At 48.3% G+C, this 69,442-nt stretch overlaps 4 protein-coding genes across 8 annotated transcripts; 2 read left to right on the top strand and 2 right to left on the bottom strand.

Annotated features, from left to right (window-relative positions):
- The first annotated feature begins 5,194 nt into the window (after positions 1-5,194).
- SDR39U1 (short chain dehydrogenase/reductase family 39U member 1) lies at positions 5,195-8,278 on the top strand. Of its 3 annotated transcripts, none has more exons than XM_063090659.1 (6): positions 5,195-5,229; positions 5,530-5,636; positions 5,724-5,806; positions 6,182-6,303; positions 7,107-7,250; positions 7,530-8,278. In XM_063090659.1, the coding sequence occupies exons 1-6, from the start codon at positions 5,214-5,216 to the stop codon at positions 7,940-7,942; spliced, it is 885 nt and encodes a 294-aa protein (XP_062946729.1). In that variant the 5' UTR covers positions 5,195-5,213; the 3' UTR covers positions 7,943-8,278. The 3 variants fall into 3 exon arrangements, with proteins under 3 accessions (XP_062946729.1, XP_062946730.1, XP_062946731.1); XM_063090660.1 differs by having other exon boundaries at positions 5,202-5,219; XM_063090661.1 differs by lacking the exons at positions 5,195-5,229; positions 5,530-5,636; positions 6,182-6,303 and having other exon boundaries at positions 5,725-5,806.
- A 1,332-nt stretch (positions 8,279-9,610) lies between these two features.
- Positions 9,611-17,713, bottom strand: KHNYN (KH and NYN domain containing). 2 transcript variants are annotated; one of them, XM_063091783.1, is made up of 8 exons: positions 17,579-17,713; positions 16,761-16,977; positions 15,117-16,219; positions 14,845-14,975; positions 14,662-14,758; positions 11,807-11,914; positions 11,500-11,601; positions 9,611-10,991 (listed from the first exon to the last, which is right to left on the bottom strand). In XM_063091783.1, exons 2-8 carry the CDS (start codon positions 16,959-16,961, stop codon positions 10,742-10,744), a joined length of 1,992 nt encoding a protein of 663 aa, XP_062947853.1. In that variant the 5' UTR covers positions 16,962-16,977; positions 17,579-17,713; the 3' UTR covers positions 9,611-10,741. The 2 variants fall into 2 exon arrangements, with proteins under 2 accessions (XP_062947853.1, XP_062947852.1); XM_063091782.1 differs by lacking the exon at positions 17,579-17,713 and adding an exon at positions 17,062-17,404.
- A 125-nt stretch (positions 17,714-17,838) lies between these two features.
- CBLN3 (cerebellin 3 precursor) lies at positions 17,839-23,711 on the top strand. 2 transcript variants are annotated; one of them, XM_063089480.1, is made up of 3 exons: positions 17,839-18,877; positions 19,210-19,329; positions 20,732-23,711. In XM_063089480.1, the coding sequence occupies exons 1-3, from the start codon at positions 18,575-18,577 to the stop codon at positions 20,930-20,932; spliced, it is 624 nt and encodes a 207-aa protein (XP_062945550.1). In that variant the 5' UTR covers positions 17,839-18,574; the 3' UTR covers positions 20,933-23,711. The 2 variants fall into 2 exon arrangements, with proteins under 2 accessions (XP_062945550.1, XP_062945551.1); XM_063089481.1 differs by having other exon boundaries at positions 19,611-23,711.
- Positions 23,712-29,649: 5,938 nt separating this feature from the next.
- NYNRIN (NYN domain and retroviral integrase containing) lies at positions 29,650-47,049 on the bottom strand. Its single transcript, XM_063092115.1, has 8 exons — positions 46,852-47,049; positions 38,617-39,260; positions 36,906-38,492; positions 35,962-36,092; positions 35,717-35,813; positions 34,090-34,191; positions 33,767-33,868; positions 29,650-32,500 (listed from the first exon to the last, which is right to left on the bottom strand). The coding sequence occupies exons 1-8, from the start codon at positions 47,047-47,049 to the stop codon at positions 29,650-29,652; spliced, it is 5,712 nt and encodes a 1,903-aa protein (XP_062948185.1).
- Positions 47,050-69,442: the final 22,393 nt, after the last annotated feature.

Genomic DNA, 69,442 nt, shown 5'->3' with positions numbered 1-69,442 from the left:
ATGGCTGTAGGTGTGTGGATTGATTTCTGGGTTCTCTATTCTATTCCATTGGTCTGTGTTTCTACTTTTATGCCAGTACCATGCTGTTTTGGTTATTATAGCTTTGTAATATAGTTTAAAGTCAGGTAGTGTTATGCCTCCAGCTTTATTTTTTTGCTCAGGATTGCTTTGGCTATGCATGGTCTTTTGTTGTTCCATATAAATGTCTGGATAGCTTTTTCCATCTCAGAGAAAATGTCATTGGGATTTTGATGGGGATTGCATTGAATCTGTAGATCACTTTGGGTAATATGGACATTTTCACAATGTTAATTTTTCCAATCCAAGAGAATGGGATTATCTTTCCACCTTCTTGTGTCCTCTTTAGTTTCTCTCAGCAGTGGTTTGTAGTTTTCGTTATACAGGTTTTTCACATCCTTGGTTAACTCTATTCCTAAGTTGTTTTTTTTTTTTTTTTTTTTTTTTTGGTAGCTATTGTAAATGGGCAAGCTTTCTTGATTTCTCTTTCAGCATGTTCACTATTGGAGAAGAGAAATGCTACTGATTTTTGAGTGTTGATTTTGTATCCTGCAACTTTGCTGAAATTGTTTATCAACTCTAGGAGTTTTTTTATCGAAGCTTTAGGCTGTTCAATACATAGGATCATATCATCTGCAAAAAGGGACAGCTTGACTTCATCCTTTCCAATCTGGACACCCTTTATTTCCTTCTCTTCTTTATTGCTCTGGCTAGTACCTCCAACACTATGTTAAATAGGAGTGGTGAGAGTGGTCGTCCTTGTCTAGTTCCTTTTTTTAAGGGAAAAGTTGAAAGGATGATATTGGCCATGGGTTTATCACATATGGCTTTAACTATGTTGAGATACTTTCCATCTATTCCTAACTTGTAGAGAGTCTTTATCATGAAAGGATGTTGAATTTTGTCAAATGCTTTTTCAGCATCAATGGAGATGATCATGTGGTTTTTGTCTTTGCTTTTATTAACATGGTGTATCCCATTTATTGATTTGCATATGTTGGACCAACCTTGCATCCCTGGGATGAATCCCACTTGATCATGGTGTATAATTTTCTGTATGTGTTGCTGTATTCTGTTAGCTAGTATTTTATTGAGGATTTTTCATCTATGTTCATCAAGGATATTGGCCTGTAGTTTATTATTTTTGATGCATCTTTGTCTGGCTTTGGTATAAGGGTGATATTTGCCTCACAGAATGAGTTTGGGAGAATGACCTCTGTTTCAATCTTTTGGAACAGTTTGTAGAGAATTGGTATCAGTTCCTCTCTGAAGATTTGGTGGAACTCTGCAGTGAACCCATCTGGTCCTGAGCTTTTCTTTGTTGGGAGCCTTCTGATAACAGCTTCAATCTCTTTTATTGTTATTGGTCTGTTCAGATATTCTACATCTTCTTGGCTCATTCACTAAGTTTTTAAATTTTAAATTTCAATCATTATATTTTTAATTTATCTTTTGGGGCTTTTTTCTTTATACAGTGTAAACAGAACTTTTTTATGCATACATGTGGGATACAACATTTTCAATAATTGTGTAGAATATGTGGTTTTCAGATCAGTATAGTTAGCTTATTCATCATGACAATACGCAATTATTCTTTGTGTCCATTGACCAATTTCTCATTAGCCCCCCACTCTCTCTGCCCCCTCCCCTTTTCCACCTCTAGTTTTCTAAAAGTTCAACGTATTACTGTGATTGTTGTTTCTTTCTTTCTTTCTCTCTGTCTGTCTCTCTTTATTTTCATGTTTATTTGTGGATTCAGCTCCCAGTTATGAGTGAGAACACGCAGTATTTCTCTTTCTGTACCTGGGTTGTTTCACTTAGGATAATTTTCTTTCATCCAATGGTTCATCCATTTTGTTGAAAATGGTAGAATTTCATTCTTTTTTACGGCTGAGTAGTATTCCATTGTGTATGTATACCACAATTTCCTTATCCAGTCATCCATTGATGGACGTTTAGGTTGGTTCCATTGCCTAGCTATTGTAAATAGAGCTGCAATAAAAATGGGAGTGCAGGTATCCCTTCAGCCTGATGTTTTCCAATCCTCTGGATATATCCCCAGTAGTGGGATTGCTGGATCATATGGAAATTCAAATTCTGCTGAGATTGATTTGATAGTATTTTGTCCCTTAGTCATGTTTTTAATTTCTCCTCTTTCTTTAAACATTTTTAACTTGGTAATTTTATGTTCTATATCTCATAATTCTAACTTCTAAATTCTCAATTGTCTAACTCTGCTGTTTGTTGTTTCTGTTGACTCCTCCTCAGAGTGGTTTGTTTCCTTATGTGTTTTGTAATTTTGGATTGTGTCCTCATGCTTGGAAGAATTTTATCTATTGAGATCCTGTGAAATGAAGGCTAGGGAGGATTTATGTCTGCTATCTGGAACACTTAACTTAAAATTCTTCCTAGGCCAAGCAGGCAACGACTAATTCAAATCCCAAATATGCAGGAGAGTGAGATGATACAATTTCTCAGAGAAGACTAATTTTTTTACAACCAATCCTAGCCAAGAGCCAAGCCTATAGAAACAAGTTTTGTAGTCAAATTCTTTGATACTAGGTGGGCTTTTTAAAGTTTACTTTTCCCCTGGGGACACAGCCTGTGAAGAGCTTTATGCAGGGATCTCAGTCCCAATCTTGTTTGGGTCTCAGGCACTGTCTCCTGTTACCCAAGCCTCTGGATTACTGAGACTGACAAGCAACCACAAGGCAGCTGTAAAAGAAAACATTATTCAGAAATACCTGTTAAAGCATCGTAAGGAAGACTTTATTTAGGACCATCGAGATAGGAATAGGGACAATGGCAACAGGGTCTTGCAGTGGGGGAGAGAGATTGGGCTCAACTTCAAATACAACATGGGCAGGAGGGAATTTATAGCTAAGGAACAGGATTGGAGGTGGGGCAGAGGGGAGGTGTTGTCAGTGGATGTAAAATTACTAAGAGGAAACATCTGGGTAAGGAGAATTTGGCTAAACTGACCTAACAGGATTCTTGCTGAAGACAGGCCAGGGTGATCAGACATTACTTGGGGAATGGTGGAGGATGAAGGACTTGACCAGATGTTGAGAGTGGAGAGTTCTTGCTAAACTGATTTAGCAGGGCTCTTTGTTAAAACCAGATTTTCCAAGGAAGTGCACAGATGGGCCTAGAAGGTTCAGAAGCCTAACTAAAATTTGGCCAAGTAAAGAATCATCATCATAACCTCAGTCCCAAGGCACACTTTGATCTATAGGGATTTTCTGATCTATAGGGATTCCCTCTATTTTTCTAGCTAACTTGGTAATGCATTTAAATAGATGTGTGTCCAGCATGTCCAGGAATTTTGTACCTGGAGTTTTTTAGGATATATATGCCATTATGGTTTTCCTCCCACGTTTTTCAAAGATCACTCAGCTTGCAAAGTGTGTAATAGTTTGGAGAAGAGAAACACACAACAGCAGGGAGATCTACTAGGAGACTATTGCAGAATTTAGACAAGAGAGAATAAATTGAATGAGGGTTTTGGTGCGAGAAACAGAGAGAAACAAATGGATCCAGGAGATATTCAGTAATTAAAATCAATGGGGTTTTGGACATCCAAGAAGATATGTCTAGTGGGAAGTTTTTGTAGGCATCAGGAGTGCAGAAGAGAGATATGAGTCATAGGAGATTTGGGAAGTCTTCTGTAAAAAAAAAACAGGTAACTGAATTCACGATGCAAATGCTTGGGAGAAAGTGCAGAGTAGGAAGAGAAGAAGGTCCTAGGACCTAGCTCTGAGAAATACCAACATTTTAAAGGAGGTGGAGCAAGCAGTGGAGACTGAAAAGAACCAGGAGAGAGAATCAGAAGCGAGTGTGGCTTTCACTGAGGCCACGAAAACAGCATTTCCAAAGGAAGAGAGGAGTCAGCAAGTGCCCGTGATACTGAGAGGTCAAGAAAAAAGACTGAAGTGTGAGATCTGTTGACATGTGGAAATTTTATGTTCTTGGAGAAAAGAGGAAATGAATGACAAAGGCAGAAACCAGACCTGCATGAACTGGAAGGTAGAAAATGGAAACCACACTTTTGAGAACTTGGCTATGAAAGTAAAGAGAAAGAGAGAACATTAGCTGGAAGTAAAAAGAGGGCTGAAGAACGATTATTTTAAGATGAGGAGAACTTTGGAATGTTTAAGTGCTTACAGAAGGAGTTGGAACAGGGATAAGAAAAGATAAAACAGGTCAAGTAGAAAAAAATTCATAGTACTCTTGAACAGATTCTCTTGGATTACTGACCCACCAAATTGAATGTCATGAAGAAGGTTTAAAAAAAGCCAGGAAAGGAGAATAAAAGATAAGAACCACAGTGACTCCATTTTTTAAAACTCAATTGACTTGTTTTCTCCTAGACCAAGAAGCTGACCTTTCATTAGAACTTACTCCTTCACAGATTCTTTTCGGGAATTTATGACCGAGAACTTATCACCGAGAAACCCATTGTGTACATAAGCACAGATGACATTGTTTAGAGAAATCCCGGGAAGACAGGATGAGTGTCAACCTGTTGAACATATTGGGGAATTACTTAAAAATTGAATAGTCTAGATTAGAGTAATCATAATATTGTAAAAGGCCTGAGAAACCATTGTCCAATATGTCATAGTCATTGTTCTCAGAATGGATAACTTCATACAAGGTCTGGAATTTGTTTACTGCTTAAACCTTCCTAAATTATACTACAAAACCTCCTCGTCTTTTCTGTTTGTTGGGCAGACTGACTGACTTCTCACGCTGAGATGTGGTCTCCCTGGTTTGCAAACCTCATTTAAATTTCCTTACAGACTGAAGTGCTTTGCTTCGACAATGGACATCCAAAATTCTGCGGTTTGTGTAGCTCCCAGTTTTAGGTCAAGGATTTTTTGTTGGTTTCGGTTTTCGTTTTGTTTCTTTTCCGGGCACTAAAACCTTCCCTCCGCCTCCAGCCCTCCCCACCCCTTTCCCACCCGCTCTAAACCCCAAGCCGTCCCTGCCACGCCTCCCAGTGAGATATACAGCCTATCTTCATAAATTCTTCCGGGTCGCCGGGGAGGGCCACGCCCAGTCTCAATGTCCGTGCCCCAATTGGAGCACGTTTCCCGAAATACGCATGCGCAGAGAGGTCGTAGTTGTGTCTGAAGCAAGGAAGGGGCGGGTAAACTTTAAATCTTGCGCAGGCGCATTAGGTCCTGGTCGCTATGCGGGTGCTTGTGGGTGAGGGAGGGCAGAAGGGAGAGTAGAGGGCGGGTTTAGCCAGGGATTGAGGGCTGGGGGACCGTTATGGAGAGGGTACCGTCTCATGCACAAGAACCTGGCCCTGGCCTCCTAGCCCGAGAAGCCGAATCTCCCTAATCCCGGTGACCTGTGTCACCTCTGCATCGCAGGGAGAGGGAGAGAAGCAAGGGAGAAGTCTGGAGTCAGATGAGATGGCACCAGAGGAGGGGGCCACAAACGGGGACGGAAGGAGCACCCCCGCCTCCCCCCCAGCATAAACAATTTGTATATTCCGATTAGGTGGCGGGTCGGGCTTCGTTGGGACAGCCTTAACCAAGCTGCTGAAAGCCAGGGGCCACGAAGTGATGCTGGTCTCCCGACAGCCTGGGCCCGGTCGAATCACGTGGGTATGTCCAGCCTCTGGAAGCTGGGTGGGAGGGCAAAGATTGACGGCTCAGGGAGGGGCCGGGGCCGTTGTGTGCTTTCTCTGACAGGATGAGCTCACTAGATCCGGGCTCCCCACCTGCGATGCCGCTGTCAACCTGGCCGGAGAGAACATCCTCAACCCTCTCCGAAGGTCAGCCCGGGTCCTAAAGTGGATATCCTCCAGAGCAGAGAGAGGAGAGGTTTCGATTATGATGAGAATCTGTGCGGTGTAGATAATGGAGTTGCCAGATTGAGAACTAGACCGATATTCCGGACTACTCATCTCGCCCCACTCCTCCACGCCCACCACGCCCACCTGCTCCCCTACCCAGTCACCCAGTTGACTTAAGTCCTCACGTATAACTCAGGATGCCCAAGAGAGAGATGCCTTTTTCCTTTACAGGAGACATGGACCTTTAGAGTTTTACCACAAATAAGTGCGGAATGGCCCCCAGGGAAAGAGTGGGAAGGATATGTGCATGTATGTATTTAGTAGCTTTTTATTTCCACTGTGTTTCTCCTGCAGGTGGAATGAAGCCTTCCAAAAAGAGGTTCTCAGCAGCCGCCTGGAGACCACTCAAATGCTGGCTGAAGCCATCACCAAGACTCCACAACCCCCCCAGGCCTGGGTCTTAGTCACAGGTGTAGGTATGCCTCCAAATCACCAACCCATTACGTTAGCCAGGGAAATCGGGAGGGAGAGTGGGTGCAGAGTGAGAAGGTGGCTCAGGCCCTTGTAGCTATACACACCCCAAAGCACTGGTCTTTTCCAGGCACAATAACTTCCTAGGCCCTCGATCCATGCATGTTTCTCCTAACCTTTGTATACTTTCCTGAGAAATGAAAACCCTCAAAGAGAGAGGGGGGAGTGGCACCACTTCTAGTACCAAGGGAAGGTCCACCTACTCCCAAGTCCCTTGATTCTCACACCACAGTTCTTTGGGAACAGAGTTCCTGATTGTTGTGTGTCACCTTTAGGACCAAGTAATTGCTAACAATTATAATGTACATACCAGCCACTATGAGTATTCTAAGTGTTTTATACACATTACAGCATTTAATCCTCACAACAACACTAAAGTAGGTACTATTATTCCCATTTTAAAGATGCAAAAATTCCATACAGAGAGGTTAAATAATTTGCCTAAAGTCACAGAGTTAATAAATGGTGGAACTGAGATTCAAACTCGGGCAGCCTGGCACCCAAGTTTCTGTTCTTAACCACTACACTCTAGTAGCCTCTCGGTTTAGTCTTGAAACCAAAGATGAGTTCTTCCAGGGCTAGAACAGGTCAGGTCATGGAAAAGCTCAAGGGGAAAATATCCATGGCTCTGTCTTCGTATGGGGAGATCCCAAGGGCCAAAGAGGGTGAGGCCAAGGGAAGCCTTGGCTGCAAAGGGCTGGGCAGGACCAGGGTCACCCAGAGCAAACGAGTGCTGTTCCACCGGCAGCTTACTACCAGCCCAGCCTGACTGCGGAGTACGATGAGGACAGCCCAGGAGGGGATTTTGACTTTTTCTCCAATCTCGTAACCAAATGGGAAGCTGCAGCCAGGCTGCCTGGAGATTCTACACGCCAGGTGGTGGTGCGCTCGGGTGAGAACCAGAGGCCTGGGTATCAGACAGGGTTGGAATGTGGGGCAGTGGTGGGATCAGGGCAGCTGAGTTTACAGAGAATGAGAAGATGGCACCACTCTGGCCAACCTGTAGACAGGAGGATGGGAAGTCCCAGAGAGCCACACCCCTCACCTCTGTTACAGAGCTGAGTCAGATTGGGTAGAGTGAGGAAGAGGAAGCTGTGAGAAACATGGCGGAGCAGTGAAGCTGCTTTGAGGCTGAGGGGCTTCCCTCTAAAATCCCTCTTGCTTGCTCTAGGGGTTGTGCTGGGCCGTGGGGGTGGCGCCATTGGCCACATGCTGCTGCCCTTCCGCCTGGGCCTGGGGGGCCCCGTCGGCTCAGGCCACCAGTTCTTCCCCTGGATTCACATCAGGGACCTGGCAGGAATCCTGACCCATGCCCTTGAAGCAAACCACGTGCAGGGTGTCCTGAATGGAGTGGCTCCAGCGTCCACCACTACCAATGCTGAATTTGCCCAGGCCTTGGGTGCTGCCCTTGGCCGCCCAGCCTTCATCCCTCTCCCCAGCAGAGTGGTGCAAGCTGTCTTTGGGCAAGAGCGTGCCATCATGCTGCTGGAGGGCCAGAAGGTGGTCCCACGGCGGACACTGGCCAGTGGCTACCAGTATTCCTTCCCAGAGTTAGGGGCTGCCTTGAAGGAAGTCATAGCCTAAGTAGGGAGGCTCATGGCAGGGGCCTGAGGTCTGTCCCTGAACGGAGGTTTCCTGGTTAGATGCTGTGAAACAGCCTCAGGTACTCCTCTACTTGATATCTGAAACCACCTGGGATTCCTCTTCCATTCCTCTCTTCTTTCCCATTGTTCTGTTGCTCTACCTTATTTAACTGAGAGAGTGCCCACAGTCTCAAGGTTGTAATGTCATCAAATTGGGACCTCAACCTCTTCAACTCCACAATTCCCAAGTTTGGTTTCTCTACACATCCCGTTGCTGCCCCACTTCTTTATGCTGTGTAGAGAATGCACTACAGATTAGGCAATAAAGATAAATTATCTCGCTAGCTTCCACTCATCTCTTTGGCCTAGATTCTCCGGGAATTTATTTTAAAGAATGTCACCCTAGAAAATTCTCCCTACATGGAGTTTTGAAAGTTAAAGTGGGCAACATCTCACCCTCTCCTTTCTTGGTCCCTCCATTACCAAAGAGCTGGTCACCAATTGGGGGCATGAGGTTATGATAAGGGTAGAGATTATTAGACAAGAGAAATGATGATCCATTTCCAATGGGTTCAGTAGTCACACTGCACACCTGTTCACAGAGTGCCATTAGGATGACAGCAGAAGAAGAGATGAGGCCCAGTGCAGGTCAGCCTTCAATTGAAGTTTAAAAATAAGCAGTGAATAAAGCAATCACACATTGGTCCCAGTTTATCAACCTGCAGCATTTCAAAGCCAACATCCCTGTGTGTAAGTTTAGGACTTGCCTGTCATCTGATTGGGGCCACTTCAGTCAACCAGGGCCCTTAGCACAAAGGCGCAGAAGACACCTCTGGCCTGCACACCCACCACCATTGAAAGTGAAAAGGACAGGGAACCAGTCAAGAACTAAAAACTCAACTCTATCTGGAAAAAAGTTCTAAGTGCTCATCCAGGACCCTTTATGTGCTTAAAGTCATGAAATCTGCCACAAAGTTACCAAAAGTAGTTCTCCCTGTCCCCTGTTCAGGCCATATTAACCAGTCTCCTTTGTCCCCAACAGTCTATCAGTTGTCTCTGAGTCACTGTCACCTCCCTGACCAACATGTCTCCAACACGCCCACCCCTCACCTGGGTCAATACAGTCTAATGGTGTAAATCACCACCAGGCACAGGAGCCCTCTCCGTCATGATTCAGCTCTCATGCAGTATTCAATTCCCCGTGCCACTCAGCAGGAGGCAGAAATCAGAGCCTGAGATGTTGTCCAGGGACTCACTTCAGGGGCCCAACCAGAACACCCCAGGGACGTTAGTCATACTTTATCTGGTCCTGAACTCTAGGAAGTTGACTGACTCTATTGTTCCCGGGGGGAATGACCAGCCTCAAAGGTAGAAGCAACAGAAAAATATTTTTTAGGCTGTACTAAAGGAACGACTACTAATTAACACTGTCTGCACAGGGAATGTGCTATTTGGAAGTAATCAATTCCCTGGCACAGGAGGACTTCAAGAAGATACAGGGTGGAGAGAGCAGACCATGTCATAATGTGACAGCAGAGTTGATTTGGTGGCCAGTCAGGTGCCTTCCAACTCTAATTCTTCAGTTTTCATTTTCCAGGTAATTGGTTCATCTAAAGACAACCTCTATAAGCCCTCCCATACCCATACACACACAGACACACACAAAAAGCAGAATTGTGCCTCGCTTTATACATATCTTCTGTAGAGAAAACGTTAGGGTAAGATCACATTAACATTGTCATTGCAGAGCATGGCTTCATCGATTTGGTGAATGCTCTCAACACTTCAGTAAGTGCATCTAACCAGGGATTTTCTGACACATTTGTTAATCTGTAAACAAACACTTGAATGCAATAGGACAGCTGCCATTTATAGGAACCCTGAGAGTATTTTGGTAATGCAGTCAACCCTAATTTAACTATTTTAAGTGTGGATTTTGGAGGTTGCCCAAAAGGTACGCAGCCATTATAGGGCATGTTATACTGAGGATGTAGTGTTAGAATCTAGGGCATGGGCCCCGGAGAAAGAGGACCCACATCTCTCTGAAAGTGAGGTTTTCGTTAGGGAGCCTGTGCAGCCACAAGCAAACACACCTGAGACTTGGTCCAAGCACTTTTCCTCCAAGGAGCTTTCCTCTATGTTCTCATTTCTCTTCCCAACAGGTATTTTTACCCCTGATTAGTAGGCAGAAGTAAAGGCCAAGCAGCTCAATCAAAGTCACAGACAGGCACAGCTGAGACTAGAAGCCACGTCTCCCTCTGCCTTCACCAGCTCACTGCTACCCACTGTGACCCAGGCCCCATACACTACAGCACTTCCAGGGCACAGCATTCCCTTCAATGCTCTCAGAAGCCCAGACAGGCCTGGGAAGCATCCAGTCTTCTGGCCATCCAGAGCAGCAGCCAGCGGGAGGAAAAGCTTAGCTTCCTTGCCACTTCCCACCCACCCTATCCTCCACCCCAACTCAGCTTGGAGGTGGAGCCAAGAGTCCCAGTCTCCAGGACTTAGCCTTTCCAGCAGCCCCCACTCCCTACACTGAGGCAAGGTTGGGAGGTTAAGGCTGAGCAGGACCTCTTGAGAGCTGGTTAAAGTCCTAACTCAAGATAAGATCAAGTCACTTTAGGACCTGTCCTCCACACTGGAATGCCCTTCCTCGGTGCTTCCCTAACCCAAAGCACCAACTCAGAGTGAGTCTGGGTCACAGTCTGAGCAGCAGAGAGACTCTCATAGAAGGGGCTGAGGTGGGGGGAGCTGGAGGAGGCTGGAGCTAACAGGCAGCAGCCACTCAGGCAGGTGAGGCTCAAAAGTTGAGACTGAGCAGGGCCTCAGACAACTGGTTAATGTCCCGGCAGTATGGCTCCCGCTGCAGGATAAAATCCACCTTGTGATCCTGACCCCAAAACACTTCCAGCAGCTGGCGCCGGAGCCGCTCTGTCTCCCGGGTCTTCCGAATGCCACCATTGCCTTTTTCCTCTTCTCTCCCTTGCTGCTGATTACCTTGTTCTGCAAAGCCCTTGGAAGGATGCTGAGCCTTAGACGACCCCTGTGTCCTGGGAAGAGGCAGAACAAGAAGAGCTGACGAGCATGCCGGAGGGAAATTAGACCACAGTGGGCCTCCCCACTCTTCATTGCCCTGCCTATTCCTAGCTCTGGGGGAGCAATCCTGAAGTTCCCCAAGCTGACCACTGAGTGGCAGTATCAACCCACTTCTGAAGAGGAGACGGAACGTTCCGTTCCTTTGGAACCAGGAAGGTGAACTCTGCTGCTCTTATGATCTAGTAGTTCTAGTCCTAAATTAATCACAGTAGAGGGAATGCTGAATACAACTGCCTAACAGTACAAACAATCATCTTCCAAATAACTCTGTCAAACACATCTATTACAGGAAACAGGAAGCAGGATTTTCCCTTCCAACCAGGAGGTTCTGTGTCAGGATTCCCAGGGAAGCTTTAAAGGCCAAACCCAAGACAACTTAAACTACTACAAAATTAAGCCAGCCCAAACTGAGGTCACATTTCCACCCAAGTCTCCAGGCCTGCAGAGAATCTGGGGCATTACCTGGCTGGCTTCTTCAGGAACTCATCTAGGGTGGGACCATTTCGCCCCAACGGGTCATCAGGGACCATGAAAAGGTTTCCCACGAAGGTGAAGGGCAGCAGGCTAGTTAGGGAAATAGGATGTGTGGTTATCAAGGGGCCCTTGCTCACCTCCCAGAAAACAGACCACCACCACCAAAAGCTGCTGGCTACCATCCTTGAAGGCAACTTCAAGCCCCTTCCCACAGTTCTCACCCAGTGGCCAGAGCAGAGCTGGTTTTAGAGAAAGGTCTGAGTCTGTGCCCTAGTCTGAAGGAGGGCTCCCTCACCGCTCTCTGATGATTGCCATCCACTTCTCGGACTCCTCCGCCAGGTCCCGGAACTGGTCATTTGAGACAATGATCCCATCAGTCTCTTCAGCCAGCTTCACCATGAACCTGTCTCAAAAACCACAGCAACCATTCTGGGATTCTCCAAGGCCCCAACCCCAAAGAGTGTTACAGACTCCCAAGACCCACTCTGGTGATAGAGATCTGGCCCCCTACCTCACCTTGACCCAGCTACAGGATACAGGTGCCATGGGTTAGAGAGGAAACAAAGACGAATCCAAGGTGGTCTTGCAATAGTATTATCCCATCCACTCACCACAGTCCGTCACCCAATACTTTGTGACTTGTTAGTAAGAGACAGTAAGGTCTGGCTCTGACTCTTTCACCCTACCCACCAATCACTCATAAATCCATTATGTGCTTCCTCTTAAAAGGCTTCCGCTCTGCCCCGTCTTTCCAGTTCCACCACTAACACCTTAGTGTTTCAGATACTGCAAAGCCTCCTAACAAGGGGGTCCCCTGCCTGTAACCATTCGCCACCCTCCAGTCTCTCCTGCCCTCTCCAAAGAAAGCATGCCCTTCCCCTACACAAAACTCTTCCACACTTGCCTTTACCTACTGAATAAAGTCCACATGCCCAGGCCTGGCAGCCAAGGCACTCTAGAACCCAGCTCTAAGCCACCCTTATGGCCTTCTCTCTCCCAGTATTCCCTAATGTACCCTCAACTCCAGCAAAAATCAATGATCAAATTATACCCTGCTCTCCAAAAATGCCCTGTGCTATCTGACTTCTATGTTTCTCAAACTATTCCCTCCATCTGGAAGGAGCTTCCCAAACCTTGCTAATGAAGAGAATCACCAAGAGAACTTTTAAAAAATAGATGCCTGGGCCCTGCTTCAGTAATTGTGATTCCACAGGACTGGAGTAGGATTCATGAGGTGGTGGTGGTCTTTTTAACAGGTTTAGAAACGAAGAGATCCAGACCATCCCCATCCCACATCCTTCTCAATCGACAAAAAACTAATCCCTCCCTTCCCATAAAACCCCAGCCAGAAGGGGGCTCCCTTCCCTCTGAGTTCCTATAGCGTTTGATCTATAGTTTCTTTCAGCTCTTTGAAGCCAAGAATAAGGTCTTGTTGCCAGCGTTCCCACCTCCTTCTGCAGGCCACACGCCTCATACTAAGTGGGCACTCAGTATTTGAAAGACGGTGTGGCACAGAGGGGACTGGGAATCAGGAATACGTGTGACAGAGGAATACGTGAGGATGGTTCTGGAGTAAGGGGATGACATAAATGTATATGGTACACATATGATATGCAAAAGGTATTTCTGGTTAAGTACATTTTGCTATTATCACGTTACGTTGTATGCTGCTCAGCAGCATTCATTCAGCAGGCCTACGCCAGCTACCACTGTGCTCATTCACTGTTACTAGGCAAAATTCCCAGTTAATATTGTGTTATCTGCCCACCAGGTCCTACACAACTGCGCAGACATGTGCCTTTAAAATTCATTACAACTGACTCAATCTTCAGTTTCAATTGTTTTGTTTCAATGCTGGTGTGGAAAAAAGGTCTCTTATCTTGGATAATCTGTGAAATCTAGGCATAAAAAAGAATAGCATCGGGAGAAAGTGAACTGCCTTTTTGCGGAATACCATTTACTCAAGGAGTAAAAGTTAAGTATTTGAAAAGACGAAAGGCATGATCACTATGACTTGGAAACTAATTTTTTAAAACTGAATTATGTCCTAAAGAATAAAGAACTAGTAGTTGTAAAATTTTTAAATTGTCTAATTAGCTTTTAAAATCTGTCCATTTCCCACACCAAGTAAGCATGCTGTGGCAGGAGTGTGCCCTGTGTTTTTCATTTACACCATCCAGCAGATTTGGGGTCTGATTTTTCCTTGCCAAGATAACCACTCTTCCCCTCTGTCTTCACATCTGTAAAGCAGAGATAATACCCTCTGCCACACCTGATTAGGTCTGTGCAAAGTGGAGAGTGAATGTCACCGTACTGTTGCTTAGCACCTCAACTGAGGCAAGCACATACCTTATCTTTTGATATTCACAAGGAAGGTGAATGAATGGAGAAGGACCCTGAGACAAAGACATTAATCACTAAGAGATGGGTCCATGGTCAAAGTCATTGAATAGCACACTTGGGGTTCAAATTGAGATCTTCCAATTCTAAGTCCATGTTTTTTCTTTTTTTTCTTTTTTTTTTTCAAGATGACCGGTAAAGGGATCTCAACCCTTGACTTGGTGTTGTCAGCACCATGCTCAGCCAGTGAGCCAACCGGCCATCCCTATATAGGATCCGAACCTGTGGCCTTGGTGTTATCAGCACCACACTCTACCCAGTGAGCCACGCGCCGGCCCCTAAGTCAATGTTTTGTACAGTCCTATTATTCATGGATTACGTTTTCTTCCTTTTAGTTGTTATTTTGAACATTTACTCTGGTTTTTCCAGAGTGCTGGGGAGTTTCTCTACATGTTTGAAAATTCTGATTATAAGAAGGTGTTTGTCAGTGATTCATGTCACCAGCTTTCCCAGCTTTCCCTTAAACCAGTATATTCTAGACAGTAAGGCACTATATAAATACCAGGCATCATGTAGTTTGATGAATGAAGAATGAATGATGAATAGGCACACGGTTGTCTCCAGTCTGTCTCATCTCGCCTGCAGGGCAGGGTTACCTATCCAGTCATAAGGGCACCTGGAGGAATAACTGGCCCCTTTCCCATAACTGAGGCTTGGAAACAGCACAAATACAATGGTCAGGAACTTCTCTCTCTCTCTCAGTCTCCCATTGGGCTCCTTCTGGCCTGGAGCCAGAAGAAAAGCAAGTACCTGTCATCATAGGAGGAGATCCTCCTGCCATCCATGACTCGTGAGGGGGTGAGGGAGAGAAGGCTGAGGGAGTACAGCTTTTGCAGGAAGTGACTCTCTACAGAAAAAGAAGAACACAATAGGGTACTCCTCGAGGTGGAAACAGAGCCTATCCCAAGACACAGATGACCAGGCCTAACTCACCTCTTACCCTGGAATCCTTACAGAAGCGCCACTGAGGCACAAAGACAGTTATGTCACGGTGGCCACGGTCCCAGAAGTACTGCACAGCAATAGCAATGCCCCGGCTAGAGAAGTAGTGCTGAAGGCCATGCCTGCAGTGGGAAGGGGTCAGCACTGGAGGCCCAGAGGAGGGGCCTGGTGTGCCAGCCCCTCAACACATGTCCCCAAGGTGAACAAAGATGCCTGTCTCATCACCCCTCCCCAGGACCCTCAACCCCTCCCCAGGTACTCACACCATGGCCACGTTGCTGCCATCAATGACAATATGGCGGAGGTCTGGCTGGCCAGGCACATTGGCAAGGCACAGGGTAAAAGGATCTTGTAGGGCCTCCTGGAAACGCTGTGTGCCAGTCACCAAGTTGCCCCCGCGGGTACCTCGTTTCCATGGAGACCCCCGACCTCGAGCCATGGCCTGCTGCTTGTCTCCTCGGTCTCCACAATGCCATGGGGGTTCAGGCGCAGGTGGAGGGCTGGGCACTCTTGGTGGCGAGGCTTGCCCATTGTGGAGCCGCTGGAGGAGGGAGGCTCCCCGGGGTGGAACTGCCCTCTGACAAGGGCCGTGGGCACTGGCAGGCTCACTCTGGACACAGAACCCTCCTCTTTCCTGAGGCACCCCCTCCTTCCCCAAGACCTTCCCTTTCAGAGGCCCCACCCCCCCTGCCCCTCCACCCTCTGACTGTGGCCTAAAGGCCACTTCTCTCTCCCAGGCCTCTTCCCCAGGCAACTCCTTCCACCCAAAATCCATCTCCCTGGCACCATGCTGTTTCCCTCTCTCCTTCTCCACAGCATGACTCTCTCCCCTTGACACTTCCCACCCCACAGATCCAGTGTCCACAGACTCCCTGCCTTCATTTGGGGGAGCTCTGATACCCTGGCCCTGAGCACCCAGCAAGCCTGGGCTCCTCCCATCCCAGGAAGAGAGTGCTTGTGGCCCCTGCCCCCTGGACGCCTCCTGCACCAGACTCAGCAGCTCCTCCTGGACAGCCCAGGGCAGCTGCAGCAGGGCCTCTCTGTGGGCATCCCCCTGGGGCTGCAGCAGGGCAGAGAAGTCTCTCAGCACTCCAGCACACTGAGAGGCCCCGGGGGACGGCCCCGGCCGAAAGTCCCAGCTCAGCCTCTCCACTAGCTCCTCCACCCGGCTCTGTGCCATGACAAAGGCCTCAGTCAGGCCACTGATCTTCAGTGAGCCAGGCACCCCAGGCACCAGGTGGGCTGATGTGCTCCAGACCAGGCAATCAAGGAAGAAGCCGTGTGCTCCCACGAAGACGCAATGCAGTTTGAGCGGGTAGTGGATTTCATCTTGCAGCTCCGGGCTGCAGAGACCCTTCAGGTACTCCTAACAGGGGTGGTGGGGTGTGGGGAGAGGGGACAGGGTCAGAAAAAGGAAACTAGTGGCCCAGCCCTGCCTTCAGCTCATTGCTCTCCCCTGAGCTCCAGGATGCCTGGAATAACCAGATAGACACTGCTATTATTCCCATTTTTAGATAAGGAAACAGACTTCAATCACAAGGCTGGTGGGCGTGGCGCCATACTGGAACTCCCACCTGACTCTAAAGGAAGAAACGTGGCCCAGCCCCCCACCCCACAGTGAATTCCTTGGCGGGGCTCACTTGCTCAGCCAGATTATCTCTATTCTCCCAAAGAGCACAAAGCAATTTGTCCCTAAGTCCTGGCAGAATTTGGGCTGTCACAGCAGAAATTAAACCCAAACTCCAAACAAATATAGAGTTAGAAAGTCCCTCAAAGTTCGAGGGCACTCAGGCTGCCAGTGAGACAACCGAGGAATGGAGATCCTCCCCAGCCCCCTCCTCTCCTCTGCCTCCGTGGGGGAGGGAGTCCTTGTTCCCTGCAAGGATCAAGGGAGAGGAGGAGTTCACCTTGGCTCTGCTGACGTTCTCTTTGGGGCCCTCAAGCTGCAGCCAGATGTGAGGGTTCTCCGGACAGTCCTTTGCGAGGACGCTCACTCCCACGCTGAAGATGCGCTGCATATGGGGCTGCTGCTCCCGCACCTTGTCCTCTGTCTCCGCAGACACCGCAAAGCGGTCAGGGGATGGGGAACCAGCCCCCCAGGTAGGCATGGCTGCTTCCCCAGCCCTGCAAAGAGAGATGGCAGCTCAGAGCCTCCCTTCAGCCCAAATCCTGGCCTCCAGGCCTCCACCAGCAATCAACAGGTCGCACCTAGTTATGATTCAGATAAACAATCCCAGGAGGTAACAGGGTCCTGCGTCCATCTTAGGGTTAGGGAGCGACTGTCAGGTTATCAGAACACGGACCTTCTCTCCAGGGGGGACGTCATGGGTAAACAACTCTGTTTATCAGGAATGGGCGTCTGGCCTTTGTTAAATGATGACCACAGCCCTGAGCAGGAAGGGTGGGGGGTCTCCAGCTCGGTCTGGAGGCCAGGAGTGGACGGGTGACGAAAGAGTCCCTCTCCTAGGGGGACTTTGCAATCTCAGGCTCCAAGACGACCTCTTAAAGATGAATCTTCACCAGGGACTTGAGCGGGGTCGTCCTCTGGGGCTCCTGTCTGCCTTTTCCAAGGTTCTAGCCACTCCCCTCCCTTCCCCTGCCCCTCCCCCGCCCGGCCGTCCGCGGCCCCCCTCCGTCAGGCCACGCGCCCCACCCGGGGCCCAGGGGCCGTCCCCGCCGCGGCCTCCAGCTCCCCGCTCCCAGGCGCGGGGAGGGGCGCGCCTACCCGCCTGGGCCGCCCGCTCCGGCCTCGGGTCCCGCCGGCGCCTCTCGGTGCCCGCCGGGCCCCCCCTCCGCCCGTGGGCAGGGGGCCCGAATCTGGGCGGGCCTTCCCGGGTTCTTCACCCAACCCGGACCTCTCTTCTCCACACCTCAGTGTGTTTTGAGTCACTTCCTGGCCCGGGGCGGAGTCAGGCCGGCTCCTCCCCGCGCGCCCGGCGCCCCGCCGCGCCCGCCCCGCCCTCGGCCGCCCCCCTGCGGCCTGTGCCCGCGCTGGCCGCCTTCGGTCCGGCCGTCTCCGCTTCCCCGCGGCCCTCCCACGCTCTGTGCAGTTGTTTCTCAGCAAAGAGTAACCACTCGTTGAAAGTTTGTCCCTTTGGATGAAGATGAGGAAGGCTAAAGAGGGAAAGTGACTGGCCCAGGGTCGCAAGCGAGTGGCGCTCTTGGCCCAGACACTTTCCACCACAACAATCGTGGGAAAAAGATAAGGACGCCCCTTTCTTCCAACAAATGGAAAGATGCCGCGCACGGAGAAGGGCTGTTGATGTGTGAGGGGTTTTGAAGAGGGGAAGAATGAGGAGGAGGAAGGGGCTGTCACAGCGGTCTCTCGCACACGTAGGAACACGCACGTTCTCCATCCCCCAGCTCCAGCCTTCCCTGCTGTCCCGTCCCTGCTGCCCTGGACTCCGGCTGTAGCCCTCCCGTGGACAGCTTCGTCCCTCTTCTCCCTCCCAGAGCTCAACTGCTGTCACTTCAGGCTTTGCCAAGGAGGAGGGAACTGCAGTGACAGCAAGAGTAACCGGGTGGGAGGCAGGACAGAGCCGTGGGACATGGGGAAGTATGGAGAGGGAGGTGCCAAGGCCAGGTGTCAGTTGTAAGACCTAGAGAGAGGGCAGAGGAGCAGGGTGAGGGGTGGTGAGTCTGGTGGTAACAAGTGGAACCCGAAAGGAGCAGAAAGGGGGCAGAAAACAGGGGGCCTTGTGGGTCACAGAGCCACTCAGCCATGTTGGGAGCCAAGCAACACTGGCTGGTACCAGGTCCCCTACACAGCTCCGGGCTGCTCTTGGCTCTGGCGTTTCTGGTCCTGGAGGCTGGATGGGCCCAGGAGGGTTCAGAGCCCGTGCTGCTGGAGGGCGAGTGCCTGGTGGTCTGTGAGCCGGGCCGAGCTGCTGCAGGGGGGCCCGGAGGAGCAGCCCTAGGAGAGGCACCCCCTGGACGAGTGGCATTTGCTGCAGTCCGAAGTCACCACCATGAGCCAGCAGGGGAGACCGGCAACGGCACCAGTGGGGCCATCTACTTCGACCAGGTAATCCTCCTATCCCTGTCCTGGGGACCTGGAAGGCCCCTGCAAGGACCTGGAATCAGCTGTCCAAGCCCGCAGAGTTTAAGGAAGCAGCCCCTACCTCTTTCCCTAACATGGCCAATTGTCCCTCAACCCCACTGACTTTTCCCTTCCCTCCACTCACACACGCACCTCTCCTTGCGCCTTCTCACCATTGTTTTTGAATCATCGCACATTCTCGTTCACTCCTCCCTGCCATGCCTTCTTTTCCTTGCTCACTGCCCCTGCCCCAGCCCAGCAGTATCCCTGAGCCACAGGCATCCCCAGCCCCACTCAGCAGGGTCTGCTTCCCCCAGGTTCTGGTGAATGAGGGAGGCGGCTTTGACCGGGCCTCGGGCTCCTTCGTGGCCCCTGTCCGGGGTGTCTACAGCTTCCGGTTCCATGTGGTGAAGGTGTACAACCGCCAAACTGTCCAGGTGATCTGAGCTCTGAACCCCATCCCCAGCTCGGGAGGAGAGGAGGGGCAATAGGTAGAACCCAGCTGACCCCTGGACAGACCCTCCATTGACCTGTGTCCTGGGGGCCAGCAGCAATGGAGGAAAGGACCTGCCTAGCAGAGAGACTGGCAACCACCTCACCCTCCCAGCGGAGTCTATTTAGCACCAGGTTCCCGAGAGGAAACCCTTAAGAAAATGGGAGTCCTGAGCTGAGGGCTGGGGGATGGATGCTTGGATGCTAACCGGGCTCCCCTCCTCAGGTAAGCCTGATGTTGAACACATGGCCTGTCATCTCAGCCTTTGCCAACGACCCTGACGTGACCCGGGAAGCAGCCACCAGCTCTGTGCTGCTGCCCCTGGATCCCGGGGACCGGGTGTCCCTGCGCCTGCGGCGGGGGAATCTGCTGGGTGGCTGGAAATACTCAAGCTTCTCTGGCTTCCTCATCTTCCCACTCTGAAGGCCCAGGCCTTTCAAGGACAGTAATCCAGCCCCTGAGCACTGTCTTGTGCCCTCTCCTGCCCCAGAAACAGTATCTTTGGGGCAGGAGAGAGGCTTCCTCAGGCTGCCTGTATCCCTCCTCCTTGCATGGGCCTCTGTGCCAAACACCCAAGATTAGGAACAGAGAAGAGTAGAGCTGTGGCATCTCTGGACCTGGCCCTTCCCATCTCCCCACCCCTGCCCCAGTTGCCCTCCCAGCCTCCCACTGCATCTCTTATGTCTGCAGCCCTAGGAGCAGGGCAAGGTTTGGCAGGTAGAGAAGCCTGCATTACTTTGAAGTCTCTCCTCCTCCTGCTCTCCCACCCCAGCTTCCTGCTCATGCTATTTGAGGACAGGTGGCACAGGTGAGCCTGACAGGCCCCCACAGGGGCCCAGATGGACCAGCCTCAGCATACTCTGCAGGATCTTTCCTGTGAGGAGTGCCAGCATCACAGATCTCTGTCCAAAGCTGAGCCAGCACCGTATGGGCCAGGAAGGGAGGCTCAGCCACAAGCCAAAATGTGGGGAGGGCCACAGAGCAGTGCAGAGCCTGTGGCTGGTGAGGCAGGAAAGGGGCCTGCACCTAGCCTGAACATGGTGCACATTCTGCATGTATCCTGGGGCAGCCAACAGGCAGGGATCCTGGCTGTGCATCTGTGCCAGGTCCCAGATGGACTCTAGCCCTCACCTCCCACCTGAGACTTGGATGTGTGTGTTTGTTTTGGCTGATAGCAGAGCTAAGAGCAGTATACAGAGCTGGAGGTGGGGGTGGGAGGTCACACGTGGACCATGGACACATCAGTGACCGTGCCTCCTCTTACTTGGCCCCTGCTGGAACTGCACCACCTTTGAAGTCTGCACTTCAATCACTTCACACTCTGATTGCCTCTTCCTTTCTCCCAGCTCTTTCATTCGGTTACCTTCACTGTTCCTGTTCCAGCCTGTCCCACCAACTCTCTTCTTTCTACTGATCCATGCTGTCTTACTGTCCTTCTTAAGCTTCCTATTACCTGGGATTCTGTGATTCATCCCTTCTGCCACTCTTCTGCCAGTATTATAAAGTCTGTTTCTTATCCCACTGACCCATTGGCCCAACATGGTTGAATCTATCGATAAAGTAACTAGAGAATCATGGTCCATGAGACACTATAGGTCACTAAAGAGAGAAGATGCCTTTATAGTTTGGATCAGGGGTTACAGAATACAAGCAGGTACGTTGTAGAGAAGATAATGTAAAACTGTGTATTATAGTTAAATAAAAAAGGATTTAGTAAAGTTCAAGTTAAGTAGGAAATACCAATGTGATTTTGCGGTCTTAAAAAGAAATAACTTCCTCAAATTATTCACTAAAATAGTGTAGAAACAACATCAGGAACAATCTGATATGCATTCTTAGCACATGGATCTTTGCCTCAAATGTAAGTCATCAATGAAAAAAAAAAAAACTAGGGTTCCTTGGAGAATAGCTACATCCATTAAATAACTCTAGGCCTGGATAATGTTGATAATGGACAGCAAGAATACTTCTTTAAATGTACAAAGTAGAAGCTGTCCTGTTAGCTCAGTTGGTTAGAGCACAACCTTATAAAACCAAGGTCATGCATTGGGATCCCCGCACCGGCCAGCCGCCAAAAAAAAATAGAGCTGAAAAGGCAAAGGAACCAATTTAAAGAGGCTCCCACTTGAAATGTTGTGACAATTTGATTATCAAAAGAATATAATATAGTTAATTGGAACAAAGTGAGTTTTAAAGATCCATGAATGTATAATTACATTCAAATTGGTAAAAGTAACTATAAATGAAAAGGTAACTATATGTGAAAAGGTAGTAAATATACTGAGTGAAGAAGCATGAACATAATAGGATACTTTTAGTTAATTTTGATAAATAGGAGAGCATAAATATAATAGATATTTTGTCTATTTGTAAAGTATATTTATTTTTCTTTAGCTGTGTAAATAGGGAAGGTGAATACGACAACTGTGAGTAATTCCAAAAAAAAAGTTGGAACTGTACCAACACTGAAAGGACTGATCGGTACCATTTGGTCATACTTTGCAACTAGGAAGAAAGAGGATCAGATGGTGTGTTACAAAATGATAAATTAGTCAAATGTCCAAAAGACAACTGCTCACTGCTCAAACTTGATTGTTCATCTCCTGGGAAACAAGCTTCAATATTATCCTACAAATTGTAATGAGATATTAATAAGGCAAAATGATTAGAATTAGGTTTGGTTGTAACAGTAAAATTCAAAACAATAGCTTGAACAAGACAGGAGATTATTTCTATCTCACATAAAAGAATCTGCAACAAAAGAGTTCAGGGGTGAATGACAGTTTTATGATCATCAAAGCCCAGTCTCCTCCTTGCTGTTCTCCCATTGTTAGCATGCCACCTCATGACCCAGGGTAGCCCCTTGAGCTCCAGCCATTACATCAGCCAAACAGTCCCCAGGAAGGAGTAAGGAAGAAAGGGCACACCCCTTTCCTTTAAAGAAGCTTTCTGAGAGGTGTACCCAACATTTCTTTTCTTTTTTCTTTTTTTTTAAAAAGATGACCGGTAAGGGGATCTTAACCCTTGACTTGGTGTTGTCAGCACCACACTCTCCCAAGTGATCTAACCGGCCATCCCTATATAGGGATCCAAACCTGTGTCCTTGGTGTTACCAGCACCATACCCTCCCAAGTGAGCCACGAGCCAGCCCTTGTACCCAACATTTCTGATAGCATCTCATTAGCTATAATTTAGTCACTCCTGGTCACATCAAGCCAAGGAAAGAAGCTAGGAAATATCTTTATTCCAGCAAGCATGTCCAGCTAAAAGGAGTTTCATAATATGGAAGAAGGGGAGATTGGGTATTGGGCAAGACAACTAGAAGTTTTTCAAAATGCAAATAGACCAGATCAATCTGGAAATAATAATAGTAAAGTTACTTGATTAGTTTTATATTACTGTGTAACAAGTTGCTACAAGTTTAGTGGCTTAAAACTATACCTATTTTTTATTTCACAGTTTCTGTAGGTCGGAAATCTTAGAATGACTGGATTCTCTGCTCAGGGTTTCACAAGGTCAAAAGCAAAGTGTATGCAGGGCTGCCTTCCTTACTGGAGGGGAAGAATCCACTTCCAAACTCATTTAGAATTGAGTTCCTCATGGTTGTAGGACTGAGGTCCCTAGTCCCCACCATTCTAGAGCCGACAACGGTGGGCCAAGTCCCTCTCATACTTTGAATTTCTCTGGCCTGCCCTTCTGCCACATCTCTGTGACTTCAGTGCAGAAAGTTCTCTGAGTTTAAGAATTCATGTGATTAGATTGGGCCCACCCAGATAATCCAGGATAATCTCCCTATTTTATCGTCCATAACCTGAATTGCATATACAAAGTCCCTTCTGCCATAAAACATAACATGTTTACAGGGTCCAGGGATTAGGGCATGGACCTCTTTAGGAAATCTGAAGGTCATAGTCATTAAATGTAAAGATGACATCATGTAGACAAAAGTCATCCAGTTACAAAACAATAAATGCACTGAAAATGTGTGGACTTGAAAAATTCCTATGATATACAAGATAAATACCTGGTCAGATTTTAATCATGTTAAAAGGTGAACTGGTTCCCAGATCCCAATCAAGAATTCATTGATTAATAATCCAAAACTTCATCTGAACCGAGATGATGTTCTTTTGGATATCCAAATTTAAAAATTGGCCCTAACTGAGATAGTGTCCATCTCTTGGGTGTACAAACCCATTTTTATGATGGGTTTAAGTGTAGATGTCATAAATTTTTTAATCCTTATAGTGATACATATGCTTTACCAAAATGTTTGAAGATTTTAGAGAAGCTGACATATTAGACTGGTGATTCTATTGAAATATTTAGGAGGATTTGATTAAGTTTGTAATCAATGCTTAAATAATTTGACTTGGAAAATGTATAGATTATAATTTGTTGGCTATATAAATAGTGTTTAAATGTTTAGACAATTTTTGTTTAAGTAGGTTTATGAAGTAAATAAACAATAAATAAAGCACAGGTGGTGGTGAGTGTTCCTTTCCATGTACCAAAATCTCCTCAGACTTTAAGGATCCTAAGAATAGAATCCAACTGTCCACCTTCCCTACACCCACGCCCTGGCATCTGATTATCATTCTACTACAGAAAAAAGTCCTACTGATGAAGGATTCACTGTGGATCTAAATCCATGGCCTCCAACCATACCTTTTCCTCAATACTCGAAGCAATTCTTCTCTGGTTTCCTTTGTCAGTTTCTTTCTTCTTCCTCCCCAGAATCCAGCTGCAGCCTCCTGTTCTCTCCTTAAACCTTTTACCCTACCATCTCTGCCTTCACTGTCAGCACAGATGACCTCTCTTCTACTTCACTAAAGAAACAGAATTACCAGGCATTACCACACCTACAAACACACCTTCCTGCCCTTCTCTGCCTCTTCCTGTCCAGCTCAGTGGAAGCCAAGTTCCTCCTCCTGTCAAGGCAACTACCTTCATCCACCAGCCATGAGTCTCATTGCCTCCAACCATGCTCTTGTCTTTTACTCTCTCTACTCACTGCTTCCCTTCAGCAGTTAAATTTAAGTGCTCAAGTCTCTAAAATCGAAAAGAAAAGGATAGGTATGGGAGTAGTTGTAGATAGATATATGGTTATCCTCAGCTCTAGATATACCCGCAGCTAGTTTGTGTCATCTCACCTACTCTTCAGAGCCAAAGATCTTAATACAAATGTCTGTGCTCTTCAGCTGCTCACCTCTTAATCATCAGTCAGCTATGGCCTCCACTGCTCCACCTAAACTGCCCTCAGCCAGTCACTCACAGCTTCCTTGTCATTAAGTCTACAGACACTTCCTAGTCCTCCTGTTGCTCAGGCTCTCCCTAACATTTGACCCTGTTGGCCACACCCTCCTTCTAGAAACACTCTCTGGCCCAACTTCCCTGACTGTGCACGCCCTGGGCTTTCCCTCCACCTCTCTGCTCCTGCCTCAGCTTCTGTTTCAGATCCTTCACCCATCCCATCTCTTAAATGCTTGTTTTCCTCAAGGTTCTGCCCTAGATTTTCTTCAGTCCTAACACACTCTCAAAAGCACAACTGTCGATTCATATGCTGACAGTTTCCACATTTTTATCTGAATCCAGGACCTCCCTTCTAAATGTTAGATTCATATATTGGATATTCCACCTTGAAGTCAACATGCTAAAGTCTGAAATTATAGTTTTCTGTTCTCCTTCCCCTATTTTCTTTGTCTGTACATGGAACTTCTCTCTTGCCCAAACCAAAAACTAGCTGTTATCCTCAATTCCACCGTCTCCCATAACCCCCATACCCAGTCATTCACGTCCATCATTTCCATCTATTGCTTTCCATCCACCCTGATTCTAACTACAAATCTCTCAGCTGGATTTCTATAGAAGCCTCTTAACTGACCCCTTGGCTTTCAGTTTTTCTCCCCTCAACCCATTCCCCATACTGGGTTTGCCTTAAGTGATCTATCTAAATGAACTACGCTGCCTAAAGCCTCAGAATGAAATCCATATTTCTCAATGTGCTTTGCAAGGTTCTTCGCAATCCAGCTGCTGCAATCTCTACTCCTTCGTTTTTCACCATCTATGAAAATGTGGAGCCCCAAGAAACAGCATCCCTTATTAGCTGCAGGAAAATGGCACTCCTCAGAAAAAGAGAGTATAGTATTTGAGTCAAAAGTTATCAGGACTCAGTGGAGGAAAATCAGGACCTGTTTGTCAGTCATCTTAATCTGGACGAACTGAAACAGAGAAATCTTAACTGACACTATACAATGTATAACTAAAATATGGAGAGGCCATAGGTCAAGTGGGGAAAGTAACCCTTAACAGCAAAGTAAAGATACTTGCATGTGAGGCAGTGAGCATAGTGGTTGAGATGGTGTGCACAGGAGATAGCTTTCAAACCCATCCTCTCACCTAGGAGCTGCACATGACCTTCAGTGAGTTACTTCACCTCTGCATGCCTCATTTTCTTCATCCATAAAGTGGAAATATTAATTGTATCTACCCCACAGGGTTGGAAAGCACTTAGGACAGTAACAGTCTGACACAGAGCAAGTACTCAATACATGTAAGTTACTGTTACCATGTGAATAAGTAAACAAGTTAAAACTCGTGCATGTCCCAGGGAATTCTTCGACGATCTTTAAAAAGCAGGTAAGATTTTTGTTTTGTTTTGTTTTGTTTTATTGTGGCCATTTGCTCCTCCAATGCTCTGTCTTCCAGACACGTTCACTTTTATTCACAAACACAAGTACTGAGTAAATACTTGCGCAAAGCATGTTGCAGCAAGGCTTAGGTAATCTCAACCTCGCCGTATAGTTTATGTAAGTTTTAACATGGGAACCAGATATATCATGGTTCTTTTTTTTTTTTTTTTTTTTTTTTTTTTTTTAAAGATGACCGGTAAGGGGATCTTAACCCTTGACTTGGTGTTGTCAGCACCACACTCACCCAGTGAGCAACCGGCCATCCCTATATGGGATCCGAACCCGTGGCCTTGGTGTTATCAGCACCACACTCTCCCGAGTGAGCCACGGGCCGGCCCATACCATGGTTCTTTATCTTAGTACGTCACAGGACTAGCTGCACACTGGCTACTTCGTAATTTCTCTGTTAGGGACTTGGGGAAGCCCACCAGCCAGTGCTCCAAATGAGATGGAAAAATTGTGATGGGTATAAGGAGAGAAGCAGTGACTGGTAATCTATAGTGTCCATGGTGCTGGAGTGTGGACACACCTTTTATTCACCCCTCCAAAAATAGGAGGAATTGGAAATCTCTGCTCAGACCTTGTATATTGTTCAACAGCAAAGAAGAAAAATCTCATCATCAGAGAGCTCAGAAACTAGTGTGGGTAAAATCTTGTGGGCAAAAGCAATGATTATTGCTTAAAGTTATCTAGAGTAGAAAATAAAGGGATTTTGCCAAGCTATTTCTCTGATCAGCCTTCTGCTTAAGAGTTCTGAACCTTTTGCTCACTGAATTGTACTGAGTGTGTGTATTACCTTTGGTGAAGGAGCTCAGGGAGGACCTCTCTGAATGACATGTGAGCTAAGACCCCAGGCCCCTGTGCTACGGGATCCTACAACCGTGTTTCCCTTACCACCCTGCATTGTATCTGTTTGCTGAAATGTCTGTCTCCCTCACCTGACTGTGAACTCCAAAGGGGCAGAAACCACATCACTCACCTGCTATCCACCCCACATCTAGACAGAGCATGGCACATAGTAGGTGCTCATAAATACTGAATGAATGATGGCACACACATGAGCTAAGGAGTTATCAGGAAGGACAGTCCCTTTCTGCCACTCCATATCCCTGCCAGTGATGAGCAGAAGTCTGGGCAGGTGAAAAAGGTAGTAAGAAGCAGAGATCCACAGTCAGGAAGCCTGACCAGGGTTAAGGTTTCTGAGGCCGTGGAGGGAAAACAGCAAGAGTTTCTGGGGCAGGAAGAAGAGCCCCATCAGCTAACGTGTGAAGAATGCTTCCTCCGTCCCTGGCACCACACTAGCCTCTTCACACAGATTATTTCATGTAATCCTCAAATCATCCCAGAATTTGGGAATTGGTGCTCTATATTTTACAGATGGGGAAACTGAGGCCTCAGGAAACAGGCCACAGAGTTAGCTAATACAGAGTCAGTATCCAAACCAAGGTCTGTGGTGTTTCCAATACAACTAAGCTGGCTCATCACCAACACCACTCTCTGGAGCCCAACATAATGCATCTTCACTCCCACCCCCACGACTTCCAAGACACCGACCAGCTTGGAAGCCCAGAGCCTGGGCTCTTCTCCCAGCCCTGCCATGAGCCAGCCATGGGGCCTTAAGCATATCATTATCTGGGTCCTGGTCTCCTCATCTGTACAATAAAGACTTGGGCCAGATGATCTTGTATAGGTACTATCCAGGCCTTAAATCTACAAGTCTACCTGGGGATACACATCAGCCAAACCCCACTACAGCCCCACCCTCACTCCCATAACTGAATCTAAAGCTTTAAAACATACTGAACATGGGCTCCAGTTTGATCTGTTTATTGACAAATCAAATGAAAAAAAATCACTTAAAAGGAGGGTATAATCTCATGAACATAGGTAACAGGGGAATTCACACAGCATTGGGGAGGGAGTGAGGCTGAACATATCATTAGAGGGAGGAGGAGAAAAGGGAGCATCTGCTAAAAACCACAGCTCACCTTTCAGTTTCTCAGCATCACCCAGCCATTCTTTCCTGGAAATGGTTTAAGGGCAACATCCAGGTAGTGTCTACAAGATTTGGGAAATGGGGAGTTGGAGGGAAAACGGGTATAGGAATTCGAGGGATTCTCTAGATTGAACCTGTTGTTTGAAGCCTTTTTGTGGTGAACTGGGAGTCAGGAGGCTTCATCTTCATCCCAGCTCAGCCACAAACTAGCTGTGTGACTTTGGGCAAGTCCATTTCCCTCTCTGGACCTCTTTCCTCTGCTCTAAAACAAGTTGGACTTGATGGCAAGTTCTCCTCTGGCCCTAGCACTCTGCAGTGCCGTGGTCTGGCTCAGTTTCTGAAGGAATGAAACTACTCAGAGGCCGAGCCAGAGTGATATGGTGCTGACCTTCTCCTGAGCTCACTTGGTCAGCAGCAGCAGCAGCAATTCAGAGGGGTGAGTGTAAGCACACACACCTGTACGAAACTCACTTTCACTGCAAGAGTGATCTTCACAGAGAATGGCTCTGAGAAAGCCTGGGTTTAGCTGTACACAAAGGAGTAGGGGTGATGCAGACAAAGCAATCATACACTCTGTAGGGTCTGGGGATCTGGGGTACAGTGGAGATAGGAGGAGTAGAGGGCTGTAGGCTTTGGGATGGGGTTGGGAGGGGTTGGGATGTAGAGCTGTGCCAGCACCTCTCTGTGTGCTAGACTGCTCATTTCAGATGCCCACTCCCCTTGAAACAGAGGCCAGGGCCCCTTGGTCTATAGAAGCAGCTCTTCAGGTAGAGATGCCACAGTTAGCATCAAGATCCTTGATTCTTGGGTCGACACCACCAAAGCAGAGGTCAGGAGTCATCTCCACTGGCTAGAGTCAAATGAGGTAGGCCAACTCACCTTCCCCCTTGCCCTTCCCATCCTATCAGGTGGGTGGCTCATGGCTGGCCATCCTCCCATTCCAAGCCACTCCCTAGAGGCCCAGGAGGACTGGCAGCCCTTCCCTGACAGCTGAGCAGGCAAGCCTGACCATAAGGCTGGGGAGCCAGCTGCCTCCCTCAGCCTGCCCAGGTTCATGTCAGCTGTTATAAGGCTAAGGGCAAAGGGTCCCAAATGAATGGGTTGAGGGGAGGTGCCCATATTCGAGGTTCCTATTTGGGAGAGGACTGTGGTTCCAATTCTGAGGTCCAGAGCCATACTGTTTTACAGTGCAGACATTAAGATTCTGGTCTGCGTGTGTGCCCATGCACACCCCTGCATACCTACATGTGTATGAGGGGGGAAAGAGGATATTTGGGGAAAAGACACTGAGCCTGGCCTACTTTAGTAAGGAGACTTTCTCCTCCCAATGTAAACTTGCCAGAGGCCCATATCTGATAGCTTTTGGCAAATTCTCCAAATACCCCAAATTGGGAATGTTTCCATAGGGATGCTGGCCCCTAGTTCAAGGCAATTCAGCAAAGCTTTAAAGCAACTTCTCTACAAAAGGCACAACTGAGGGCCCCCAAGGACTGAGAGCACTGCTGGGGGGCAGGGGGGAGGCCTAGCAGCAGAAACCCAGGACCCCTGGGGCAGGGGGCTCCCCCACTGCTCCAGCTCACTGCTCCAAAACCTTGAAGGAAAGGGGTGTGCCACTCTTGGCAAAGGCCTTCATCAGACTACTGGGATAGATGCACCCCAGCTTCTCCGGGGATGGGAAGCCCCACACCCTATAGAGAGACAGGCTCAGCCGGTCACCTATATAGAAGGGACCCACCCACTTGGCACTGCTGCCATTCCTGGGGAGGGAGAGCAGGAGGACCTGGTCACCCACGTTCCACTCCTTCTCCTGGCTCTCCCGCTTGAACCGCCTATTCTCAGCCTTCTCGCTCGCCTTGTCGGCCAACCTCCAGTGGATCTCCAGCAGTTCCCTGACCAGCTGCAGCAGGAAGATGTCCATCTTGAGCCCCTCAATGTTTGCGCTGCTCATCTCCCACCACAGGGGCTCGGTCAGCCTCACCTCGCCCCCAGTCAGGACCTGGAACGGCGTGGCCTGGCTGGAGGAGGCCCTGAAGGCCAGGTGCAGCAAGGGCAGGGAGGCTGCCCACTTCTTGCCATGCAAGAAGATGAACTCCTTGAGGGCCCTCTTGAACTCCCAGTAGGCCTCTGAGCTCGTCAGGCAGGGGAACTGGAGGTCCCTACTCAGAGAGGTCACCTGGGCTCCCAGGGCCAGCCCACAGCTCACCAGAACATGCCGGGCAAACTGGGGACCCTGGGCTGCTTCCAGCCTCACAGGAACGCCCCACCTGGCAAACACATGCTGCAGCAGCACTTGGGCCACGGCCATGTGTGTATAGGGCTTCAGTGGGAATGCCTCCACCCATCTGGTGTTGGGGTCGGCGACAATAAGCACGTGCTTGTGGCCCTCCTCACTTATGGTGACCGGCCCCACCACCTCAATCTGAAGGTTTGACCAGGGGGCGGTCGACCTGAGGGGCCACAGGGACTCAATAACCTTCAGCTCGCTGCCAATGAGATTTCGGGGAATGCAGAACAAGCAGCTCCTGCAGTAATCCCTCACATGCTCCTGCATGCCAGGCCACCAGCCCAGCAACCGCAACTTCTTGTAGGTCTCCTCGGGCCTCTGGTGGGCTCCCAGGGGGACATCGTGCACAGAGAAAATCAGATCCCTCCGGAGCTGTGTCGGGACCACCCAGACCCTGGGCCTCTTATCTCCCTTGAACATAAGCAGGCCACTCTGCTTGTCGAGGCTGAGTGAGTTAAAGGCAGAACTGAAGGGTGAGGAACTGGACAATTTCTGGCCAGCCTGCAGCTTGGCAATGATGTCAGCCAGGGTGCTGTCTCTCAGCTGTAATGCCAGCAAGTTGGGCTTCTTACCCATAGTATGGGGAGTCACTATAGGAATGGGCACATCCTTTGGCAGATTCCACCACTGCCCACCCCCCTGGGCCCCCTGCTTGGCCAGAGTGTCCACAGTCACAGCAAACAGAGAGCCCCGGTAGGAGGTTCGGTAGATAAAGGGAAGGGAGGAGAGGCCAGAAGTGAGGGATATAATGTAGGAGAGCAGGCTCGGATGAGGTAATGCAGCTCCATCGGAGGAGAGGAAGCCCCGAGCCCTCCAGAGGGGCAGGAGCTCCCAGAGGAGGCTGAAGATCCAGTTGCAGTGGGTGAGGAAGACCACCGGGAGGTGGGACTGACCAAAGCGCTCTAGGCCACAGGCCACAGCTGCCAGGTGGGCATAGGTTGGTGTGTAAGGGGAGCAGGAGAAGGACAGGGAGACAGGGGCGCTGGTGGGAGACAGAACATAGAGGCCAAAGCCAGCACACCACTCATCCTCACGGTAAAAGCAGTAGCCTGACATATGGATGCAGACAAAAGTGGACAGGTCAGAAAAAGGAGGCAGAACCTGGAAAAAACGAGGCATGGAGGAAGCAGGCGTCAGCAACCGGTTTCCCCCCAGCAAGCCCTGGAGGAGGGTCAATTCCAGGGCCCGCTTGCCTCTGTCCTGCACCAAGAGGGACCATCGGATCAGCCATGCTTTGGAAACCCTTCGGCCCTCAGGAGCCTCAGGGTCCACAGAGGTCCGAGAGGCATAGGAAAGGTCCAGGACCACTGGGGTGTCTCCAATGCAGCGGGAGAAATGCTTAAGGGCCCAGGCCACAGCATAGGGGCTGTCTCCCCCCGACTGGGGGCCCTCGCTGTCCTCGTCAGGGAGGAGGGGTTTCGAGGTATAGGCTATGGGGTGCTTCTTCCCCAAGTGTTCCTGATGGAGGATGGCCGTCAGGGCCACCTGGCTCACTGTCACCTCCAGGCGGAAGGGTAGCTGGGAGTTGGGGGCTGTCAGGCAGAGGGCAGACACCAGGGCTCGCTTGAGGGCCAGGAAGGCCTTCTCGTGCTCCCGGTCCCACTGCCAGTCTGGCTTCTGCTTGAGGAGGCTGTGCAGGGGGCCCACAAGGGCTTCATAGTCGGGGATGACATCCCGGTGGGAGTCCATGAACCCCACAAAGAAAGAGAGTGCAGTGAAGTTGCTGGGGATGGTCAGCTGGGCAAGGTGGGCAAGAACCTGCTGGCAGGGAGCCTTCCCATCCCAGGGGATGCCCAGGTAGGGAGATGCCACGCCTGGCAGGAGGTCGATGTCCAGGGCCCCATCAGGGGGGTCATGGAGGCTGAGGCACCGGAGGATTTCCTCTGAAAGGGAGGGGCACTCCACTCTGAACACTGATGCCAGCGAAGAGTCAAGGTCGTCCTCCTCAGCTGGCTTGTGCATCCCCGGTCCCTCTCTCTGCTCCTCATCCTGCCTCTCCTCTTTCTCCTCCCTGATTTCTTCCACAGTCCGTGGACTCTCCAGGGACCCCAGGTCAGCATCATCACTCAACTCAGAGATGCTGGCTGCGCTGGGAGGAAGGGTCTTCCATACCTTCAGGAAGTTGCCAATGTCAGTATCCAGCCTACACCAAAACAGATGGGAGAGGGAGGGGAGCAGCCCCACCCCCAGAGGTCACCCAAGGGGAAAGCCACATCTGTAGAGACCCAAGCCCACTCCTAAGTGTCCCTTAGTCCGGGCCAAGTGCCAGCCTCCTACATGGCACAGGTTCAGTCAGGCCCCTACCCACAAATACTTCTTCTACCCCCTACAGGTGCAGAACCTCAATATTAGCAATTCCCTGTGCTTTGAAGCCTCATCAAATGAAAACTTCATTGACCAAGGAACATTTAAACCAGTTTTGGGCCAAGGGTTTGATAAGAGATGGCTGGTGGCTTCCAACCTGACCCCATGAGGAGTAACCCATAGCAAGGATGAGGGGGGACGGGGCACTCAACAAAGGGAAGGAGAGCCTGGCAGGGGCCTGGAGAGGACCAGCAGACAAACCACATCATTTGTCTGCAAACAGTGAAATGAGACTGGGGGAGCTGGTCCAGGAAGCAGTGCCCTGCCTGGAAGGTCCTGACCAAGGTCCCCTGCTGGGCCCAGGAACTGGAAGGCAGGCAGCAAGGTGGGTGAGTGGGGGTGGAGGCAGGGAATCTGAGTTCTGCAAACAGTTCTGCCAGCACCAGCAAAGTACCCTTGGAAAAGTCATTTGAGTCTCAGATTCCTCATCTATAACATGAGAATAGTAGTCGTTTATATCTAACTCAAGTTGTAAGGATCAAAGGAGATGACAAATATGGAAAAAACCCTACTTGGTGTATACTGTAGACACAGCTCCTCTCGGACACAATGAAACAAGAATGAAACTGTTCTCTGCAGCATTGGCACCAACAGCATAAAATGAAAATAGTCAACTGGCCCTCAACAAGAGACAGATACATCTGCTGGGTGCTAACAAAATGGAATACTACGTGGCCATTAAAGTGGGCTATATGAATCAGCATGGCATACGTCTGAAGACACAATAAAACATTGAGTGCAAATGCCAGCTGTGGAAGGATACATAAAGTATTAAAGCATGTGTGTAAAATGTGTTTTTCTGTTGTGTGTGTGTGTGTGTGTGTGTGTGTGCGCACGCGTGCTTTAAAGCATGTATGTAAAATGTTAAAACTGCAAAACCATACTGTAAATGGTTTATGGATACATAAATATGTGGTAGAAGTCTGACGATGTATGAAAGTCAAATCACACTATTCATTATTAAGCACTAGATAAATGCTGGCTAGCACTAAAGAGAAGTTTCTGGTCAGTCCCAGGAGGACCTGAGAGGCAGGGGAGGCCTGACCTGTTTGGCTTCTTTAGAAACTCATCCAAGGTGGGGCCGTCACGGCCCAGGGGATCATCTGGCACCATGAAGAGATTCCCCGCAAAGGTGAAGGGCAGCAGGCTGGACCCAGGAGAGAAGAGGGTGCAGTCATAGACAGGCCCGTGACCCACGTACGCCCTGTTGCTACCTGGTGTCTCCACAGGGGCTGAGGCCCACACCTCCCATCAGGTGCTAGTGAGCACTACTCCAAGGCCCCCTCCCCGCCTCAACACCTCTCCTGCCAGGAGCTGCCTGACATCCAAGGGGAAGGGATGGCTCAAGCCTCTGGAGAGCTGCCTCACCGATCTTTGACCATCAGTTTCTTAGAATTATTCATCAGTATGTGAATCTGCTCATTGGTGACAATGATGCCATCTGTCTCCTCCGCCAGCTTTACCATGAACCTGTGGGGAGAGGGGGAGTCACTAACAATCCAGCAGCCAGCCCCTCACTTCCTGGGTCCTCTGGAAAAATGAACTTGCGGCTTCACAATGAGATGTCAGGTAAAATGCTGCCCAGGGCTCCGGAGCCCATCCGCTCCTCTATTCAGCCATCTGAGATCACCAGTAGTCCCCTGGGAGGGTAAACTCAGTTGTGCACCCCCCCCAACTGTACATACAAACACGCACTCCTATTATACACATGGGTATACTCATGCACATGCACAGACACAGAAACCCACACGCCCATCCACATTCACACGTGCTTATTTACCGCTTCCATTTTTGTATCTACCCCATATTGCTGTGAGGATTAAATTGAATAAGATAATGCACTTAAGCATCTAGCTCAGTGCCTGCCACACAGCATAGACACAAATATTCCATTATTATTCTTCACCAACGCACAACATTTGTATACATGCCAAGACATACACACACATATATGCTAACACATACAAAAACACATACCTGAATAAACAAATCCATTTTTCCAAGGATCACCTCTCCTCTAAAGAGGGCTGTGACCGGGAAAGAAAGCAAAGGCTACCTACTTCTCAGCATTCCCTGCAGATTTCCATTCCGGCCACCCCAGCTTGCTATTCTGCAGGTGCTCAGCAGAGGGCCTTCTGCAGAAAAGCCATTTTCCCTCAAACCTAGCCCTGAATGAGAGGCACTTAATAACCTTACCCAAGGGGCTAGCTCTCCAGGGAGACAGGCCTGAGCTGCCCTGCCCTGACCTTCCCAGGCCTGAAGGCTGGGTAAGTGCCAGGTCTTGGGAAAAGTGGAGAGAAGCAGAACCTCTCCCTGCCTGGCATGGGAGGTGCCTAAGTGAAGCCAAGACCTCTGCCTGCCTGGCACCGACTCCAGCTCAGGACCAGTGACCATGGCAGGGCCTTCCCTGCTCTAAGAGGTAAGGTCACAGGCTCCCCCTCTACACACTGGCCCTGCTGCAGAGTGGGTGCTTAGGATTGACAAGCAGGGAGGCCTTTGGGGTTTGGGCAGACCAGACCAGGCTACCTCCATTTCCAGAGCCATACCACACCTCCTCCCAGTGTCAGTGCTGAGGGTGAGGAAAAGACTGAAGCGTTTCCAGGAGACATGAACTTCAACCCAAACTGGCACCCAAAAGCCTGGGGTACACTCAAAGCACTAGGAGCCATAAGGGCCAGTCAAATCCATAGCAGTGGGTGTCCACCCACAGGTCATGGGGGAGGGAAGAAAGTCTGTTAAACTGAAGGGAATGGAGCTCCAGAGTCCCAAAGTCAGGAATGACCCTTGGGCTTGGGTAGAGCCAACCTTGAGGCTTATCCTCACTTGTGTCTCTCCCTCTGCCCACGGAAGGCCTGTGCCCCCCGGCCCCCGACCTGACCCCTCTGACATGTTTGCCTCCATTTCCGCAGAGAAGGTATGGCAGAACTCCACCTGACACACCCACCAGGCCCAACCCCCTGAGCCCTACAGAGAGAAGGCCTGGGGACCAGCACACCTGTAGTCGTAGGTGGTGATCTTCTTGCCATTCTCAAGCTGGGAGGGGGTGATTGAAAGCATCTTGAGCGAGTGCAGCTTCGTCAGAAAGTGGCTCTCTGGGAGCGAAAGGCAGAAGACAGTGGTCAGAGGAAGGGCTAAGCAGAAATGGCCATAGTGGGTGGCAGGAGGGCAGGGGAGGGCAGAAAGACAGGAGAAGGAAAGCCTGGTGATGCGGGAGGGGCTTGCGGCCAGGGGACATCTCACCTCTCACCCTCCGATTCTTCTTCAGCTGCCAGGTGGGTACAAATACAGTGACCTCACGGTGTCCCCGGTTCCAGAAATACTGCACTGCCATGGCAATGCCTCGGCAGGAGAAGAAATGCTGGAGGCCGTGCCTATAGGGTGGTAGCAAGCAGGCAATGCCAGGGGACAGCTTCAGCACCAAAGACTCCAACGATGCCCTTCTCCCTTCCCTCCATCCTCAAATATTCTGTGAGCACCTACTGGGTGCAGGACACGGCCAGACACTGCATGTGCGTGCGTGTGCATGGGCACACATGTGTGTGTAGGAAGGTCGAGGAAAAGAGGAGGAGGACAGCCCCTGCACTCAAAGAATTCAGTTTAGAGCATAAAGCAAACAAAAATTCACTGACCACCTACCGTGTGCTGGGAGTGCGTGCAGCACAGATAACTACTCTACCATGTGGTAGTAAGCTGTCCTGCATGTATTTATGCTAATAACTCTACGGCAGTAAGTACTGTGCGGGGAGGCTGATCTCTAAGAGCAGGCATGGCCAGGAAAAGCTTCACAGAGATCTGTGCTAGGCCTTGAACTCTGGGCTAAAAGTTTAAAAGCTGGCCGGGGAAGAACATGGGCTTTAGCAGTGGACAGATCTGAACCCAATGCCAGTTGGGCCCCTGGCTGACTCAAAACTTCGGCAAGATTCCTCATCTCTATACCTGTTTCTGCATCTATCAAAGAGGGAGACCAGAAACCTACCCTGGCAGGACTGCTGTAAGGATTTAATGCACACTGCCTGGCATGCAGTAGGCACTCAATATATGTCACTTGCCTCCCATCTGCTCCCCATTTGAACCCCATGTCGCCCATATGGAGGTTAGAAAGGGATGTCCACACCGCATCCCCCAAGGACTCCCTGCCCCAGCTCTCCAGCTCCCCAGCCTGCCCCACACCTGTGGCTACTCACACCATGGCCACGCTGCTGCCATCAATGACCACTCGCCGCAAGTCCTGGTTCCCAGGTTCCCCCGACAGGTTCAGCTCAAAGGGTGTATTCAGGGCCTCGTGGTACCTCTGGAAGCTGGTCACTGTGCTGTTCGCCTGTGGGTGGCGAGGCATCTGCCTCGGGGCCCCCTCCCAAGCCCCCAGGAGACCCTCCACCTGAGACTGGTGCTTACTCCTGGGGGCCAAGGTGCTGCTGGGCTGGGGACCCTGCCTCCCAGCCTCCCCCTGGCCCTTCAGTAAGGAGCTACTAGCCCTTGATGAAGGCTGGACCTCACTCAGAAGTTTGGCTACGTCCAAGATTGGCCCTGTATCTGTGGGCACCTTCTGAGCTCCAGATGTTTTGGGAGCTCTGGAGGCTTTGGAAGCTGCAGATGCTTTGGGGGTCGCAGGTGCTTTGAGAGCTGTAGGTGCTTTGGAAGCTGTAGACCCTGTTTTAGTGGCAGACACGGTTTGAGCTTTGGGTGTTTTGGGACCTGCAGGTGACGTTTTCGCTGCAGGCATCTTATGAGCTGTGGGAGTTTTTGGAGTTGCACACACCACCTGAGCTGCCAATGCTGGTTGACCCACAGCTGCTTTTTGAGCTGTGGGCACCACTTGAGCTGCTGGCTTTGCTGGAGCCGGTGGCACTTTGGGAGCTGCAGGCTCTGTGTGCACTGCCAGCATTGTCTGGGCTGTAGGCACTTTAGGAGCTGCAGGCAGCACTTGAGTTGTGGGTAGGTTTTCAGCTTTGGGCACTGCTGCAGCCATGGGCACTTTGAGAGTTTCAGGCACTGTTTGAGCTTCAGATACTGGCTGAGCTGGGGGCCCCTTGTGAGCCATGGGGCTCCCTTGAGCCATGGGCATCCCTTGCCCTGTGGGCAATGCTGGAGAGCGTCCGTCTTCCAGTCCCTTACAATCCGACTGCACGCCTCCTTGATCCCCTGGCTTATCTCCAGCTTGTAGTTGGGGTATAGAGGTCAAAGGTGGCCCTATCTGTGGACTTCCTGAGCTAACCTTGTCCTTTACACCTGAGCTCCCTGGGGCCACCAATAAACTCATGACTTTCTGGGGGGTCTCTGGTCTCGGGCAATTCTGTAGGGCTGCCTCTCCTCCCAGCCCCGCTTCAGGTCTACAAGCTGGGCTTTCCACACTGGGCAGGGGAGCCAGCTCCTTCTGCTTCCACTCCAGATTTAAAGGCAAAGGATTCTGCCCTGGCAGCTTCAACTGAATGGGACCCAGTGGCCTCTGCCAGAAGGGAAAACTGAAGCACGCCTGGGACAGGAGCCAGGCCAGGTGGAGAGAATGCAGTTCATTGATCCTCCAGAAGGTTGCAGCAATAGCCCCTGGCCACAGGGGCCCAAAGGCTGGCCCCGGGGCCCAGGCCTTCCAGGATGGGCACACACCCAGGGCTGACACCAAAGGCTGGAAGGGGAGTTTATCTTCCACCTTCTGCACTTGCCTGTGCTGCAACAAGGTTTGTGTGTGGTTCACAGAGTCCTGGCTGCTGGTGGCCTGCACAGGCCCTTCCTCTCGAGCACTGTCCGTACCACTTTGCTTGATGGAACCGACCCTGGAGGAAACCCAAGTCTGTTGAAAAGGTGGGAAAGCTAGTTCGGTCCCAAACTACTACTATTCCTTGGGGTGCAGAAGCAGGGGTAGGGTCAGAAAAGCCAGAATGAATCTCCAGAACTTACCGTACCAGCTGGTTAGCTGTCTCCTGCTGTGCACTCTGGGCTGGGATTAGAGACCTGGTGGTTAATCTCTTTGAATTTTCTGGGCCTGCATGCTGGAGGTTTCCCATCTCCAGGAGGGGCCCAGGACTCTCTCCCACAGACAGCACGGCCAGGCCTTCCTTCTGCTGGGGAGGGCAGATCAGGACCTCTGGGTCGGAGTGGGTATTGGAGATGCCAAAGTGGCCGAGCCACTCAATGATGTCCTCCTTTCCTGCAGCATCCCGCACCAGGCTCAGCAGCAGCTCCTGGACTGCTGGGGGCAGCTGCAGGAGGTCCCCTGCATACTGGTCACCACGGATCCAGACCAGGGCCCCAAAGGCCCGGGTTACCTCGGCCTCCCAGATTCCCCGGGGGGTCAGCAGAGGGGCAGGGCCCCAGCGGAGCCGCCCCACCAGCTCCTCCAGCCAGTTCTGGGTCATGATGAAAGACTCCGTCAGCCCGCCCACCATCAGGGAGCCAGGGGGGCCGGGCACCAGGTAGGCCAGGGTGCTCCAGCAGAGGCAGTCCAGGAAGAGGCCCTGGGCCCCAAGGAAGGCACAGTGCAGGATCGGTGGGTAGCGAACCTCCTTCCACAGCTCCGGGCTGCATAGGCCCTTCAGATACTCCTGGGCATGGTGGGAAGAGCACAGGAAGTCAGTGCTTTACAGGCCTGCCACTGGCTCTGCCCTCCCCACCCAGAAGGCCGGCCTCTTGCTAAGCATGTGCCCCCCACCCACCTACCATGAGCCAGGTGACTCCCCCATGGCCAGCGCCCTCTCCCTGGTCCTGCCCCCTCATGCGCCCATTTCTTTCCTGAGAACACCGACAGAATGGGGGAAGCCTGGGGGAGAGGAGGGAAAGGACTCAGGCTTGGAGAAGGCCTTGGTTCTAGTTCCAACTTGACCTCAGTAGATTAGGTTAACTGTGGGAAATGTATCATCTTCTCAGAGCCTCAGCCACTTCACCTAAGAAACAGCAGGTTAAACTAAATACTCCTAAGGTCCAGTCCTACTCTGGTGCTCCAGAATTGTGTAACAGCTAGGCGGAAAAGGGTGCACGCTACTGAGCACCCTCTGCATGCCAGGAATTTACATGACCTGGGACAAGTTACTTATTCCCCCGCCCCACAGCAGTACTGCATTTCCGCATCTATAAAATGGGGATAATAATAGTTCCTGCCTCATTAGGCTACTGTGAAGCTTCAGGGAGTTAATGCATAGGAAGAGCTTAATATGGTGCCTGGCACAGCCTGTTCCCATTTTGCAGGCTCAGAGGGCTACACAGCTTGCCCGAGGGTGACTGGGCCAGGATCACACCCCATTATCTAGCTGACTCTGAAACCAGAGCTCTTTCCTCCTGCCCTGACTGACTGCACAGTGACTACAGGGTAATCTTGTGGGATTCCGGCTTAATCCCTCTCCAGAAGGTCTCTAGCACAACCTGTCCCCGTAACCATGGTAACTCTGTTGCCCACAGAGGACAGAGGAGGAGAGAAGTCACTGGGCCAGTGTCCAGGGGAACCCCATAGATACACACAAAGGCTAACCAGAAGGAAAGCCTCTGGATCTCTGGGCAGACCAAATCTTGCATTTACAAGGTTCCCACACACTGTCTTTTGCATGGCTGGGATGGGAGAAATTGGGTTCCTTCACCCTATCGCTTCACCCAGTTCATCTGCTCAGTCCCCAAGCCACCATTCCCCACTGGTTTACGCTTACCCCTTCCACCTGGCCTAGGCCATAGACCTGCAGCCCCTTCCCCAAAGGGCCCAAAATACACCCAGGTCTAATCCCTCCTCCCTCAGTCCAAAACAAGCCCAAATCCTGATGGGATTTGGCACCCCAAGCCAACCCCTCCCAACTGCCCAGCAAGGGTGAATCTGACCAGGTACAGGAAAACTCTTGCAGACCTTAACAAATGCCCCCACTCCGTGCACCCCACATTCTAATGATGTGAAAACAACGTGTAAACATGAAAAGATGTGCTGGGGAAGAAGATTATGGGTGATTTCTTTCTCTTTTTGCAATGGGCTGAGAATATTTACTGTTCCATCAACTGTTCAATATCTTTTATTAAAAGATACATAGAAACTGAGATAATTTTCAAAATAATACATCTGAACTAATATTTATTGAGAATGTACGTGTGTCAGGCACTTTCCACACATTATCTTGTTTATCCCTCTCTCAGACCTATAAGGAAATTACTATTATCCCATTTTAGATGAGGAAGGGAGGCCACATGTCCAAGATCACACAGATAATAGGCTGGGATACTCAAGCACTCTGACCTCACAGTCTGGAGTCTTAACCATGATGCTGTCTATAACACAGAACGAGAGAAGATAAGGAAACAACAAGCATTTACAGCCCAAAAACCTGGAAAAACTTTCTTCCCTAAGGCCCACCCAGACATTTTTCTTCCAAGAGGAGAAAAGTAGAAAGACGAGGTAGGAACAACTGGAAGATAAATGGTACAGATGAATAGAAAAGGCACAGAAAAAGAGTGATGTATGTGTAAAAATGTATTGCCCAGTGTCTCACAGGTCCTTTGTTATCTTACAAGTTAAATAAAAACATTAACATCAAATATTTTAATACTGTTCTATCTTATCAAGGTATTTTATTACTTTGCACCCAACTTAGGATTTTTCTTCTTCATAAGTCAGTTATTTTTCATTGTCTACTTTCCAGAACCATGCCAATTTGCACTGCAGAATATTCAAAAGACAGAAAATGACAGCACCAAGAAACTCTGGAAGCGGGAGTGAAAGGGATCGTGAAAAAAGGCCATGTTCTTTGAGGAACAATTTGATCTGGGAGCCCAACCAACCCCCAACACACAAACAGGCTGGGCAAGTCCCTCCCCACCTCCGGAGGTTTGTTCTCTGGAATGGAAAACAAGTCTCAGTACCAGAGTTAGACCAGCATCCTTGAGAGCATGGGGTACCATACAAAAAAATGTGGAGTGAGAGACGAGGGCCAAATAACAATGTGCACAACAAAAGCTGAATGCAGAGAAACCTTTTTCCCATTCAGAAATTTAGCAGCCAGACCTTAACCACCCCAGGCCAGAGAATAGAGCGATAACTTCTGAGAAATTTGGCCAGCCCAAGAGCAAAGACCTAAAGATCACAAAATGGGTTCCTAACAGACAGCATCCCCAAATTTCCATCCATCAAGCTGAAAATCAACAAGGCTTAACCTCAGTTCAACTGCCAATCAGCTTTTTGTCCTTCACTCTTAATTATGCAAGGATTACCAGGCTTATGAGAAAAACTTCTAAGTGAAACAGAGAGACCAAAACATACATGGGGGAAAAAAAGGCAACCTGAAAGAAGAGAAATAGACAGGGAGAAGAAAACTTCAAATATTTTGCTATTATTACTCTCCTCAGAGAGATAATAGTGTGGAACGCACTGGACACAACAGGATACTATGTTTAAAAAGAGAACATAAATGACTTTTTTTTTTTTTTCCTAAAGATGACCGGTAAGGGGATCTTAACCCTTGACTTGGTGTTGTGAGCACCACGCTCAGCCAGTGAGCGAACCGGCCATCCGTATATGGGATCCGAACCCGGGGCCTTGGTGTTCTCAGCACCACACTCTCCCGAGTGAGCCACGGGCCGGCCCCATAAATGACTTTTAGACATTAAACATGTAATGGCACAAATGGAAGACCTAAAAAAAAAGGTTGGAAGATAAAGTAGAGGAAATCTTCAGAAAGCAGAGGAAAAAGTGAGTTAGAAAACAGGAGAGAAGATGAGAAGAGTAGACAGAGAACCTCCAGAAAGTTCAGTGTCTGAACAGGAGTTCCGGAAAGAGAAGACACAGAAAGCTCAGGGGAGGAAATCCTCAACAATATAGTTTCCCCAAACTTCCTACATCTAAAGAATGTGAGTGTCCAGATAGAAGGGCCCACTGAGGACAAGCGTAACCAACAATGGTTGAAAACAGACCCACACAAAAGGGGTCTCAGTGGGAGACTTCAGAACATTGGGGAAAACCACAAATCACCAGAAAAAAAAAAACATCTCATAGAAAGGACCAGGGACCAAAACAGCTTCAGACCCTCACAAGCAAGATTTCAATGGAGTAACACCTTCATGTGTCTGAAGGATAATAATTTTCCATTTATAATTCAGTACCAGCCAAACTGTCAATCAAGTAAACTTCAGATAAGCAACACAGACATGTAGATAATCCAACCCCAACATTATTCTTCCTATAAATCCTTTCTCAGAAAGCCATGGAAAGCAATCTTCTAGTAAATCAAGGAAGGAAACCAAGAAAGGTGATCCATCCTAGGAAAGAAGCAAAGACAATCTCCAGGATGACAGAGAAGAGAAATGTCAGAATTTACTCATCCATTCAACAAATCATTGACCAATGACTACGTGCAAGGCAGTTTTAGGATGACTGTCATCATCACAAAGGACAACTAGTTCAGATTGGAGAGTATGACTAGACAGACAAGCACGCCAAAAGTAGTCATCAGCATACCCTTCACCATCTTTTCAACTTGAAACTGCTGACAGATGTGTTCCATCAACCCAAGAAAAAGACATGTGGTCTAGGAAATAAGGCATTTAACAAAGAAAAAAGGCAAAGAGAGGCCAAAGATGACAGCAAACTGAAATCTCAGGATGACAGCTGTGCTGGTCTAGAAAGCAACTGACCAGATAGAAGGAGGGACAGCTCCAAGAAAAACTTTGGAACCGAAAGAACACCTTGAACTGATAGATTGAAGTTACAGAAAATTGCACTGAGAGGCTACCAAAGCTGTAAAAATTCGCAATAGATACAAAGAAAAGCAAGCAAATTGAAAAACAAGGAGTTCTTAACCTCAGTGAAACCAGAAAGTAAGAAAGAAAACAAAATCATGGTACACTTCAAGACTTAAATGGGAATGACATGTGCATAAGCATAACGAGGCAATTACTAAATACACATTTAACAGAAAATTGAAATATTACTATAGTGAGAAGAAAGAAGAAATGGCAATGTAAAGGAGCTAAATCCTCACATCCAAAAATAGGAAGTAAAAAAACACCTAAAATTGATTATTCAAAAAATAACAGTATCTACGTTTTTTTAGAAATGTGGAGCTGCGTGAGTACCAAACCAAATATTGTCTATGGTAAAGGGTGCTGAAGAGGGAGTTAGCAGGGACAGGGCAGGGAACCACTGGGCTCACTTATAAGCTTTTTAAAAGTTATTGGACTTTTTAAGTGTATATTACTTTGACGATAGGAATTTTAAGTTTAAAGGAAAAGAAGGATGGGGAGATTGGGGGGAGCCTTGATTTGTAGCATTTGCCAATTTCTGCTGTATAAATACTCCCACCATGGCTGTAAATACTCTTCCTCTGTCTTGCAAAATTCCTGGAATTTTGACAATGGGTCAGTAGGAGCCAACTCCAGCATTCCCCTGACCACAACGAACTTCCATGGTATTGCTTACAGTTATTGTGGAGCAGGGACAGACCAACTTCCATCTGACAGCCAAGCCAAAAGTCAGCAAGCTGCACCCTGTCCCAGAGCTCCAGAGCCCAGTCTCCAGAAGCTACCTCTCCCGCTGCAACTGCCCTCTGGGCTCCCATTACCTCCCTCCATGGTTCCAAAAAGGAGAAACATGAACATGTCACTTCTCTTCTCTGCCACCCACCCCATCCTCACATGGTTGCCAAGAAGTACAGAGGGCTCAGCAGGGCTTGTTCCTGGGCTCTCCTGATCATTATTAAACCATCCTTTCCACTTGCTGATTTCACCTCAGAGAGGCCAGACCTCCCCAGGGTTTGTTTCGCTGCCTGGGAATGTGATTTACAGCAATGTCTTCAATATTTTTTAAATCCCACCACAACAAAACAATTCAAAGGCACTCGAGTTTTCAGAGATTTTCCTGTAAACCAACTGCATAGAATGTAGAAACATACCCAGACCCTTCTCCAGATGAGCCTATGTACTTCCTGGCCCCTCCTCCCCTCAGACCCAAACAAGCCACTCTCCTCCCCCCTCCCCCCATCCTGCAACCTCTAGTCTCATGGAGTCCTCTCTGCCAGTTGGCCTGTGTACAGTAGGCCATTATCAAAGTGCATGATTCTGGGTCCCTACAGCTGGGATTGGGGTCAGCCACACCACCTCCATATGGAAACCACGAGCCATCCTTACACTTGGGAAATGTTTAGGTATCAGATCACTGGACCTTAGAGAGGATTTCATGCAAGCCTTTTGTTTTACAAGCAAGGAGACTGAGACTCAGAAAGGGAAAGGGGCTTGCCCAAAGTTATACAGCTAGTTCATAACAATACCTATAGCTCTCCACATTTTGCAAAAGTATTTAAATACATGCATGTATTTCAGCCAACTCTCACAACCCCTCCGTGAAGTGGGTATAATTATATTCTGTTTTATAGATGAAGAAAAAGGCTCAAGGAAGGGTAAATTATTTAACCCAGGTCACCCAGTTAGAAGATAGCACACCTCAATCCCAAACTCTCTCCACCATACCCCACTATCCAGGCCATAATTTGATGATGGCAGATTAAACCCAGCCCTCCTAACTCCTGGGACAAAACCTTATCCTCCCCACCTTCCCTGTTCTGCTCCAAATCTCCAACAGTCTCTTCTTTTTAGCTCACTCTGTGCAATAAGGGAGGGAGTTACCCAGAAGCCCCTCACGCTAGGTTCCCACTTCCAGCAGTGCCTTTCCCAAGGGGAAGCTGAAGAGTGGGAGGATGGTAATTGAGGGACTCCGTGAGCCTGGGGTGTGAGGATCCATGGCCCCAAGAGCTCTGAGGCAGCAGGAGGAGCAATGGGAGGCCTGGAGCAGCTGCTTCAGCATTTAAGCAAGGAGCAGGTCAGCAGCACGCCTCAGAAAGTGCTAGCCCCCAAAAAGGGTGAGCCGTTGTATTTCATAGTAACAAAAAGATTAAGACCCACAGAACCCAAAAGGCTCCTCTCATTAACCTACCCTATCCCAGCTTCTTAAATCTCTTACTCTCAGGGGCTCCTGCACATCTGCTCGCTGGGCAGACACGCCTCCCCTGCCCCAGCACCTCTGTCAGGATTGAAAAAACTGCTGATGCAGCAGCTCAACCAAGAGGCTGAGGGAGAAACTTTACAGCCTGTCTGCCTGCTGGCTTCGGGCCACGTTCTGGGCCTCACCACCCATGGCCTTGGCCAATTACGATACTGGTATAGACCCAGCTACAGAAGGTGTATATGTCGGGAAGAAGGTGGTGTGGGGCAGAGGGAGGCTGAAGCATTCCCAGAGATAAGATAAGGGATTCTGAGGGCAGAGGAAGACCTTGGCCACTGGCCATGATTGGGGAACGAGGGAACCTAAGAGGCCCAAGTGGAGGAGAAGCTTGTGAGAGGAGCCAGAGAGAATGCAAGAGAGGCACACTGTGACCTGGCCTGTCCAACGTCCAGGGCCACACAGCAGGCCCTTTCATCCGAAAGCCCACAGCCCTCCTCCCAGATTCTCACTCATCCCCAAGGGCCAGTGCCTTCCAGAGCAGCTGCACCCCACCCTGAGCCCCTGCCAGAGGCAGCCTAGGGCAGCAAGAGCATACAGCAGGAAGTCCAGAGCCCTGGGTTCTGGTCCAACCCCCACCACCCTCACCTACCTGATGACCCTGATCACTCAGGCAGGCCTCTTACCCTCTCTGGTCCCCAATGCCTCATCTATAAAATGCCAGCATCACTCTACAAGTGTCTCTAAGGGACCCTCCAGTCCTAGCACTCAAATTTTCCAAGGGGATCCCAGGATTTAAGAAGACTTGAAAGAAGACAGAAGGACCCGGGCCTGCCAGAGTCTTGGAGAACAAAGAGGCGTGTTGCAGAGGCCACAGAAATGCAGGGCCTTAAGTTGCTCCCCAAATGGAAAAGTTGGGCTGTGGACGCTGGAGCCCTGGCCAGGGAAGGTTCACAGGGGGACACACATGGAGGAGGCTCTCTCAGCACACTTGAGGGACAGAAGTGACATGCAAGAGAGGGGTGGGGGAAAAAACGAAAGAAAGAACCAGAGGGAAGAAGGGGGTAGGGAAGGAGGCAAGGCTGCAAGTCTGGAGAGGATGGAAGATGGCCCAATACCTGCCAGCCAAACTGCCGAATCCAGGTCGGGGGACCGCTGAGGACCACCGTCTTCCCAGGGGCAGGAGAGAGAGGGGTCTGGCTGGAAGGGATGGGTGGGGGTGGGGAAAAGCTGTTTACCTTGGCTTTGCCCATGTTCTCCCGGGGCCCCTCGAGCTGCAGCCAGAAGTAAGGGGTGTCCGGGCGGCTCTGGAAGGCATTCAGCCTGACCCTGAAGATGCGCTGCACTTGCAGCCGCTGCCGCTGCACCCGAGGCTTCGATTTTGTCTGCACCATGAACCATTCCTGCGCCCGGGGCTCGCCCCCGGACAGGAGCATGGCTGCCCCGCCCGCCCCTGCTAGGAGGGAGACGACAGTGTCACCGGTCCCCTGCCCAAGGAGCCTAAGCCACGCCCCCCTCCCGCGGCGCGCCCCCCACCCCGGCCTCCTTCCTCCGGACTCCCAGACCCACTCGCCACGGCTCAGGCTCCCGCCCTCCCGAGCTCAGTCCCTTTCGGCCGCGGCTCCCGCGACACGCTCTTCCTGCCAGGGGCTGTAGCTGGGGGTGGGACCGGTCGGGCTCCTGCCGCCCTTCCCTCCGCCCCCAGCCTTCCCCCTCCACCACGCCGCCAGCCCCTCCTGGGGAAGCTCTCCGTCTGCTGGGCCGCTGACAGGGGCGCGGGAGGCCGAGGGAGGGGGAGACGCGGCGGGAGGAGGGGGCGGGGAGGGCTCTGCAAGCCTCTGCCTTCCACCCAAGTTTTGGGCCCAGAGCCAGAATCCAGGGGTCAAAGTTAATTTCCTTCCACGTCCCCCTTTCCCTGGTGGAAGGAAGGGGAAGAGAAAGGAGGGTAGAATTGGTTTCAGGAACCCCTTTTTGAGATTTGGAACAGGGCTTCCCCTCCCCCGCCTCCCAAGAGAACGGGGACTTCGGCCACTCCTTCCTTCGGACGAAAGAGTTAAGGTAGAGCTGGGGTGGGAGCCCAGGGAGGCTGGAGCCTGAGGAAACTCTGGGCTGGAGACCAAGCAGGAAAGAAAGGGTCACGGCACTGACTCCCCACCCCCCACTGAAGTCTGGGGACAGCCTGGGGCTGGCGGGCAGCCCAGACCCTCCTGAAGCCCCCCAGGGTTGGAGGGGCGGGGAGAGCTGCCGGTTTGCAGACTTGAGTTGTTTATGAAAGCCCTTTTCAGCAAGTTTGAGTTGTGCTGCGAGGGGAGGGATGGGAGTGAGGGTCTGTTCGGTAACATAACCTCTGAAGTCTCCTTCAACCCTTGACCCACAGCCAGCCAGCGATAGGCATCAGTGGTCTGGGGGCAGCCTCCCACACCCACGCCCTGGAGGCATCCCCAGCACAAAGAATACCTTATACAGCCCTGCAGCCTGAACAGAACCTGGCTCTGTGGAGGGCAAGGTCTGCATCCTGGGCCTCGGTGAACTTATTTTCCAAACCAAAACCGAGGGCCACAGTCTGACAGGCACGAGTGTACCTATGGGGACAAAGGCAGTGGATTTTAAGTTAGGCTTGCCCTGGAATATCTGGAGTGTTCCTTTTGTGTGCAGGCAAGGGGCCAAGAGTGCCCCACTGCAAGGAAGGGGCCCACTGGGAGTGGGGAAGGACTCACACTACTCCTAGCCCGGACTGGACTCAGCCCATCACACACGCCCCCATCCCACCCCCGTCCCCAATTCGTCTCCCTAGATTGGAATCCAGAAAAGGAAAAAGTGGTCTGTGTTACCTCTAGCCCCAAAGCCTTCTCCTCCAACCCTCCTGCCCCTATAGAGTGCCCTGAAGCAGAAGACCCTCAGGGTGAATCTCTCATTCTCTCCAATCTTACACATGTAACTGCTCTTCTTTTATCAAAAGAGGTGTCTACCTTATCATGCCTCAGTTTCTCCTCCAAAGCAAGGTGAGAACCATGTACCCCTGCTCCCCACCCCTTCCCTGAAAGAACACTTAATTCCATTGCCTTCTTCCAACTGACCATGGACCCCACGCATGGTGGCTGTCTTCAAGGAAAACTCCCAGGTTTAATCCTATGTTCAAAGAGGCCATGTGGAGGGTGGAAAGAGGTCAAGCTTAAGAGTCCAGTACTTCACAAATGCCTAAAAGAGGGCTATTTATTTAAACTCTTGTGCCTATATTTCCTTATCTTATATAAATGGGGATAATAATACCTACAGCACAGGTTATAAATCAGACCACACAAGTAAAGCACCTGGCACAGTGTCTGGTACAGGGAAGATACTCAATACACGTTAATTCTCCCTTCCGAGATCTTGTCTTTTCTCCCCCACCTCAGTTCTGGCTAGTGTGTCACCAGACCTTCCCAGAGACCCCCTCCTTCTCTCCTTACCCTTCCTACTAACCACCCCCCATCTCCTGCCTCTCCCCCTGGATGTAGTGGATTTGCTTTGAGAGCATGGTTTTAGCTCCAGCTTTGCAGGTAATGAGTTGTACACTCTTAAGCAGGTCACTAAGTCCCCTGGCATCTCTGGGCTTCCTCATCTAAATTCATCCATTGGGCCGGCCCGTGGCTCACTCGGGAGAGTGTGGTGCTGAGAACACCAAGGCCCCGGGTTCGGATCCCATATACGGATGGCCGGTTCGCTCACTGGCTGAGCGTGGTGCTCACAACACCAAGTCAAGGGTTAAGATCCCCTTACCGGTCATCTTTTAAAAAAAAATAATAATAAATAAATTCATCCATTGTACCAAATTCATTCACTCACTCAACAAATTGAACAAACATATTTTTATTGAATATCTACTATGAGCCAGGTCCTGGGAGTTTGGCATTGACAAACATAGATATCTTCCTGACCTCGTGGAATGGGGGAAAGAAGAAGAAGACAGTGTGATTTCAGGGAATAAGAATACTCTACTGAAAATCCATCAGAGTGGGGTGATGGAGAGCATCCTGAGGGGCTTCTCTGGCGAGGTGATGTATCAGCTAGAGAGGGAGCAAGAACGTGGACACTGAGATGGCAACCAGCTAAGCTCTTCATTTTTGATGTAAGTCTCTGCCCAGCTTGAATACATTCAATGATTCCTTTCCTACAATATTAGGTTAAAACTTGTTTGGTGTGTTGGAAGCCTTCTGTAACCTGGCCCACATCTACCTTCTCAACCTTGTATAGAAAGATTCCAGCTCAAGTGTAAGCAGAATTAGATATGTCTAGGCATGTCTGGCAACAGGGTAACACACCCCGTCAGGAGCTGTTTGCGTGAGGAATGAGAAGCCTCCAAAGAGAAAGCTCACCTGGATTAAAGGAGAGGCCTGCTCAGTGAGCTTGACAGAGTAACAGATCCTTATCCCTCCGAGGCTCCAGAGGGAGAGACAGTTCTGTCACTCAAATACCTAGCCCAGATCCACACCTATCCAAGTTCCTGGGGATGAGGTGGGGAACCCTGGGACCCAGGCAGCCCTGCTTGTGACTTTTGTATGAGAATAACCCAGAGGAGAGACAGGCTTCCCCCTGACTTTGCCACAGTCCCTGAGCAGCTTTCATTCCTGGAGTGCTCCCATCAGAACAGAAGTGGTTTCCCAGGGGCACACCAAATGGTCCCACATGAGCAGGTGGAGGCAAGGGCCAAGAAAAACAGAGTTACTGCTCTATGTGTCACTCAGTATAGTAGTCCATATAGGTCAGGATCTTGGTAGGAAACACGTGGTACTCTCAAAAGGGATGACTGAAGGAAGTTTAAAGAATGAATCTTTTATGGGGATGTGGGCGGGGTTAAGGAACACCAATAAGAGACTGGTGCTGTACTCTGGGCTAGTATCAGCAGGAAGCAGTTACCACCCATAGGCCTGAAAGGGAAAAGGGAAGAAGTGACTATGGCAGCCAACCACCAGGCAGGAGCTGGAGTGGTAGAGGGTGGCCACAGGCAGGAGCTGTGGGCTTAGGTGAAGAGGCACAGCCACTGACAACCTGGGGTCAGCATGGAGGGAGCCACCTTCCACATTCCTGCTAGTGCCTAACACCAGCCGAACCCAACCAGAAGCCAAATGGCAAGGCAGTGATTGAGGCAGTTCTCTGAGGTCAGCCTCCTGGGCACAGGGCAGGGTAGGGAAGAGTGAAGGGTACATAGAGAAAATTCAGCATACCTTTTTGTCCCTCAACACCCCACAGGCTAGTGGGGCCCAAGGAAGTGGAATTACACAAATTTCCCCTACTCCTCCCCTCACAAACGCTTTCTCTTAGCAACAGGGAAGAATATCCCTGTGCTCCTGTTCAGAGCACAGGCCTTAGAGTCAAAGACGTGGGTTCAAATCCCAGGTCTATCACTGTATCAGTTTCCTAGGCTCCCATGACAAAGTATCATGGGTGGCTTAGAACAACAGAAATGTGTTCTCTCACAGTTCCGGAAGCCAGAGATTCAAAACATATTATAAAGCTACTGTGAACAACCAGTGCATGGATACAGAGTTCAATGGAATAGATGAAAAATCTAGAAAATATGACCAACTATATACTGAAATTTAGTATATGACAATGACAGTCTTTCAATCAGTGGAGATAAGATGTATTTTTCAATAAATGATCTTGGGACAATGGGGTAGCCTTCTGAGATAAAATAAAAATAAAATATCCACATTTGACACCCTACACCAAAACAAATTCCTGAAGGATCAAATACTTAAACACTGAAAGTGAAATTATAAAAGTACTACAATAAGCCATGAGAGAATATTTGTAGTATTATATTGGGGAGAGGAAGGCCTTTCTAAGAATGACACTGTATCAGAAGTCATTAAAAAATTATTTAATACATTTAGTTACATAAATAAAGAATTTTTCTTACATAGGAAAATAAACACCATAAACAGAGTCAATGGCCAAATGAAAAGCTGAGAAAATATAGTTGCCCATTATATCACAAAGCAAGGGCTAATTTCCTTAATATTTAAAGTTCTTACAACTCAATAAGAAAAAGACTAATCCAATAGAGTAACAGACAAAGGATATAAACAGTTCACATAAAGGAACAATAAATGGTTCTTCGAATATGAAAACATGCTCTACTTCCCCCTTAATAAGTGAAATGCAAATTAAAACTACAGCAAGGTATCATTTTTACCTCCAGAATGGCAAAAATCAACATTTGCTAACACACAGCGTTGCCCACTCTCATACCCTGATGGCATATTCTCACAGTCTCCAAGGAAAGCAATTGACAATATCTGTCAGAATTTTAACTAGACACACTCTGTGTAGTGGATTGAATTATGTCCCCCCAAAACTCCCTGAAGCTTGAGTTGTGTTGCCCAGGTTTTACGTATTAGGAACTTAGGCCTCACTGTGACTGTTAAGAGGGTGGGAAATCCTATTATGGTAATTGAAAGGTGGAGCCTTGAAGAGGTGATTGGATTGTAGAACCATGCAGTAGTGAATGGATTAAAAATGGTGGTCAGGGGTGTGGTTCTGAGGGCTTTCAAAGAGGAGAGTCTGTCTCTCTCTCTCTCTACTCTCTCTGCTTCCACCGTCTTGCAATGTGAGACCCCTGGGTCACTGTTGCCACCACCAGATGGACTTTGGACTTCCCAGCCTCAGAAACTAAGCAATAAATTTTGTTTTCTTCATATGGACTAATACACTCTGCGACCCAGCAATTGCACTTCTAAGAATTTATTTTACAGATACATTCTCACAAGTGCTAAAAACACCTCTGAGCAAGGATATTTTTTATTCTCACAAGTGCTAAAAATACCTCTAGGCAAGGGTATTCTTTGCAGCATTGTTTATTATGGCAGATTGGAAATGGTCTAAATGTGGACGTTCATGCAGTGGAAATACTATCATTTCAAAAAAAGGTGAGGGGGGAGGTAGAACAAGTCACCTCTGTTTGTCCTAATATGGAACTATCTCCAAGAAACGTACAGGTGAACTTGATGGAGTCAAGTGCAGGGAAGGAAAGCTGGAGGGAACTATCCATCTGTGCTGCCCCCACCCACCACCCATCACCGATACCCACAGGCAGTGACAGCATCTCTAAGGAAGCTTCAGGGCCTTTGCCTTGCACAGGCCCCTGCCACGACCCTGGGAGGGGCCCCAACAATGTGTTCACACAGTCTTGTGTTTTTGCAAAATTTGCAAAAGATATTTTAGGCGCAGTTGCTTAAGACCGCCATGTCTTTCCCTTTGGACTTCCTTCTGTCACATTTCCCCTAATGTCAGGTGGCAATGGAGCCCCTTTCTGAGATCTATCTAAGGGGAAGGCAGTTTGGAGACACATTAATTGTAGGCTTAGTGGGATGTATTCATGTGGTTTGCAGTAACTTTCATGCACAGTTTAGTTATTGCTTGCCATCCCTGTGCTGAAATGGCTCCCAGAAATATTCCTGTTGCCCACTGTGTCTCCTCACCTGGGATGGTCACACCAACTGCATGTCAGGCAGTCACTTAATAATAAAATACCTTGTTATTTTTCTGGATTTCACAGTGTTTGTGGTACTTATTAGTTTTTTTACATGTGTAATTGAGTTTGAATTGTCTATTTTTTTGTACCAAAAATTAAAAGCAAAATGCAGAATGCCATGCTAACTTATGTCTCTAATTAAAAAGGAAAAAAAAAAGAAGGCTATTGTCAGGAGTGTCCCTCCTATTGGCTTAGACCTCAGGAGTCCAGTTTATAGGACAGGTAGCCTGGTACCACCCTGTTTGTCCCCTCAAAAAGAAAACTTTTATTAGTAGGAAATACATGTCCACTATTTGATAATGGTCTTTTGTCTCCCTTACAGAGTTCTCAAAGTCAGAGTTTCTCATACCTAAGTGGTTGGCTCCCTGTCTCTCTTCAATTATACTACAAAGTAAGTGATTGTCTTCAGTGTGTCAGTATTGGCAAACAATCCTGTAAGAAATGTTCATGTACATACACTCTTCCACGCTAGTGCAGGAGTTTTTTGTTTTTTGTTTTCTAAAAGATGACCAGTAAGGGGATCATAACCCTTGACTTTGTGTTGTCAGCACCATGCTCACCCAGTGAGCTAACCGGCCATCCCTATATGGGATCCGAACCCGTGGCCTTGGTGTTATCAGCACCACACTCTTCCGAGTGAGCCACGGGCCAGCCCAAGTGCAAGAGTTTCTGAAGGACCTATTCCTAGAAGCAGAATTGCTGCATTAAAGGCCATGCATGCTTAGATCATTCCCCAGAATGATGGTGCACCTGTACTATGGGAAATTATGTGGCCAATAAAAATAATTGGTTAGATGATAGATTGATTCCTAAAGGGGGAGTGAGTGTGGGTAGCACAGGAACACAGGCTGCAAAACAAGACATATAGCATGATTTTAACATGAGAGAGGGTAGGGGCTACAAGAGGAGACTTCTGCTTCCTGCTTCAGAGTCCTTTACATTTTTTTAGATTTTTTAAAATAAGCAGATACTGCCTTTGTAATTTTTTAATATTAACAGGAGGAAGATACACCCATTATTACACAAAGATGCCAATACCTAAGGAGGAAATTCTTCCTTGTGTTGTTACAATGTTCTACCTGACATGAAGGTGCTATTCCCACCTCTCCCTGGGACTCATTTCTGAAACAAACACCATCCCTAGGACTTTAGAATTACTGTTTATCTGTGGCTTGAGCTGGCGAAGAGAATCTATCTGTACCTGACTTCATACCCAGATATGGTGATTTTTGCCTTGCCTCAGTTCTGGCATATTTCCAGCCCTTCCTAGAACAAGCCTGGTGCTCCCACATTTACCCCATATATACTATCATGAGGCAATTATTATTTTTGCAACTCTAGACATGGGCTCCATGACAGCAGGGACCACTTTCCGTAATGGATGCAAAACCAGGAGCAACAATGTTTCAGAGGTCTGTGGTGTTGGGCCCAGGCTTTCAGGCTGGGTGGAAAGAACTTTTAGGGTGAGTAGCTGTGGGGAGGCTGGAGGTTTGAAGGGGGAGCAAGTGGACAGTGAGCATAGTGCTTAGAAGCCACTGAGGTGAGGAGGAGGGGAAACCTGGTCAAATGGGGACTTCAGAGGTCAGAGGCCATCACAAGTCAAGCAGAGCAGGACAGGCAGTAGGGAGCTCTGGGGATGGGGGTTCTCTAGCAAGAGTATGGCTAATTAAAGCCACTCTGAAGCTAAGGCCATCGCCCCCTCCCTCACCTCTCTCATTCAATCAATCATCGAGTCCCGTAGACTGATTTCTCATTCTTTCGACAGATGTATTGAATGACCACCATGTGCCAAGCTGTCTGAGGCACTGGGGATACATCAGTGATTGTGCTCACTGCTTTCATGGAGCCTATGTCTAGGGTTGCAAAAATAATAACGGCATAATTATTTCACTGTAATTGTATTAAGTGTTATGAAGGAAAAGTAATGCTGTAAGTCCTGCATTTAAAAAAAATCAACTTTATTTACCTGTGTTTCCTAACCTTACCTCAGTTTTTGTATATATAGAATTTATTTTTAGAGTAGCTTTAGGTTCACAGCCAGGTTGAGTGGAAAGTACAGAGTTCCCATATGCCTGCTAACCCCACCCATGCACAGGCTCTCCCACTGTCAGTATCCTGCACAATAAGACACTTTTGTTACAATGGATGAAGCAATGGTGACAAAGCATCTGTTATCAAAGTCCACAGTTTATCAAAGTGCACAGTTTACGTTACAGCCCTCTTTGTTTTATTGTTTTGTTTTGTTTTGTTTTTTAATGTAACAATGTAATAAGACTGAGGTTCACAGTTGCACGCAGTAGGGAGTCTACAAAGTTTCCAAGAGAGAAGTTAGATTAGTGTTTTGCACAAGCGGTTCACTCAGCACTTATCTTATGCATGAATGTGTCCTTATCCTCTGAGGTTTACTTGGTTCAGATACCATAGACACCACCCTTGCCCAGGCTACTGAAATGACCTTCAAACTGGTCTGCCAGCAACCAGACCGTCTGCCCTCCCCCACCCTTATTGGACTCTGAATCCAGACCTCCTGTTGACTGAAGAGCACCACTTGCTCTGCGGCATGATCATGCTCAGACATTTTCAGTAACTCCCTAGCAGTGCTTTTCAATATAATATCCACGGAACCCATTTGGCCATGGCAGTTGAATATAGTGGTTAAAAGCACAGGCTCTGATATGTGCAGCCCAGAGACTACATCCTAGCTCTAAGAATTCCAGTTTCCTCATCTTTAAAGAGTGGTGGCTACTATGATGAACTAGAGATGGAATGTCCAGTCTAAATAGGCCAGCAGTTACTCAGCTCCAGAAGCTTATTGCCAAAACTCCCCATTTTTAAGAAAAAAAAAAATAGTAAACCTGATGTTTATGTGAAATCTAATTTTGTTTTTATGTTAGAAACTGTGGTAGACTGCAAAATATGGCCACAAATTCCTCCCATCCCTAAATGCACACCCTTTGAGATTTGACATTGTCGCTCCCCCCATCAGAGGTGGAGTCTATTCCTCCCTGTCCCCATTCTGGCCTGACCTTGTGACTTGTGTTGGCCAATAGGAGTGATATTTGCAACATTGAGCCCAGACCTCAAGCAGCCTTGCAACTTTGTCTCTGACTTTCTTGGAATGCTCTGCCCTCACATAAAGAAGCCTTGGATAGCCTGAAGGTAGATGAGACCCTGCCTGTAGGATGGAAGAGGCCCCGTGGTCGTAGAGAAGCAAAGTCATCCTAGCCATTCCAGCTGACCCAGCTGAGGCCTCAGGTGTGAGAGTAAGGCCATCTAAGACCAACTAGCTCAATCACCCATTGCATGCCCCCGTATGAGTGTGCCCAGGGGAGACTAGCAGAACAACTGCCAGGGCAAACCACAAAAGCGTAAGGAAGAATAAATCATTGTTTTAAGCCACTAAATTGAGGTGGTTTGTTACACAGCAATAGATAACAGACAGAAGTTATTAAAGCATCCTGCCAACCAAATGCCTCAAGTCACCAGCTTAGTGATCTCTTAAGTGTAAAGCCCCTGAAGGACAGGAATCATATCTTATTGATCTTGGTATCCCCAGTGCCTACCATTGCCCAGTACTTAATAAATTTATTTGTGAACAAATGAATGTCGCTATATGACAAACTCCTATCACAGCTGCAGCATCCTTGAGGACAGGGCCTTGCCTTACATGACTTTTTAATCCCAGCAGACACCAACACTTATTCCCTACAGTTTCTGTAATCCTGTATTAGTCAGAGTTCTCCAAAGAAACAGAACCAATATAGAGACACAGTTAGACGGAGAGAGAGAGACAGAGAGTTATTACAGGAATTGTCCCACATACTTATGAAGGCCGAGAAGTCCCATGATCTGCCGTCTGCAAGCTGGATAACCAGAAAAGACAGTGGTGTAATTCAGTCCACGTCTGAAGACTTGAGAACCGGGAGCTCTGATGTCTGAGGGCAGGAGAAAGTGGACAGCCCAGCTCAAACAGAGAGAGAGAGAGAGAATTTGCTTTTCCTTCACGTTTTTGTTCTTTTCAAGCCCTCAACTGATTGGATGATGCCTGCCTACACATCAGGTAAATCTTTTTTACTCAGTCTACCAATTCAAAAGCTAATCTCTTCCAGAACCACCTCACAGACACACCTAAAAATAATATGTTACCAGCTATCTGGGCATCCCTCAGCCCAGCCAGGTTGACATATAAAACTAACCATCACAAATCCTTATGAGAGTTAAAGCATGGTATTACAACACCAAAATCAAGTATTCAGATCCCCTTACTGGCTGCTAAAAAAAAAAAAAAAATTCTTATAAAAAGAAAGTTTGTTCAGTGATGAATTAGTAGTGCAAACTCAATAACAAAATGGAATTTTGGGTGGCTAATGAACAATTGAGCCAATGAGAACTTTGATGACAGTATGCTAAATCTTGGGAGAGCAAGAGAAGGTCATCCTGACCACACGCAACCTCAAAAAAACAAAGGGAAGTCTTGATGGAGACAGAAATGGAGAGTAGCCAAATCCATTCCAAAACCAGTTTGGAAAGTCCAAAACCAGGCAAGACTATGGGCAATAGCCAATGGGGTGATAAGTTAGGAAGTCTTAGAATTTTATTTTATTATTATTATTTTTTTTTTTTAAAGATGATCAGTAAGGGGATCTTAACTCTTGACTTGGTGTTGTCAGCACCACGCTCAGCCAGTGAGCCAACTGGCCATCCCTATATAGGATCCGAACCCGTGGCCTTGGTGTTATCAGCACCACACTCTCCCGAGTGAGCCATGGGCTGGCCCCTAGAAGTGTTAGAATTTTATATTGTTATTTTTTTTGTTGTTTGGTGGTGGTGGTGGTGGTTGTGATGGGGGTTTTTTTTGGTGGCTGGCTAGTATAGGGATCTGAACCCTTGACCTTGGTGTTACAAGGCTATGCTGTAGCCAACTGAGCTAACTGGCCAGCCCTCAGAATTTTATATTGTTAGGATAGAGAAAACAATATAAAAACAACCCAAAATGAAATTGAAATTTATCTCTTCTGTCTTAGAAAAACCTTTCATAATATATTTCATCACTTACTTTAGAAGGAATAAAGTATTTCAACACCTGGTTGGATCTAAGTACTATGGCTTTGTCTCGCCACCAGAGGAGACAAGGGACAAAGAAGACTTCTCTCCAAGACTCAGCAACATCCTTAACCTAAAGAACGGAGTGAAGAAGGGGTCAGTGGGGGCTAAAAACAAATTCTGCTCCTCATTCTATGCACACCCGGCCCATATTCCCTTTTTCCACTCTGCCCTTTCAGGTAGAAACGGGGGCTGGGACCTGGACATCTGTATTATATCTGCAGTCTTGAGTGGAAGGGTCTCCTGCAGGATCCTCTGCACCCTGTCCTTCTGTAAAGTAAAGTCCTGCAGTGTTAGAATTGAAAGGGACTTGCACAAGTCCAACCCCATTCATTTCACTAGTGAAGGAGTAAACAGAATCCAAACGGGAGCCTGAATCCCAGGGACCTTCGATTAAAGTCTGAAGTTCAATCTCTGGGCTGTCTGGCTGCTTCATTTGAAGACTGCTCTGGATGTTTACTTTTAATCTAGTTTTCACCCATGTGATAAGGAATTGGCTGCAGTATGGTGGAAAAGATCATTGAACTTCAAGTTAGGAGATAAGCCTTCAAATCCCAGCTCTGTCCCTGGAGACTCTGTGACTCTAGACATGACTTAAGCCTTCTGTGCCTCAGTTTCCTCATCTGACAGGTGGGAAAAGAAATAGCACTGACTTCCCAGAATTGTTGGGAGAGGATTAAATGAGATGAGCTATGCAAAGGGCTTGTTGAGATGCTGGGAGCAGATAATACTCCTTACATGTTATTGCTTTCTGCTGCTGCTATTCTCAGTAAATCTGAGATTTAGTTTAGGATAGTTGCAAACTCAGAGTTAAAACATGTAAAGCACTCCCCTAATGTGCATCACAACAATGGCAGCTTTTATTATTCAATGCACAAGAAGGTACAAAGAGTTATAAACTGTGCTCTTTAGGACTTTACAATCTAGTAGGGGACACAGGGCAAGTTCCCTAGAAATACAATTAACAAGGCAAATCTATGATTACTAGGGGCCAAGTGATTGATGATCCTGAGAAGGAGGAACTGGTCTGTGAGGGGTGGTCAGAGAAAATGCAGAAGAGGATATGGGATGTGAAGTTTACACAGGCACAGGGACATTTTTTTTTCTAACCTTCCTAAGATGCTCTTCTCACTGCCTCAAACCAGCTTCCGCACACCCTCTCCCTCTCTCCTGCCCACCCCACCCTCCTTGTTACTGCTGCTGCCTGGTGTCAGTCACCTTCCTAGCACTCCTGGGTGACAACCTCTAGGGCCATCTGGGAAGAGAGGCAACCACCTGCCCCAGGAAACAGCCAAGCAGGACTCGAGGCTGAGCCAGGTCCCACTGGCAAGGAAGGGAGAATCCTCCAGATTCTCCATCCTGGACAAGCAAGTGCCTGGGTGGAGGGAAGGGAAAAAACCAAGGAGAATCACTGTCCACTAAAAACTCTGCATCCAACGTGGAATGCCTGTGACACAGTCAAATGGACACAGGGCTGTCCCTCTCCTAGCCCTAGGTTTGTGTACCACAGACAAGGGGGCTGTCTCCAAAAGTCACAGATCACGAAGCTTTAGAACGAATTGCCCCTCCATCTGTGAGAGCTTTGGCTTCTCTCCCTTGCTGGCTACTTCCCATCGATAATAGAAGTACGCTTGTGTTTTCCACATAACAAAAATAAAAGTCTAAACACTTATTAAGATTCATAGTTAGATATTTTGTAAAGTGTCCCCCAATTTGGGTTTGTCTGGTGTTTTCTCATGAACAGACTGAGGTCATGGATTTGGGGAAGAGTACAACAGAGTTGATGTGCCCTTCTCATTGCAGCATGTCAGGGGGCACGTGATATCAACATGACTTATTGCTGCTGATGTTAACCTTGACAACTTAGTTAAGGTGGTGTTTGTGAGGTTTCTCTACTGTAAAGTTGCTATTTTTCCCTTTCTGTACTCTATTTCTTAGAAGCAAGTCACTAAGTCCAGAGTACACTCAAGGTAAGAGGAATTAAGCTCCACCTCCTAGAGAAAGAGGTATCAAAGACTTTGTGATAATGTGTTAAAACCATCACAGTAATTAGTATATTTGGGGGCAGATACTTGAAGGGTTTTCAAGTATCTTGTTTTTCCTTAAAGTTTTATCTACTGATTTTAGCATTCATCAATGGATCTTTCCTGTAACAATTATTGTGATAACCTAATGCGGACTTTCGATTTCTCATTTTTTTCTATTTCTCTCATTCCTTCTATATTTATTAATTAGAATTCTTCTGCAAATAAGATTTGTCCCTTCTCCCCAATTTAGTTGTTCATTCAATTATTTATTTATGTCAATATGGATTCATGAAGATTTATTTTATTCTTGGAGTTGTAATCCAATATTGCCTTTGTTTATTACGTTGCTCAAATGGTTTCAGCTTTGGCCATTGGGAGTTCTTTCGGGTTGGCTCCTATGTCCTTTTTTTTTTTTTTTTTTTTAAAGATGACCGGTAAGGGGATCTCAATCCTTGACTTGGTGTTGTCAGCACCACGCTCACCCAGTGAGCTAACCGGCCATCCCTATATGGGATCCGAACCCATGGCCCTGGTACTATCAGCACCGCACTCTCCCAAGTGAGCCAAGGGCCGGCCCGGCTCCTATGTCCTTTTGATATGCCCTTTTATTTTTTAGCACTTCTTAACTTTCTGGCACTACAAGTTGCCTCAGGGTCGTCTTGTATGTTCCCTGCCCCAGCTCAAGATCTAGACATTTTTCCAAGGAACCTTGGTTTCTTTTACTGGAGAATGGTATTTAGAAACCAAGGTACTAAGTGTGCTTGTTGCTAATAGAGTATCAGTTCTTTTAGGCCCTCTTAGCAGACAAGGCTAGCAAATATATGTGTATATACTAACCCACATGTACACACCATATATATGCTTATTTTTGTATCTATTTGTGTGTGCATACACACACATGCACACACATATCATACCGATATCTATGGTTTAGAAATTTACAGAGAAATCATAGATATCTACCTATACAGATCTACTACATACATTCTATAATATCATGTATATACTTGTAAATATGTATGTAAAGTGAATATAACTTCATACTGATATCTCCAACTTGAATCTTGCACCATAGCCTCGCACCTCCACCATACCAACCATTCCCCTCTTTCCCTGGCAGTTAAGAAACCTGCCTCCCATTAGCTACTATTTATCTACTTATTTGTTCAACATTGGTATACATGTACAGTAGTTTCAGAATTGCTAACCTGTAACAGGTTCGTGGCAACTCGTATTCAGTGTGAACAAAACAGAGCCCACCTTGTAACCAACCCAAACCTCTCTTACTGCTCCTCTCCACTCCTCTCTCTCTCCTTCACTCTAGCTCTGCGATCGGCAGTGCCTCCCTCCTCCCCACCCATGAGTTGCCCAAACCGGAAACATGAACACTGTAGTGGGTTGAATTATGCCCCCCAAAAGTCACTGAAGCTTGAATTGTGTCTCCAAGTTTTATGTATCAGAAACTTAGCCTCCACTGTGACTGTTAAGAGGGTGGGAAACCCTATTATGATAATCGAAAGGTGGGGCCTTGAAGAGGTGATTAGATTGTAGGACCGTGCAGTAGTGAGTGGATTAAAAATGGTGGTCAGGGCATGGTTCTGAGGGCTTTAAAAGAAGAGGAGAGTCTGTCTCTCTTGCTCTCTCTGCCTCCACTATCTTGCAATTCAAGACCCCTTGGTCACTGTTGCCACCATCAAATGTGTTCCTTGGATATTACACTTCCCAGCCTTAGAAACTGTACACTATAACTTTAGTTTTCTTTATAAATTACCCAGTTCCATGTATTTTGTTATAAGCAACAAAAACAGACTATTACAGACACCATCACTGACTCTTCTCTGTCCCTCCCCTCCCACAGCCAATCACCGAATCCAGGCTCATTTTTCACCACTTCTCTGCCCTCATCCCCAACATACACATTCACAGTGAGCCTGCCATGTTTAGCCTCTTTCAGTTCCCCAACTGTTATCGGAGGTAGGGTCTGAGGGCCCGATAGCCAGCCTCAACCCACCCCATCCTCCTTCCAGGTTCTTGATTCTGCCACAGGAAAGAATTTAAGGGCAGAGTCACAGTAAAAAGTGAGAACAAGTTTTAGGGCTGGCCCATGGCTCACTTGGGAGAGTGTGGTGCTGACAACACCAAGTCAAGGGTTAAGATCCCCTTACCAGTCATCTTTTTTACAAAAAAAAAAGAAAGAAAGAAAGAAAGTGAGAAAAAGTTTAATATAATAGATAAGAAATACAGGTTCCACAGAGAGAGAGAGCAGGCTCAAGTTTAACACAAAAGCAAGAATACATGTTTAAAGTTCAATACAGAACGTTAAGAGAGAACTCAAGAGAGTGAGCAGCTGCTTGCTGAAAGTAAGTTAGATACAAAGTAAAGTACACACACCTCAGGCAGCAAAGGTCAGGTTGCCTCCAGGAAAGTGAGCAACAACCGCACCTTTAGGTTGGGATTCAGCTTTTACAGTTTCTCTGTCTAAAGAATATTCAGTTAAGGGGATGGTTCCCAGTTATATAACAGTTAGCCTTGCTCATGCTCAGTCGATCTCTTCCTGGAGCATGTTCATTGGTCAGACCCTATCACATTCACCAGGCATATTCAAAAATATTCTGTGTTCTTTACTGAGCATGCCTAGCCACTAGATTTGCATAAGTCAGCCCCTTATAGTCTCATTTTCCCTGTGTTGGTCCTGAAAATAGGTCTAACTGGCAATAGTAACTTTCCTTCAGAGGACAGCCCAGAGGAGGGGGCCGAGACCTCGGGGAGTAGCTGGAAATCCAGAGGTGTGTCCTGAAACCGGAGCCCAGGGAAAGCGAGTACATCCTGTATCACAACCATATCAAGCTTTGGGGCTTTGTACATGCTATCCTGTCTGCTTGTAACACTCTTTCCCTGTCCGCACTCCTCCTGTGCTTGGCTAACTCCATATGTCACTCCTTCCAGCAAGCCATCCTTACCTCATGCCTAGGTCAGGAACCCAGTTTTCACGGTATTGTGAGTTTCTCCTATCTTAGCATTTATCATTCTATATTCACAATTCTCACTTACTCTTGTAAATGCCTTTGAATCAGCATTTCCCAAACTGTCTCAAAGATGTTGAGTAAGATGTCACTAGAATATGAGTTCCAGCAGGACGGGGAAGTGTCTGCTGTGTTCATTGTTGTATCTTGAGTGTCTAGAGCAGTGCCTGGCATATAGTAGGCACTAGTTAATATTTGCTGAATGAATGAATATTCATATTTGTGGCACTCAGCCTCAAAGTATGCCCATATGATCCTCACATACTGGTGTTCCCACACTGAATCAGGGCTGAACTGTGTGGCTAACAGGGTATGGTGGAAGTGACAGTGTATAACTTCCAAGGCTATGTTATACAGTTTCCACCTTGACTTCTTGGATTGCTAACACTAGGGAAAGCAAACTGCCATGTCATGATGACACTCAAGCAGCCCTGTGGAGAGGCCCAGGAAATGAAGAACTGAGACTTCCCACCAACAGCCAGCACCACCTCGCCAGCCAAGTTAGTGACCACCTAGAAAATGAATCCTTCGGTTCCACGAAGCCTTCAGATGACTATAGCCTCATGAAAGACTCCAAGCCAAAACAGCTCCACCAAGCCACTCCCAAATTCCTGACCTCCAGAAACCATGAGAGATAATTTTTTATTGTTGTTTTAGGCCACTGAGCTTTGGGGTAATATGTTACACAGGAGTAGATAACTAATATAGCATTGTCCCACAGACCAGAGCTTTATGATTAAGTAAATTTGAGAAACACTGTATTAAACAGGTAAAGGGATTTATCTACTGGAGGACTCCTCAGAGCTTTGAATATACTAATGCTCATTGAGAATCTTTATCCTCATTTAATGGCTAACTCCTTTTTCATCCTGTTAACTCTCTACAATTTGCAAATGTAGTTGTAAGTAAACCTACAATTAACCAGCATCTCAAATAAAAGAACACCTAGTGTTCAAGGACAGTAGGAGAGGGAGAATCTCCTGAGGAGGTAGCCTTAAAATTCTTACTTTTCCCTCCTTTAAAAGTCACCTTTCCCTTGGGACTCCCACATATCATGGCTGCATCCACCAAGCTGGCGCCGGAGGACAATGCTCTCCGCTTCACCACTTGGGCCCAAACATGGGCACTGCTGTGGGTTGAATGTCCCCCAAAACTTAATCCCCACTGTAACTGCTGAGAGTGGGAAATCCTATTATGGTAATTGAAAGGTGTGACCATGAAGAGATGATTAAATTGTAGGACCATGCCTAGTGAATGGATTAAAAATGGTGGTCATGAAAGCCCAGAGGTATAAATACCACATGTCCTCACTCATAAGTGGGAGCTAAGAGAGAAAGAAGGAAGGAAAAAAAGACCACAGTGGTGCATTGGACTCGCAGAGGGAGAGAGCAGACCCCAGGATACAAAGTGGAGTGGGGGGAAGAGGGATGGGGAGGGAGGTCAGGGGTTAATTGGGTGAGGGACACAGGATATAATTGCAACTTGTGGTAATGAGCATGCTGCCAGTATGGATCTGGCCATCACATCTTGGGCACAAGTGGTGACAGCCAGCTTTATACCCCATGAATATTTATAACCAATAAAAAAAAATGGTGGTCATGGGCATGGTTCAGAGGGCTTTAAAAGAAGAGTGAATGAGGAGGTTAGTCTCTTGGCTCTCTCTGCTCCACCAGTTCTCAATGTGATACCCTTCCTTCACTGTTACCACCAACAAGGCCTTCACCAAATGTGTTCCCTGGACTTTGTACTTCCTAGCCTCAGAGACTGTAAGCAGTAAATTTTGTTTTCTTCATAAATTACCCAGTTCCATGTATTTTGTTATAAGCAACAGAAACGGACTAATACAGGCACCTTTACTTAACTTTCCGTAGCACAACTGAGATCAGAATGATTGACCAAACTGTGAAAGAAACTCAGTGTAGTGTGTTGAATTGGGTCCCCAAGAGAGGTATGTTCAAGTCCTAACCTCCAGTACCTGTACATGTGAGCTTATTTGGAAACAGGGTCTTTGCAGATGTCTTCAAGTTAAAATGAGGTCATGCTGGATTAGGGTGGGCCCTACATCCAATGACTCATAGCTTTACAAGAGAAAGGAGAGCTAGATTTGGACACAGAGACACAGTGGAGACACAGGGAAGAATGCCATATGACAACGAAGGCAGAGATTGGAGTGATACTTCTAGAAGCCAAGAAACACCAAAGATTGCCAGCAACCATCAGAAGCTAGGAGAGAGGTGTGGAACGGATTCTCCATCAGAGCCCCCAGAAGGAACCAACGCTGCCAGCAACTTGAATTCAGACTCCTGGCCTCCTGAACTGTGACACAATAAATTTCTGCTTCTTTAAGCCACCCAGTTTGTAATGCTTTTTTACTGCAGCCCTAGGAAACTAAGACATCCAGGAAGGACTAAAAGGAATTACTCAGAGAGACATAAAAGTGAAGTGCCACTCAGCCACGGAGCTGCCACCATGCCCAACCTTGGCCCGTGGCTTTCTGCCCTGCCAGGGTCCTGCCTCACTGTGTGGAGGCTACTTGGACACACACAGTCCAAAATGAGATACCTCAGGGTTCAGGACCAAGAGAGAGGAGCATAGAGAGACGCTTCTTCTAACTCTAAGAAGGCCTGAGTAACAAATCCACATTTCCTGCCCCTAGATGCTCTTTATTCCAGTAGAACTGGCATTGCGAATATCTGTTTCTTTCAGAGAATGTGTTGTTCCCCCCTATAAGGGCTGAACCCAATGCGTTATCTCAAAACACAGTCATCTACCATCACTACAAGAGACACACAAGCAATGACAGAATAGGTAAGTGCCCTTTCTCTGAGGTCCCAAAGTCCCCAGTACTTCCCCACCATTACACATTGTTCTGTAAGTGCCTGTCAAACTTTAAGTCCCATGAGGATGTCTCATCCACTGGTCTATCCCCAGGGCCTATCACAGGGGCTGGTGCATGCTAGGGTCTCAATAACATTTACAGATGAGGCACCTAGGGCCTGGTTAGGTATGGTGACATGCTAGAGATCACACAGATAGTTGTCGGCTGAGCTAGGACAGCAGCCCAGGACCCTTCCTGTTCTTTGACTTCCACTTTAGCTCATCCTGTTTAGCTGAGCTAAGCAGTGGATAGAGTCCAGACTTCTCTCTTCTCTTGCCTGAACTACTGAAAAACTCTTCTTTCTGGTCTCCCTACGACTATCTCTTCATACAGCTTCTAAATCTTAAATCACACACACACACACACACACACACACACACACACACACACACACACACACACACACACGTAGATCCCCTGACCAAATGAGTGAATGACTCCCTGTTATCCATAGAACTCGTGCCACATTTCTTATCACAATCTGTTAAAGCATTTCAAGTCTGGTTGCTTCCTTTATATACTTTAACCCCCAGGCACAACTGCTTCTCTCATCTCTACCTTGTTTACCCAGAAAATGTCCACTCCTCCTTTAGGACCCCACTCAAAATCGCCCACCTCTGTAAAATGTTCTTTGACCCCCTTCCTTGGGCTCGGTTCCCAGTATTTCCATAGCAACATATCATTTCTGTCTCTCAGACAGCTCTGATCAAACCACTTCAACCTCATCTCCAGGTAGGAGGGCCTCTCCCAATAGTGACAGGATTGTCCAACCCCAAAGGTCAAGGCTCCAGTGTGATGCTTGTGTCCTCAGTGTCTAGCACAGGGCTTGGCACAGAGCAGGGGCCATTCAGGACTTTGTGAGGAGTTAGCTAAGTGAACAGACACTGAAGCCACTAAAACAGGCTCCCCCAAAGCAGCCAAACCCCTGTACACTCTCTCATCTGGAATTTCCAGGAAGACATGAGATGCTCCTTCTCTGTAGCCTTCTTCTCCATGACAACTTAGAAGGTATTGCAGTGGGCTCCGAGGCATCACAGAACCCATATCAAGCAAAGCCCAAAACCCAACTGGAAGGCTAAACAATGTGCCGCTCCCCAAGCATCTGGGAGGCCCAGAGTTCCAGCCAGAGAAGGAGATTCAATAGTTTTGAGGTCAGCTGCTCCTGCACCAGGGCTCCAGGCTTTGCCTGAGACATCCTCAGATTATCTAAATAGCAGGATAGAGCTAGGGAGGGGAGGGATGAGTTGTAATATGAGGAATGTGTGTGCCCTTCCTTTTCCCTGGGTGCACTTTTCCAGGCAACCCTCCATCCAGGGCAGCCCAGACAAGACTTGGAGAAAGGGGCAGGGAGCTATTTTCAAGGCTGGAGTGGGGAGGAATGACACTTAATTGGCAGATGACTCTAGTTCTTAAACTTTCCTATGCTGAAGAATCACCTAGAATACCCTTCAAAATGTGGATGCCTGGGCCCTGCGCCCCAAGAATAGAACTGATTAGATCAGGGGTTGGCTAGGAATCTGCATTAAAAACAAAAACAAGGGCCGGCCCGTGGCTCACTCGGTAGAGTGCGGTGCTGATAACACCAAGGCCCCGGGTTCGGTTCCCATATATGGATGGCCGGTTCGCTCACTGGCTGAGTGTGGTGCTGACAACACCAAGTCAAGGGTTAAGATCCCCTTACCGGTCATCTTTATAAAAAAAAAAAAAAAAAAACAAAAAGACTCCTTAGTGATTCAAATACAAGTAAATCTTCAGACCACACTTTGAGAAACCCTGGCCAAGAAGGTCTTTTCTGGCATCAGCTAAAGACCCAGGCTCTTTCTTCTCTCTCCCAACTATAGACTCAGGGAGCTAGATATTTAGGGATCCTGGGAAGAGACAATGACCCTGGAGTCCCAGAATGACAGCTTGCAAAGGCCCCAGGAGGCCAACCCCCATCAGGATTCTCATAAGGAGGGGAGTTAGGCCTGTACAGCGTGGGCCTGGAGGGCAGAGCAAGCCCCTGGCAGAGTGCTCACAAGGAAGCAGATGTGAGCCCAATGTGAGGAAAAAGGACGGCAAATGTATTGCATCACTCCAGCTTAAGGCCTACTGTCTGGTGGGAGAGCTCCCACAGTCCTTGGGTGACTCTAAATTCCCTGGCAGGCTATAAGGCCCTTCAGAATCCAGCCCCTACTTCTCTCTCTAGTCCCTCCTTACACCCCCCTTCTTCCAGAATTTAACCTGCCCCGCCAAGCTGGGCCTCCCCTAGTTCTCCAAGCATGCCACGCCCTTGCCATCTGCTAGCCTTCCTCCTTGGCCTCCTTCCTCCAAGACTGTGCCTATTGTGCTCATCTGCCTGGCCTGCCCTCCCCGTACTCAGCCTGGCCAATTCCCAGTCATTCTCCAGGTCTCAGTTTAGAAGTCACTCCCTGAAGCTCCCTCTAACCTCCACAGATGGATGGAGTGCCTCTGCTCTGTTTCCTCTGCACCCCATATTAAAATTGTTCACTGACATCCCCCAAGGTCTGACATACTGTCTGTGCAAGAAATACTTACTGGTTGAACTGTTGAGTTGTTTACTTGTTGAACTGTTTACGTGTTGTTGCCCCATGAGGCTAGGAAGTCCTCCAGGACCCACTGGCTCTCACTTAGTTGCCCAATAATGTCTGACAATGAATGAATGGCAGTGCCTGACAGAAAATGAAATGGTCTGCCTTGAGACGTAGTGAGTCCCCATCACAACAGCATCTCATCCACACTGAGGCTGAACGACCCTCTGTCAGAGATCTTGGGGGTGCAGCTGAAGAATGCTGGATATGACACATGTGTCCCAGGGTCCCTTCTGACATGGAGATTGCGGATTAATGACTCTGGTAGGAGGCTAGAGGGAATCTTTGAAGAGCAGGCAAGACTCACTGCACTAATCACTTGATGTCAGTTTGGTTCGCAGCAGTTTGTGTTCAGGAAGATATAGGAAATTAATTACAAAACTGCAACAAGCCAGGGGTCACCCTGGTTCTCCTGTCCTTCAATTCAGAGCCAGCTTCTGTCATGCCCACCCTGCACTCCTGGGTACTTGCCAGGACTGTCTGGACTGACTGGGCATAGAGAGGCCCCACCAGCCTTGAGGTGAGGCAAGTTTCCCGAGTACTAACTCCCTGAATGTCTTTTGGGTACAGCCCCCTGCATCTGGGACTGGCCAACTCAAGCCAGTTGTACTCAGTGCCTACTGTGTGCCAGGTTCCAGGTGAACAAGGCAGACAAGGTCTGACTTTCCCTAACCCACCGGGGACTTGGCCT

The sequence above is a fragment of the Cynocephalus volans genome, chromosome 3 (assembly GCF_027409185.1).
Source record: "Cynocephalus volans isolate mCynVol1 chromosome 3, mCynVol1.pri, whole genome shotgun sequence".
Classification (NCBI taxonomy): domain Eukaryota; kingdom Metazoa; phylum Chordata; class Mammalia; order Dermoptera; family Cynocephalidae; genus Cynocephalus; species Cynocephalus volans.
Note: the sequence above shows the minus strand (reverse complement) of the source record. Positions and strands in the feature narration are given on the sequence as shown.

Bases quoted from the DNA above. Each gene is read 5' to 3' on its own strand.
- SDR39U1 (XM_063090659.1), top strand. The intron at 5,637-5,723 runs GTATGTCCAGCC...TTTCTCTGACAG, and splicing joins GGCCCGGTCGAATCACGTGG to GATGAGCTCACTAGATCCGG. The intron at 6,304-7,106 runs GTATGCCTCCAA...TTCCACCGGCAG, and splicing joins GGTCTTAGTCACAGGTGTAG to CTTACTACCAGCCCAGCCTG.
- KHNYN (XM_063091783.1), bottom strand. From the start codon at position 16,961: ATGCCTACCTGGGGGGCTGGTTCCCCATCCCCTGACCGCTTTGCGGTG. The intron at 16,220-16,760 runs GTGAACTCCTCC...CACCCCTGTTAG, and splicing joins AGAACGTCAGCAGAGCCAAG to GAGTACCTGAAGGGTCTCTG. The intron at 11,915-14,661 runs GTACTTGCTTTT...TTTTTGAGACAG, and splicing joins ATCTCCTCCTATGATGACAG to GTTCATGGTGAAGCTGGCTG.
- CBLN3 (XM_063089480.1), top strand. From the start codon at position 18,575: ATGTTGGGAGCCAAGCAACACTGGCTGGTACCAGGTCCCCTACACAGC. The intron at 18,878-19,209 runs GTAATCCTCCTA...TGCTTCCCCCAG, and splicing joins GGGCCATCTACTTCGACCAG to GTTCTGGTGAATGAGGGAGG. The intron at 19,330-20,731 runs GTGATCTGAGCT...CCTTTCTCCCAG, and splicing joins ACAACCGCCAAACTGTCCAG to CTCTTTCATTCGGTTACCTT.
- NYNRIN (XM_063092115.1), bottom strand. From the start codon at position 47,049: ATGCTCCTGTCCGGGGGCGAGCCCCGGGCGCAGGAATGGTTCATGGTG. The intron at 36,093-36,905 runs GTGAGTAGCCAC...ACCACCCTATAG, and splicing joins GGCAGCAGCGTGGCCATGGT to GCACGGCCTCCAGCATTTCT. The intron at 33,869-34,089 runs GTGAGGCAGCTC...TCCTGGGTCCAG, and splicing joins AAACTGATGGTCAAAGATCG to CCTGCTGCCCTTCACCTTTG.